This window comes from Artemia sp. Qi Xiang Cuo, chromosome 19, assembly GCF_049724085.1.
Source record: "Artemia sp. Qi Xiang Cuo chromosome 19, ASM4972408v1, whole genome shotgun sequence".
In the NCBI taxonomy this organism is placed as follows: Eukaryota; Metazoa; Arthropoda; class Branchiopoda; order Anostraca; family Artemiidae; genus Artemia; species Artemia sp. Qi Xiang Cuo.
In genome coordinates, this window is record NC_142812.1 from 8,961,893 (window position 1) to 9,033,981 (window position 72,089).

The 72,089-nt window shown below is 36.9% G+C and overlaps 1 pseudogene; it reads right to left on the reverse strand.

Moving 5' to 3' along the window:
- Positions 1 to 5,510: 5,510 nt before the first annotated feature.
- Positions 5,511 to 40,168, reverse strand: LOC148940467 (uncharacterized; annotated as a pseudogene).
- Positions 40,169 to 72,089: the final 31,921 nt, after the last annotated feature.

Here is a 72,089-nt window from a genome sequence, read left to right on the forward strand (position 1 = left end):
GGTCTATTTACCCTTTGATGAGATAGCTCGAGGTTTTAGTGGTGACTCAGTGGGGATGCATACTTGGTCTATAGTTTAATCGTTTGAACGGACAATCACGAGGACAGACCATGGAGCATGGTATACCGTACAAAAGGTACTGCAATACTCTATGTTTACGGAACAGTAGTGGTCAGTACCAGCAGTCAATTACAATATGTTTCACCTGAGAGACTCCTCCTCTAGTAAGAGATGTAGCAACATTTTTGAGCCAATATCTGGTCTTAATTGTGGCTTACCACTAGAAACCTACTATGTAATTTTATTTTAACAGTGGGAATATGCCATTTCCTTGGTAGAGCGTGACAGTACCAGGCGAATCACGCCAATGTGTCACTCAATTGATGGGAAACAAAACATTACTGGTGTAAATTAGCATTACACATGCATTTTCAGACCTTTCTCATCAAAACATACGTATCAACTAGACTTAAATTTAAAGAATTATACACTGCATCTTTCAAACTAAATGAAAAATCCCAATTGCGTTACTTCTTATAAATTGCGACAAAGTACACTAGCAAGGCACAATTTAGGCCTACCTTTTTAGTGGCACCATCTGGTACCCTTCATCATCTATTAAATGATTTCTTACAAATGGATGTCCGATATGTATGTACTTTTATTAGAACAGTGGGAACATTATGTTTCAGTTCTAGAACATGATACTCCAGGGCGGTTCACTCCGCCATGGCACTTAATGGTTGGCACACGATAACTTCTGGAGAAAACTATTAAACCTCACGTATATTCGGACAGTTTCTTGCTAAAAATTATGCTTCCTAGTGTATTTTTGTAATATTTTATTTACTCAGTCTGACTTAGGATTTTAAGTTGTTATTTATCGAGGTATTGATAGCCCGTATAACAGGTTGTGCTGTTTAAAATAGACTTGTTGAATAAGATGATGAATTTTCTGTTTCTTGGTTTTTCTAATCAGCGTTAGCGGTTTTTGTTTTTCCGAGTAAGTTTTGGAAGCTTTTCGTTTGAAAAGTTAGAGTTACGATGTTTAGTTTCATTTTTCCGTGTTTTATAGTGCCGTAGTTAGAGTTATTGGTAATAAAAATTGTTTGAAGTTTTTGTTTCAAACGTGTAATTTATGGTGTTTAGATCCAGTGTCTAGATGTTGACCGTGTCTTTTTGATCACTGCTGGTGTGTAAATTCGTATTTTGAATATTTTCTTTTAAAACTATATTATTTATTATGTTTAGTTTTGATCTCTCTTGGGTTGTATTGTCATTGTTATCCCTCTGTGTTTTTCAAATAGTATTTTTTAAGAAGTTATTTAGTTTTTCTGTTTAGTGGTTTAGCTTGTCTTTATTATATTTAATAATTTTTAAAAGCATTTGACCTATTTTCATGTTAGAACAAAAGATTTAGAATATCGAGTTGTGATTTTTGCGGTTTGGAGAGTATATTGTAGCTGTGTTGCTAATTCTAAGTTTGTTTTAGAATTTTTCAGCTTATAAAATATGATTTAGGATGTTTATTATTTCTGTCTCGTGGTTTAGCTTGTCTTTTTAAGCGTTTTTGGTGATCCCAAGCGTATTTTCAAAGTTTTTTGTTGGGTGTGTCTGACTGTGTTTGCCTCTCTCTGTGTGTTGGTGTGTCTGACTGCGTGTTTGTGTATGTTTTTCTATTTAGACACAACAGACACTGAAGAAGTACCTGCGTGATATTCCTTCTCATTCACTACATGCAACTGCTGGAAAATTCTCAAATATAAGCTACTTGTTTTCTGGCATCTTTTTTTAACATTTATAAAATGTTGCTCTTCTGTCCTGCATTAAAAGAGATTCAAGCACCTGGACAGCAAATTTGATTCTATGTTTATTCATTAGTTCAATAGTTTTCTTATTTACCATTTCAGTATCCTCGTTATATAAATCTATGAATTTCTTCGATAGTATAGATCTTCCTTTTGACGTCTTGTACTTAGAAGGTGATGGAAGATCAATTGACGATGCGCTTCCCAAATAGGCTATTTCATTTGTGTAGTCTTGGTAATATTTAATAACAATAAGCCCACAGGTTGAAGAATTTACTGGTGGAGCTTTTCTGCAAGAGCCAATTTCAAGTTGTATGTAGCGTTTATCCCCTCACTTCATCAGATTTTTTAGGTTGGAAGGAACTAGCCTCCCGTGAGCGTGGTTTAACGGCTTCTGGATCTCAATAAGATAGAAAGCTTTCTTGGAGAAATCACATATTCACAAAATGAAATGATTTTTTGACTTCGTATTCGTTATAACACACAGATTGACACAAAATGGAACAGACAAAACACTGCAATCATTCGTAACATCACTAAAACTCTCTCTAGGTGTATCTGGGTAAGTATTCAACGCATCAATACTTGTCAAGTTGAAAGTAGAGTAGCTATAAATAGGTCTTGCTGACGCAGAGCTAGAAGTTACAAGATTCACGAGGTATGAAACAATTCCAGTTGTGAGCCAAGTATCAGGCGTCAGCAGTGATTCAAGGTCTTGAAACAAAATTGGAAACACCTCTGTGTCCCTCAAGGGAAAACCAGTAGCTCTCCACCAATCTAGTTTCTCTGCGTTTTCTACGATAGCATAATCGGTAGATTTTACCACTAGTTCGGAAAGTCTTTTTTTATGCTGGGTCTAGTGTTGTGCTTCGTATACAAATCACTTATGGGCCCGGGAATAGCGGACCCAGGATACAGGGTTGTAAGAATTATAGACTGGTTAGCTTCAACACGAAGATTTGGTCTCCTTACCCAGGTTTGTGGTTTCACAAGTTGAATGGGTCTGTGCAGCCTTGGTTGAACAGACTTCACACCCTGTACATCTTCCGCGTGATTTGCAACTATTGAATTTATTAGTCCCATCAGCGCTTTTCGATTGGGTTTTGTAACTCTTTTTAAGTGACGATCCTTCAATAATTTCTTTTTTTTCAATTATTTAACCTGTGTTGATTGTATTCTGCTACCTGATTGTTTTCAAGTCATCTTTCACAATTTCATTAATTGACGGTGAAAAACTCCCCTCATTCTGATCATCACTATCAGCAGTAGACGACAATTCCTTGGCTGCTAGAGAATCTGCTGCAGGTTGAATAGTGTAACAGTCCTGAATGGTTAATGATCTTTTTAGTCCAGGACTCACTTGCCTTTTAGGTCTCCCAGTCACGTTATTGAGTGATTTCATATGTATAACTGATTTTTATGTTAATAGTTCAGGTCCTCTATATCTTAAAACTGATAGTTTGCAAGTACATTCAGAGATTCCAAAATTACAAGAACAATCATAAACTTCAACCAAACTGTTCCTCTTAGCACCCTTTGTCACAATTCTATTTCCTCTAACAGTGATTGTTTATGTTCGTTGTGTCACAACATTAAACTTCTTTCTAGGCAGACTTTAAATAAGATACACTTGCTTTTCGTTGCAAAATGTAACATGTCCATTTCTCCATAGAGTTTCTGCTCTTTCAACTAAACTACTTTACTGGTGATTTTCTCTTGTCATATTTGTTTCGCAAAGGGAATTTGATGTATCTACTTCTTGGACCATACGCAGAAACGTTTCATTCCTCGGTTCAAGTGGATATTCTTCCTTCTTAATATGAACTACATTTTCCTTGTATGCCTTCTCAAGAAGTCTATAATCTCCAATTCTCTTATATCCTCGAGACACGTGTGTATTATATTCATCGTCTAAACGAAGAAGGCCCAAGATACATCTGTCCATTGGTATATCTCGCTGTTGCTGTATAACTCTTTTCATCACAACATTGACTGACTCTTCGGTATTGTTGGCTATTCCGGAGACTAGAATAAAATAAAGAATCTGTGAAACGATGAAGGCACAATCATACTTCAACATGTCAGATTCCAGATTATCTCGAAAGTAGGTAAATGCGAGAACGGACCATTTTACGAGCCTGTCAGGTCTTATTTTGTAGTGCTCATCTTCACTTTTTGATCTTAGCAACTGAAGAATATCTTCTGGAACTAACTTGATGTCTTCTTTAGATGCCCCCATTTTCTGAAGTGCATGTTTTGCATTGATCCGGTAGTGTAGCCAGCAATGAGCAGCCTGAATAAGAGGAAATATTTTTTTTCTCGCAACCTCTATACCCTTTTCTCTATCACTCACAAAAGAATTTTGCGGTGAATTGATGCTTGGTGCTTTCTTCATTAGAACTATAAACAGCTCTTCATGCGACTCAGCTGATCTATTTGTGTGAAGTAAAAATGCGAATGGAATCAGAGGAGTTGTCCCCTTGTGGTTGAAGTCAGGGTGTCGGAATGTCAGAGCTGAAACCCAGTAATTTCAAATGTTAGATTTGGTATCATTATATAACACTATCGGGATAACGTGTTTTACAAAGTAATCAAGTTCTAAGATGGAAAATTCTGATATACAGGTAACGGCTGCTTCTCCTTGCCCACAAATATTTTCTGTCACAACAAAATCAGTGTCCGTCATAAGATATGGAATTATGTTTCACGTTTCTTTGGATATAATGCTTTTTCTGGCCAAAGAAAAGGCACCCTTTACCTGCCGCAGACTTCTTAGAATATTTGTCTTCAGCTCATTCACTGTCTTGCTCAACTCTTTATGAAAATGTTCTCGAGGCGTCATTGTTGTGGTTTTTGCTACATTTTTGGCTCTTATTAATATAGGTTTCTCAGAAGGAACAAAAGGGATAGCTTCTGTTCCTTCTTTCTTTTTATGGCTTCCATGAGGGTCACAACTGAATTTTCTGTCACAAGTACCAACATAATGAATTACCGTACATAGGCAGTGCTCAAAGGGACAGTTGAATGCACATTGCTCATATCAAAAGATATATCTCTTCAAATCAACCATCTTGCCTTCAATCCTCTGTTGATTAACTCTCTTTTTGAAGTTTGGATGAACAGAGGGTACAGATATTGAGTGTCCCCCACTATTTCTGCTATAACGGTAACCATCGGCTTTGTAGTCTTGTAAGTATTCAAAGCTATCTGAACATACTAAAAAAATACTTTCTGCAGTAGGTGAGGCTGGAACTTTGTTGTTGCAGTGTCTAAACTTTGATATACGAGTTTCATGAACGGTCCTTAAGATTATAGAAGCCTCAGTAAATCTAAGTGCCACTTTGTTGGTTTTGTAAATATGTGGGTCCGCTGGATTAGGAAATGAGGCGCCATGTATTGTTTTAATTACACTTGGTAGATCATTTTGAAAATTTTGTACGTTTTTGGAAAAAAAACAAACATTCAGAGAAGGCTTAATAAAAGCCGATTTATTATTCTCAGCCTGTGTACTATAAATCTGGTTTCGTAAGAGCCCCGGTAATTGTCTTCACATAATTCATTGTCTATGTAAACCGTTTTGTTAACGTTAATTTTTTGTTATGGGTTTCTTTTATTGTTGTCATCATAGGCGTCAATAATCTGGAAATCATTTTCTACTTCCAGTCGAAAACATTCCACCATATTCTCTTGGTAGTCAAGCTTTTACATGTCCTTGCACTCTTTAGTGTCCATGCACTCTTTAATGTCCATGCACTCGTTAATTTCCATGCACTCCTTGAACTCCATGTCCAGCTTATCATTTTCAAAGTTCCCTTCGGTATCAATCACTGGATTAGGAAGTGAGGCGCCATGTATTGTTTGAATTACACTTGGTCGATCCTTTTGAAAATCATGTACTTTTTTTGACAAAAAACAAACATTCAGAGACGTCTTATTAAAAGACGATTTATTTTTCTCAGACTGTGTACTATAAATCTGTGTTTCGTAAGAGCCCTGGTATTTGTCTTCACATAATTCATTGGCTATGTATACCGTTTTGTTAACGTTACTTTTTTGTTCTGGGTTTCTTTTATTGTTTTCATCATAGGCGTCATTAATCTGGAACTCATTTTCTACTTCCAGTCAAAAACATTCAACCATATTCTCTTGGTAGTCAAACTTTTCTATGTCCTTGCACTCTTTAGTGTCCTTGCACTCCATGCACTTCTTGAACTCTATGTCCAGCTTATAATTTCCAAAGGCCCCTTCGATATCAATCTTTTCTGACACCTTTGCTTTAACGAGTGTTTGGTAACCATCCTTATTTATTTTAACTCCCTGTTGTTCATGTTCATCTGTGGATTTGCACATTGTACTTACCATTTTGAGCTCAAAGTCTTTCAAATACCTCTTAGTTCTTCTTTCAAGCTTGAGAATTTCATTTTTTTTCTTTCTATATGTTGATGGATTTGCCACGATAGCCTCTTGTCTTCTTGTTTTGACACATCATCCGAATAGAAATTACGAGTGGAACTAAACAGACACGTATTTAATTGTATTAAAAACTATATCCACGAGTATGTGAAAGGGGATCAAAACTTAAATGAGTAAAGCATTACTAGAGAGTAGCTGGATGTCAAATCCCCCTAAAAAAGGGAACGAAACTGCTTCTCTTTCAATGGCTTGGAACTTTGTTCAAAAAAAATCAAATGAATTTACTGAAAAAATGTGCATTGTTAGTTTATCGTTTTATGTTATAACGTTGATCCTTACTTTCAGTTGAAAAACATTCTTTTTTTTAAATTTGTTTTACGATAAATTTTCTAATAATGCTGGTAAATTTTCAATAATAAATTAAAAGTACATTAAAATAAAAGAGTTTTTTGTAATAAAAATTACAGTTAAATAAACACTTAAACCGCTGAGTTTCCTGTAATTAATTTTCATTATTTTCAATAGTTCCTTACAGTTATACGGACTATTATATTGATTTTACACTTTTTGTCCTTGATGTTTTGAAAAACTAAAGCACGCTGTTCGAGATACATATAGTTTTCAATAAAACGAAAAGGACATAACATACCTTAGACTTTTATGGTTTGGGAAGGGAGAAAGGGGCAGTAGCCAAACTCCTATTGGTATTAATTTTTGTTGACCATATAAAATTAGGGGGACAAAAATATTTTTGTCCCCCCTCGATAAATTCCACCCGGGAAATTCCCCTGAGCCCCCCCTGAAAACGGCCTTGGGTTGCACCCCTTACCGGGTTGGTTTGAGGGATATCAGACCAAGAGAGTGCATTTCAATGCCAAAATAGTCAAAAAAATTTGGAGATAGCTATTTTCTTCAAAATAGTTGAAAGGCCCAATAACTGTCTTTTGAGATAAAATGACCCCCTATAGCCCCTGGAGGTAAGCTTTTAAGTTATAACAAATGTCTTTTGTTTTATTTGTTAGTGGGAATTGTGCATACACATATGCTGATATTTATTCCTTAAAATCTTAATTATTTTTTATTTCTTAAAGTTATAAAATTGAAAAAATTAAAAAAAAATTAAGTAAATTATAAATTATATTCTATCTTTTGGAAAGCATAGAGTTTAGAACCCTACTTAGGTTAATTTCTGCTCGTTATAAGTTTGAGTTGTTTTAATTTTTGTTTGTTTTGGGTTTCATTTATTTATTGATACTGATATTTGGTAGTTGTATGCTTGATAAATTATTTTATTCTATTCTTTTTTAATTTTTGGTTTAATGGAGTTCTTTATTTTTTTTGGAAAATTATTTGGTGCAAAAATTTTTTGTGATTAATTTTTTTTCGTTTTATATTTAAATAGTTTTTTTCAGGGATAAAGATTGAGCCTCTTCTGAAGTTAAAAAGCAATTCCTTCCATAATAACCTTAAATAACCCCTGGGCATCAACTATGACCCTTGACCCTAATCTCTGGGGTTTGTTTCAATCCTAAAAGCCTCGTTATTTGATATTTAGACTATTTTGAATGGAAGGAGTCTCTCAATATTTCTAGTAGACACACTTTAGGACAATACGACGTGTGGGTAGGGTGGAGAGGGTAGCTTCCCTCTGATCACTGACTCTTACTAGATCCCTCTGATCTGAAAAAAAAATACATTGTGCCAACATCGTTCTTTACTTAGGCACCGCTACTACGCTGCTTATGATTTTATTTTTTTTGTCGTAGATGTATTGAAAAAAAAAAGATACATATAGTTTTCAATAAAACGGAAAGTACATAACAGGCTTAAGTCTTTTATGGTTTGGGAAATGAGAAAGGGGCAGTAGCCAAACTACTCTTAGTAGTAATTTTTGTTGACAATATAAAAATAAAACAGACTATGCACATAATATTTCTTAAAGAACAATTGCTGCAGTAGAAGCAGTAAACAATAGCGGTGTCTGCTTTGACAATAAACTTGTCAAACACGAAAAAGTTTTTTTTGTAGATATATAAAAGCTTCTCAGTCTAATACTAAGTAACCCTTGTGTTTCAGGAGACAACGTTAGAAAATTTGTGACAACAATTAAAAATAGTAAAACTTTAGCGTAAAGAGCAACGTATCAAGGAGGAGCGAAACCTCCTCATACGAAAATAATTTCTGTTCGTTTTATGTTATAACATTGATCCTTACTTTCAGTTGAAAAACATTCTTTTTTTTTTAATTTGTTTTCTGATCGTTTTTCTAATAGTGCTGGTAAATTTTCAATAATACATTAAAATTACAGTAAAATAAAACAGTTTTTTGTAATAAAAATTACAGTGAAATAAATACTTAAACCGCTGAGCTTCCTGGAATCACTGTTCATTATTTTCAATAGTTCCTTACAGTTATACGTACTTTTATATTGATTTTACACTTTTTGTCATTGATGTTTTGAAAAACAAAAGCACGCTGTTCGAGATACATATAGTTTTCAATAAAACGGAAAGGACATAACATACCTTAGACTGTTATGGTTTGGGAAGGGAGAAAGGGGCAGTAGCCAAACTCCTATTGGTATTAACTTTTGTTGACGATATAAAATTAGGGGGAAAAAAGTATTTTTGTCCCCCCTTAATAAAGTCCCCCCGAGCACGTCCTGTGAGCCCCCCCGGAAAACGCCCGTGGGGTGCTCCCCGTCCCGGGGGGAGGGGAGGGCGCTCAGAACCAGAGAGTACATTTCAATGCCACAATAGTCAAAAAAGTTCGGAGATAGCTATTTTCTTCAAAATAGTTGAAAGGCCCAATAACTGTCTTTTGAGATAAAATGACCCCCTCCCGCCCCTGGAGGTCAGCTTTTAAGCTATAAAAAATGTCTTTTGTTTTCTTTGTTATTGCGAAGTGTGCATGCATTTTTCGGCTGGGGCAGGGAGGACGAATTTTCTGCCGGGATATTTTTCAATGGAGAGGAAAGCTTCCAGGGGGTGAAATTTTCAGAAGAAATTTTAAACTGGGTGAATTTGCTAGAATTCATATACGAAATTTCTTTATATGTCTTTCTTTCTCTTTACCGATTCAATTTTTGCGTCGAGATGTTAAGGGTAATTGTCCGAGGTAAATTCCGGGGTTAAATTAACCATATCAGATAGAAAAAATGATTGTGGAAAACTGGTTAGGGCTTACTCAGTCACAAATTAGAACTTATATTTTCGTTATTATGGATCACTATCTGTTGATGGCAGCCAAAAATGGGGCAACAAATATTTTTCCATGGTTTTTCCCTATTCTGCTCTCTTTCCTTGGGTTACTTTATAATTACTTTATAGTCCTAAACTTCCAGACAGGCCATGCCCCCCTGCCTCCTCTTGTCGGTGCCCATGTTTAACATACCTGTCGACATTCTCTAAAATTTTAACCTCAATACTTTGAAGATTTTTCAACCTCACCCGTTGAAGGTTCTTTCCCTCAGAAAATACCCCCACCCCCGGCCGCAGCTCATTGGTCTACAAACACTTTCGACTTATAAAAAAAAAGTACTTGAACTCTCAATTTACGATCTAAGGAGCACCCTCTGAAGCTTTTGCGACCATGAGGCATAGGTGTGGATGAGGAAGGGATAGTTCTTTCCTATACGAAATAAATTCTGCTCATTTTGGGGTTTAATGTTAAACTTTACTTTCATAGCAACAGCGTACACCAGAAGTATTCCCAGAAATCATAAGGGAGTACATATCTATTTGACATTTTTGTTTATTATTTTGTTTCCGTTGCATCCCCCCCCCAAAAAAAAATATTCACCGTCATTTTTACTTAATTTGGATAACTTGGCTCCAGCTTTACCACCACCACTCCCCTCCCCCTTCCCAGGATTTTGAAGAAATTAAGGCACGGTCAAAACCCCTATGCATTCCAGAGGCCAGAACATACTTTGCACTTTACTGAATTAAATTTGAAAAAAAACTTGTTTATTAGATTTTCGACTATGTTGAACAAAATGGCTATCTCAGAATTTTAATTGGGTAACTATGTTAATTGGGTATTTATGTTATTTTATTATGTTCATGGCCGTATATTTGGTTTTAAAATACGCTTCTCTATCTATCTATCTAATATGCAGGATAATTAAACCAAACACATTTTGCATGCAGACCCGCTATACTTTAACCCCCCCTTCTAATATGCAAATATATATCCCAAATTTATTTCTAAAGTAACGAAGAAACTAAAGAAAAAACTGGTGTGTTCTCGAATATTACACAGCGTAAAATTGAGGGAGTGGCGTATAAGACAAAAGTATCAAAATTCCTTTCACCTACGGAAATTAAAAAAAAATAACACTCAAATAAAACTCTCACATGTTGAACGTCTTATTTTTCACGGGGGGTATTTGCCATGGGGGGGGGGGTAATTTTGTTTTAATTATTTGGTGAGCCAAAATCAAAACCTGCATTAATTCAAAAACGTTCAAAAATAAAATAAAAAAAAAATTTTTTTAATTGAAAGTAAGGAGCGACATGAAAACTTAAAACGAACAGAAATTACTCCATATATGAAAGGGGCTGGCCCATCTTCACCGTCTCTCTCGCTCTAATTCCGCTAAAGTTTGACTCTTTGTGAAAAATATATTTTTTTAAAAAATAAAATTTTAGCGAAACGAGCGAGCCGTTGCGGCGGGGACAGCCCCTGTCATATTAGGAAAAATTTCTGTTCGTTATAAGTTTTAATTTCGCTCCTTACTTTCAATTAAAAAAACTTTTTTTTTTAATTTAATTTTTGAAAGTATATTAAACCACCGTACCTACCCCCACCTAAACAATGACTCATTCCCCTCCCTCATTATAGCTGATACGTAAACACATATCGCCAAGCACAGCTTAATTTCATTACAAATAAAGCGAATCAAATTGATTGAATCCAGTCCTGCCTTCGTGTGCCATTACTTCTTTTACAACTGGAGAATCTAAAATATAGTTATTCATATTTTTAAACTGGAGCTTGAAACCTCCACGGCAGGGTTATCTGATATGATGTATCAGATAAATAGATTTTCAGTAAGATCTCTTGCTTTTTTTTGGGGTGGGGCCCGTTTTCAAAAATTAGGCAAATTTTATCAAAATTTTGTTTTTGGGTGTGGAACAATAAACTGAAAGAATTTTATATATTGATACCAATAGATATATCGAAAGAATTGACTTATTATGTTGATTCAAAATATATTAGTTTCATTAAATTTAATCGTACCCATCAAAAGATACGGGTCAGAGAAAATTTGTCTGAAAAAGTGGGAGAGACTTTCTTGAAGTCATATAATTTTAATGAAAACCACACCATCAGATTGAAACTGTAGATGTTTCAAGCTCATATCTGCAAAAATGTGGAATTTTGCAATTTTTACCAGAATAAAAATCACGGATGCGTGTTTATTTGGCTTTTTGGTGTTGTTTTTTTTCCAGGGGTTATCGTATCGACCTTGTAGGCCTAGAACGTAAGGATAGGACTCGTTCTAATGGAAATGAAAATTTATTGTACAATTTTTGTCTATATATAAAAACAGATAACATAGAAATAATGATCTTTTTTTCTGCGCTTCCAAAAGTACTGTTTTCATATAACTTTACAGTTTCATGAAATGTAATTAAACAAATAGGAAAGTGTTTTCATCTAAAATAAGGAGCAAGTTTAAAAATTAAAACAAATATAACACCTTTTCAACACCTTGCTCATTAAACAACAGTATTTGTTTTTTGCGGGGGTTATATGGGAGGATCTTTCAATGAAGTAAGTTTTCATTGGAAAGGAGTATTGCTGTGAAGGGGGTGCCGCATTTCACAGCATTATTAAAGAAAAAGATCAGAAATTACATAAAAAAACAAGTTTTCCAACTGAAAGTAAGGAGCACCATCAAAACCCGAAACGGACAGAAAATATTACGTATATGATTTGGTTCAACCCCTAGTCAATACTTCGCTCTTCAAGCCAAAGAATTTTTAGTACTTTCATAAGAGCTATTTATTGTAATTAACGGCCTTTGTGATTAAGTAAATATTTTTAAAGAATTGGAACAAAATTCGAACTTTAGCTTAAAGAGCAAGGTATTGAATAGGGGGGGAACCCCCTAATATACGTATTAAAAATCAATGAATATAGAAGTTCGGTACGTAAGTTAATTCGTAAGTTACGTACATTTATTACTAATCAAAACGTTCGTAAATAAAATTAAACAAGATTTGAAAAATCCATTTAATAAAAAAAAGCAAAATTAATATACAAATTTTGTTTTAATTATTCATGTGCGGTGAGCCAAAATCAAAACCTGCATTAATTCAAAAACGTTAAAAAAATAAATAAAAAAACAGGTTTTTTAACTGAAAGTATGGAACTTCGAATGAGCTCTCTCTTGATTTTATAGGGCAATTGGGTCGGTACTATTACCCCTGAAAAAAAAATAAACACGCCTCCGTGATCTTTCTTCTGGCAAAAAATACAAAGTTGCAGATTTTTTCAGATATGAGCTTGAAACATATGTAACAGGGCTTTCTGATACGCTAAATCTGACGGTGTGATTTTCATTAAAATTATTTCACTTGTAAGGGATGTTTCCCCCTCTTTCAAAAATTAGGCAAATTTTCTCAGGCTCGTATCCTTTTATGAGTAATACTAAACTTAATACAATTCATATATTTATAATCAGTATTATGAGCCAATTCTTTTGATACATTTATTAACATCAAAACTCCGTGTTTAAAAGTTTCGAGTACTATTGAGTAGTATCACTTGTTTTTTTTATTGTTTTTTTTTTATTAATAATATTTTATTACTTATATAAGGAGGTTATCACCTTAGTAAGTAAAACGCTCTTTACAATAAAGTTAAAATTTTGTTTAAATCACAAATCGCTGAATCACAAAGGCTGTTTAATTAGAATAGATAGCTCTTTTGAAAGCACTATAAAAAACTGTAGCGTAAAGAGCGAGGTATTGACTTGGGGATGATCCCACTCATATACGTAATAATTTCTGTTCGTTTTAAGTTCTTATGTTGCTTCTTACTTTCAGTTGAAAAAACTTGTTTTTTTTAATTTAATTTCTGATCGTTTTTAAATAATGCTGGGAAATCCGGCGCCCCCTTCATAGAAATATCCCTTACCCCAAGGAAACATCTTCCACGGAAAGATTTTCCCGAGTAACCCCCGCCGCCGGCCCCCCCCCCCCCCACCAGAAAAAAATCCTACATGAAAAGGGCTGTAAACTTCATAATAACCAAAACAATATCTAAAAAATAGGCAAAGTTCATAAATTGCAGCCCTTCCCCTGGGAACAGTGGGGAATTAAGTCATCTTAAAAGACATATTTATTAGATTTTCGACTATGTTGAACAAAATGGCTATCTCAGACTTTGAATTGGGTAACTTCGGGGAAAAAATGAGCATGGGAGGGGGCCAAGGTGCCCTACATTTTTTTGTGTCACCTCAAAAGGTCACTAGAACTTATAATTTCCATTCAAATTAGCCCATTTATGATCTTCTAGGATTACTGGATTGATAAGATCACCCCTTGCAACCTAAAAAAAAATAAATAAAATAAACACGCTTCCGTGATCTTTCTTCTGATTAAATAAAAAAAACAAGTTTTTTTAACTGAAAGTAAGGAACGACGTTAAAACTTAAAACGAACAGAAATTATTCCGTATATGAAGGGGGCTGTCCCCTCCTCAACGCCGCGCTCTTTACGCTAAAGTTTGACTCTGGGTCACAACTTTATTTTTTTAAAGAATAAAAACTTTAGCGTAAAGAGCGAGGCGTTGAGGAGGGGACAGCCCCTTTCATATACGGAATAATTTCTGTTCGTTTTAAGTTTTAATGTCACTCCTCACTTTCAGTTTAAAAAACTTGTTTTTTTTATTTAATTTCTGATCGTTTTTCAGTTAATGCAGCTTTTATTTGCATAAAAATTTTACTTTTCTTTTACTAAATGGATGTCTTTACAAATTAACTTACGTAACTAACTTCTATATTCGTATATTTTTCTTCTGGCAAAAAATACAAAGTTGCAGATTTTTGCAGATCTGAGCTTGAAACCAATGTAATAGTGATTGCTGATACGCTGCATCTAACGGTGTGATTTTCATTAAAATTCTTTCACTTGTAGGTGATGTTTCCTCCCTCTTTAAAAAATCGAGTAAATTTTCTCAGGCTCGTAGCCTTTGATAAGTAATACTAAACTTAATAAGATTTATATATTTATGATCAGCATTAAATAACACATTCTTTTGATACATTTATTGACATCAAAATTTCGTTTTTAAAAGTTTCGATTACTATTGAGCCGTATCGCTTGTTTTTTTATTGTTTTTTTTTATTACGTATATGTTATTACTTATATGAAGGGGTTCTCCCCGTATTAAATAAAACCCTCATTAAGGTAAAAGTTAAAAATTTTTATTAACAAACCCCAGAATCACAAAGGCCGTTTAATTATAATATATAGCTCTTTTTAAAGCAATAAAAAAAACTGTAGCTTAAAGAGCGAGGTATTGACTTGGGGGAGAACCCCCTCACATACGTTATAATTTCTGTTCGTTTTAAGTTCTAATATTCCTTCTTACATTTCAGTTGAAAAAACTTGTTTTTTTTACTTAACTTCTGATCGTTTCTTAAATAATGCTTGGAAATCCGGCGCCCCCTTCATGGAAATGTCCCTTACCCCAAATAAACATCCTCCACAGAAATATTCTCCAGAGTACTCCCTGCAGCGAGCCGCCCCCCTCCAGAAAAAATCCTTCCTGAAAATGGTTGTATTCTTCCCAATAACCAATAAATAATGCTGGCAAGTCCGGTGCCCCCTTCATGGCAATTTACCTTCCCCCATGTAAACTTCCTTCATGGCAAGTTCCTTCCATATTGCCCCCGGCCCTCGCCTTCCCCCCCCAACCAGAAAAAATCTCCACTGAAAAAGTCTGTATGCTTCCCAATAACCAATACTATATGTTAACATTGAGTAAAGTTCATAACTTTCAGCCCTCCCCTGGGGACTGTGGGGGATCAAGTCATCCTAAAAGACATTTTTATCATATTTTCGACCATGCTGAACAAAATGGCTATCTCAAAATTTTGATCGGGTGACTTTGGGAAAAAAATGAGCGTGGGAGGGGGCCTAGTTGCCCTCCATTTTTTTGGTAACTTAAAAAGGGCAATATAAATTTTATTTTCCGTGTCTATGATCCCTCCCACTATATTATAGGCCCACTGGGTCGATACTATTACCCCTGTAAAAAAAAAAAAAAAAACAAATAAACATCCATCTGTGATATTTATTATGGCAAAAAATAGAAAAATCCACATTTTTGTAGATAGGAGCTTGAAACCACTACAGTAGGGTTCTCTGATACGCTGAATATGATGGTGTGATTTTCATTAAGGTTCTATAACTTTTAGGAGGTCTTTCCCACTTTTTTCAAAATCAGCCAAATTTTCTCAGCCGCTTAACTGTTCATGGGTAGGATTAAACTTGATGAAAGTTATATATTTGAAATCAGCATTGAAATCTGATTCTTTTGATATATCTATTGGTATCAAAAACCCGTTTTCTAGAGTTTCGGTAACCATTGAGCCGGGTCGCTCCTTACTTACAGTTCGTTACCACGAACTGTTTGACAAAAAATACAAAATTCCACATTTTTGAAGATAAGAGCTCGAAACTTCTACAGCAGTGTTCTCTGATACGCAAAATCCCATGGTGCGATTTTCATTAAAGTTCTTTTACTTTTAAGGGTATTTCCCTCTTTTTTCTTAAATAAGTCAAATTTAATGGGTAAGACTAAACTTGATATAAACTTATATATTTTAAATCAGCATAAAGATTTGACTTATTTGACATATCTATCGGCATAAAAATTCAGTTTTTTAGAGTTTTGGTTACTATTGAGCCAGTTCGCTACCACTAACTGTTAGAAAGGAAATACAAGTGAATGTGGTTTGTCAGTTTAATATACATACGCTGATAGTTATTCCTAAAAATCTTAATAGCATTTGGTTTACAGTCTGTGATCTCATGATCTATGATTTTTTACTTCTGTCGATTTTTATCTAAACAAACAAACATGGCTACAACCCCTGGAGCAAAGTGAAATAGTAAACAAAAGTTTTGCTTTAACATCTGAATTGAAAGGAAAACTTCAACGCAAGCAAATTGAAAGATTTTGCCGTTATAATTTGCGTAATTGGCTAATTTGGGATGGCCACGACGTTTTTGAACCATAACTCAACATCTGATAATAAGCAGCTCTTACTAGTCTATCTTCATTATACCTAATGAGCTTCAACCAAAATCTAAGCATCACAATAGACCTACGTAGTTTTAACAAAAACAAGTCCATATCACCTTTCAGAATCTGTGAATGAGTTGTCTCAAAAAAAGCATATGCTATGCTTTACCCCCACCCCCTCCCCCAAAATATAAATATATATCCCAATTTTTTTTCTAAAATATTATATAATTAAAAGATTAATTAAAATAAATTACAAGTTCTAATATTAAAATTTATTAGGTATACACAAAATTTGACTCGCTTATAAGATATGTTGCTCGTTTTAGTTCTGGATTTCAAAAGAATATTGTCCCAGTCTTTATCTATCAAAGAAAAGGTTGAAACACCCTAAAGGCAATAAGATAAACGATGCCAGAAGAAACGCATGGGAACAGAGTTATCTTTTAAGATAACTCTGTCCCAAATGACTTCCACTAATTTTCGCTGCAAAGAGCGAGGCGTTGAGGAGGGGACAGCCCCTTTCATATACGGAATAGTTTCTGTTCGTTTTAAGTTTTAACGTCGTTCCGTACTCTCAGTTAAAAAAACTTGTTTTTTTATTTATTTATTTAGGGTCAGGTGAAATAATTCCCTAAGCCTAAAGGCACATTTCTATTGAGCTAGCAAAATATTCCACAACTACGTATGGACATTCGAAGCTGTCCGCTAAATTTACCCCCCTTGGAAAATACCCCCCGCCCCCGGTGAAAAATACCCCCCACAGAACACACCCCCCTCCCCGTAAGTAACCCGTGGAAAAAGAACCCCCCCCCTCTGTGGAAAAATAAGTCTTTCAAAATTTGGGAATTTTATGACTTTTGTTTTTTATTTTCCGTGGGAGGAAGAAATTTTGGTACTTGCACAAATGCGTCTGGACATTCGAAGCTGTCCGCTAAATTTACCCCCCCCCTGGAAAATACCCCCATCCCCCGGAGAAAAATATCCCCCAGAAAATACCCCCCACAGAAAACACCCCCTCCCCGTAAGTGACCCGCGGAAAAAGACCCCCCCCCCGCGGGGGGAAATTAAGTGTTTCAAACTTTGGGAATTTTTTATGACTTTTGTATTAAAAAAAATTTGCTTATTAATTTTACTTTTTTTTATTAAATGGCTTTTTCAAAACTTGTTTGATTTTATTTACGAACGTTTTGATTAGTAATAAATATATGTAACTTACGAATTAACTTACGTAAAGAACTTCTGTATTCATTGATTTTTAATACGTATATTAGGGGGTTTGCCCCCTGGTCAATACCTTGCTCTTTAAGCTAAAGTTCAAATTTGGTTCAAATTCTTTAAAAATGACTCCTTAATCTGAAAGGCCATTAATTAGAATAAAAAGCTCTTATGAAAGTACTAAAATTCTTTGCCTTGAAGAGCGAGGTATTGACTAGGGGAAAAACTTGTTTTTTTTAAATATAATTTCTGATCTTTTTCTGTAATAATGCTTGGAAATGCGGCGCCCCCCACATAGCAATGTCCCGGCCCCAATGACAACTTAGTGCATGGAAAGATCCTCCCATATAACCCCCGACCCCCCCCCCCTTCCAACCTACCAGAAAAAATCCCCCTGAAAACGTCTGTATACTTACCAATAACCAATACTATATGTTAACATTTGGTAAATTTCAAAACTTTCAGCCCTCTCCCCAGGGATTCCTGGGGATTAAGTTATCCTAAACGACATAGTTATCATATTTTTGACCATGCTGAACAAAATGGCTATCTCAAAATTTTGATCAGGTGACTTTGTGAAAAAATGAGCCTGGGAGGGGGCCTAGTTGCCCTCCATTTTTTGTCACTTAAAAGGTTGCTAGAACTTTTAACTTCTGTTCCAATGAGCCCTCCCATGACATTCTAGGACCAATGGGTCGATACGATTACCCCTGGAAAAAAAAAATAAACACGCACCCGTGATCTTTCTTCTGGCAAAAAATGCAAAATTCCACATTTTTGTAGATAGGTGCTTGAAACCTCTACAGTAGGGTTTCTGATACACTGAATATGATGTTGTGATTTTTATTAAGCTTCTATAGCTTTTAGGGGGTCTTTCTCCCTTTTTTCAAAAATCAGCCAAATTTTCTCAGACGCTTAACTTTTGATGGGTAAAACTAAACTTGATGAAACTTATATACTTGAAATCAGAATTAAAATTTGATTCTTTTGATGTATCTATTGGTATCAAAAATCCGTTCTTTAGAGTTTCGGTTATAATTGAGCCGGGTTGCTCCTTACTTACAGTTCGTTACCACGAACTGTTTGATATATTTTTTGGGTTAAGAGAATAAGATATTTGCGTCTCATATGCCATCTTCTATTCAAAGTACAAACTCTATAACTCGTAATTAGCAGACCCATATATACGATCGATATGTCTGTGTATCCTTGGCAAAAGCCAAAACAAGAGAAATTCAAGTTTTGTGATAAAAACCAGTTTTTTGAAATGATGCCTATACATGCCACATTTCGATAGAGTCGTTTTTGGTTTAGAATCGGATTAGCTTAAGAAACAAAACAAGTCTTGTGACGTCAGCTCTTAAACATGCCCCTTTTAGACAAGAATTCATTTTTGTTTCTATGGGGCATGGCCGCATAAAACCTGTTTCAAACATGCCACAAAGCGGCTGATCCTGTTTTCGACCGACCCGAAATTTGTTTACTCAGGCAGGAAGGATGGGGTACATAGACAGGGAGTATCGTTCGTAGTAATAGGTGACTGACCCGTGGCAAGTCAATGTACCGGTTAAACTAAACACATATCCATGCCTCAGGCTTGTGAAAGTGCATGTATATTCAGAATCAGCACCTCTCTTACTACTCCTGTAGAACCGATTGACGGAGATACTAGTGACTCAGATGAATTTTGCTTACAGTTATAGGAGCAAATAGACAGGGTCCCAGGTAGAAATATAATGTTATTACTGGGAGATTTTAACGCATAGGTCGGTAAAAATAGGGATAGATGGTATCCTAGCCTAGGTAAATTTGGTGTAGGAAAACAAAACAGCAATGGATACAGACTTTTGCAATTTTGTCGGTATAACAATCTAGTTATAACCAATACGGTGTTTGGTCATAAAAAGGATCATAAGTTAACATGGTATTCAGGTGATGGTAAGACAGCAAACCTTACTGATTATGTTATAGTAAACCGAAGACTGGCAGGATCAATACAAGATACTAGGGTATATAGGAGTGCCGTTATTGATGTTAAAAGTAAAAATCACCATCTAGTAGTGCCAAGGGTTAATTTAAAGCTGTAGTATCGGAAGGGTAACTACGTCCCAGGAAGTTATTATGTTGGTAGACTCCATGATGGGAATTTGAGGGAAACTTTCCAGGAACAGTTGAATACAAAACTTGAGAGTTTAAAATTTGATAATGTGGAAGATGGTTGGAATAATTTTAGAAAAATAATTTGTGAAGTTGCTGAAGGTGTCTTAGGGAAGAAAGCTGCAGCTAAGAATATTAGTGAAAAATCTTTATGTTTAATAGAAAGGAGAAAGGACTTGTACAAGAATTATCTGAGTGATAGATCTTATGAAAACAAAAGGAATATAAGGAAAGTGGAGAAAACATTAAAATATGAACTAAGGAGGTGCAAGGTGGAAGCCATGGATAAAATTGCCGAGGATCTGGAAGATACAGCTAGACGGCATATATATTGCATATATATATGCATATATATAATAGTAAAATATTACTGGCATGTTAATAAATTGAGAGGGAGTAGTCAATCCGGACTTGGCCCAGTTAAAGATAGGAATGGGGCCGCAATTAGCGATAATGAAAAAACTAAAGAAAGATGGGCCGAACATTAGAGTTGTAGGAAAAGATATAGAGGAAAATGAAAAGGTTTGTGATACCTTGAATGTGAAGGAATATTTTTTTAGTGAGGAGGAATTAACAACAGTACTAAAATGATTAAAAAATAATAAGGCTCCAGGTGCTGATAGGGTGGTAAATGAATTTCTTAAATATGGTGACTCTGAGGTTAGAAATAAATTATTGAAGATTATGAATATGATTTTTGAAAAAGGAGAAGTACCTGACGATTTTAAGAAAACCTTAATTAAGCCGCTTTAAAAAAGGTGATAAAAGTGAGTGGGGTAATTATCGAGGAATTAGTCTGGTCTCTGTAGGTAGTGAATTACTTAGTAATGTGATACTTTTTAGACTGAGAGATGCCGTAGACAAAGATTTAAGAGAAGAACAGTGTGGTTTTAGAAAAGTTAGAGGATGTGTCGACCAAATTTTCACTCTTCGGCTAATAGTTGAGAAGTGCCTGAGTTTTCCAACACCTTTGGTCCTCAGTTTTATAGATTATGAGCAAGCGTTCGATTCTGTTGATAGAAGGGCTTTAGTAAAGGTTTTATCGTTGTATGGTATACCAGACAAATACATTAAAGTGATTAGTGCTATGTACGAGAATAACACTGCTGCGGTTAAAGTAGGAAATGAGGTTAGCAGCTGCTTTTGTATTAAATTAGGAGTTTAGCAGGATTATGTTTTATCCCCCTTTATATGGATTATTTTGATGGATTTTATCTTAAGGGGCACAGGAAAGGCAATGGGAGACCACGGAATCAAATTTGGAGGAAAAAGTCTCCTGGACTTAAATTATGCTGATGATTTAAGCATCCTAGATGAAAGTGTGAGCAAAATAAATGGAGTTTTAGAGGTTTTGCGAGTTCAGGGTGCTAGAAAAGGTTTGAAAATTAATGTTGAGAATGCTAAGTCACTAAGGCTAGGAATAAGTGAAGATGAAAAAGTGACGTTGGATTATGAAAAGATTGATCAATTGGGCAGCTTCTCTTATCCTGGTAGTATTATTAGTAAAGATGCTGGGAGCTGTGAAGATGTTAAAAGTAAAATAGACAAAGCTCAGGGTGTTTTTTCACTATTGAAAAAAGTTTGGAAGAAACGGAAGGGGAGTCTACTAACCAAGATTAGAATATTAGAAGCTGCAGTGATGACAGTAGTTAAATATTGCTCTGAAGCATGGACGCTCCGAAAAGCGGATGAAGATTTGCTAGATGTTTCCCAGAGAAATTGCTTAAGGATTGTTCCGGGTACCCGGCTGACTGACCGTATTTCAAACAATAGGCTATACGAAAAATGTGGTTCAATATCACTCTCTAGGGCTATAATGAAAGAAAGGTTGAGGTGGCTAGGACAAGTTGTGCGGATAAAGGATGACAGATTGCCGGAGATTGTTTTTTTCGGCCAACCGTCTAGGGCTAAACAGAAAGCAGGTCGTCCTCGTCTGGGGTGGGAGGACGTCATAAAGAAAGACTTAAAGAACATGGGAACTTCGTGGGCGGGTGTAAAAAGGGAGGCTTTGGATAGATTGGGGCGAGGAGGAGCGTGCGTAGCTGTATTGGGCTCAGACGGCTTGGTGCTGCGGTGAGTTGTTAGTAGTAGTAGTATTAGTAGTAGAGTATGAAGCTGAAACTTACATGTCATCTTGTTGGGTACGCCACTACTACTGCTACTACTGCTATGATTACTATATCTACTATTACTGCTTCTTAAAACTAAGGGTACTAAGGTAAAAATCGCAGCGAACGTTGAAGGGAAGTTGAACTAAATCAAAACACACTAATTGCATGCAGATTGTCAGAAGGACGTATCAGCAATGTCCCAGAGTTTAAGTTGAAACTTTTAGGTTATGCTGGAGGACATTAAACTAACAAAAAGACACTATTTGCAGACTACTACTACTGTTATGGCTACTACGGAGGCTAATGCTATTAAGATGAAGCTTTCAGGGAATTTTTGGGTAGAGTTTGAACTAAACCAAAACCCACTATGTATATACATGTTTCCAAAAGGTGTTTTCTTAGAGTACAAATTTCAGGACATGTTGATGGAGATGTTGAACTTACTAAAAGGCATTATGTGAATGTTACTATTCCTGCTTGTGTTCTACTCCTTCTAATAAGGGTAAGGGCATTAAGGTGATTTTTTTGGAAATCTTGAGGGGGATGTTAAACTAAATCAAAACGCAATATTGGTTAAATCAAAACGCAAGGTTGTCAAAAGCAAGTATCAGAAATGTCTCAGGAACAGCTTAGGGTATTAAGTTGATACTTTCCGGGCTTTTGTTTTGGGGGGGGGGGGGTAGAACCTTCCCAAAGGCTTGTAGTGTTCAGTTGAACTTTTTAACTGACTCACTTGAACTTTGAATTACATGAACTCGGACTAAGAATAGTGTGGACTAACATATAACCCAAAAAATTTAAAGTCGGCTTTCAACATCCTCCTCAACATTGGCTGAAAGTTCCGACTAAATATCATTAGCTGTTCCTGAGATATTGCAGATATACATTTTTGAAAACAGGGATGCACATATTGTCTTTTAGTCGATTATAACATCCACCTCAACATTCTCTGAAAGTTTCAACTTAACACTCTTAACAGGTTTTGACATACTTCACATATTGGACATACCAGAATGATATACGCAAGATTCTTTGATTTAGTACAAGCTTCCCTGAAATTTGTAACTAAATAACAATAGCAAAACCTGATATATTGCACCTTTCGTCCTTTTGGCAACAGGGAAGCGCAAAGGTGTGTATTGATCAAGTTCAACACCCCTATCAATGTCTTCCGAAAGCTTCAACTTAATACCCACCACTATTCCTGATACATTGCAGGCGTGCCGTTTTGACAACCTAGCTGCATATGGTGTCTCTTGATTTGGTTTAACACCCCTCCAAGAGGCAAAGTTATTAGACCTTTAGAAAACTTTAACAAATTTGCTGTTTAATAGTTTTTGACCAAAACTAAGGGAGTCTCAAAAGGAAAATTGCCCTCATTTGCTCTCCAAGAACTGTTTGACACGCCCTTAAATTTTGAAGTTAATGCCCTGAGCCGATGCTGAGATATTTGTAATGCGCGCTTTTGACAATCAGGGTGCACAAAGTGCGGTTTGATTTTATTCAGCATCATCCTCAACATTCCCCGAAACTAGTCACAAGTAGATGTAATAACAGTTGCAAGTAGTCGCTTTCAAAGTTATCGGAGTCGGAAGTAGTCACAGTCAGTCACATTTGCAGCCGCATGTAAAAATAGTAATAGCAGTAGTAGTAATATTAGTAGCCCAGAAAGCATTAAGTTTTTACCCTTACCCATTCCTAAGATATTGCAGATACACCTTTTTGATAACTTGGATGCAGATTGTGTCTCTTGATTTAGCTCATCATACTTCTCAACATTCCCCAAAATTTCATTTCAATACTCTTACCTTTTCGGACACACCTTGGGTCAAATATTCCCCATTTCCCAATGATAAAGGCAAAAAAATGTAAAAAATGGACAGATCGGATAGCTTACGTTCAGTGCCCAGGGGGCTGTGGGGACATGGCATCCCCAGAAGGATAGCTATTAGACATTGTAACTATTTTCAATAAAACTTACTTTATAGATTTCTTTCAGAGTCAAGGAGGGCATTTAAAACAGCAAGAAGGGAGAGGGTCTGGCTGCCCTCCATTCCCTTTTTAACATCCTTCCCAAAACGCCTTTGAAATTCCAACTTGATACCCTTAGCCGTTCCTTAGATATCGCTGCTGTGCCCTTTTGACAACCCTTCAGCATGTATTATGTTTTGCTTTTGCTTAATATCCCTCCCAAGATTTTCTAAAAGTTTTTTCTTAATACCCTAAGGTTTTCTGGAGACTGAGGATCAAACTTGTCCCCCTTTTCCAAAGGCCAACCTTATGTATAAACAATGGGCAATTTACATAGCTTACAAAACTTGCCCCAGGGGCTGTAAGGGACCATGTCATCCCCGGAAGCACAGTTGTTTGATTTTTCGACTATTTTGAACAAAACGGCTATTCCAAAATTCCAGAAATCTTTAGGGGGAGGGGAGCGAAAAAGGAAGTGGTAGGGGGACGGTTGCCACAGGGACAGATCTGGACCTGTCAGCGCCCATGGAAACAATGGCATTTGATGCCCCCGTCACAATTTTGACATCAGGTAACAACATTTTACTGGTTATACAGTGCACATACAATTTAGATTATGCATGATCAGTCTTATCCTGAAGATTAAGATTTGATTTTACGAGCTTTTTTGTTCGTGTTCGATTAGATCAACAAGTTGTCTAAAAGCTGGTGCCCCCTACAAACCAGCGCACGGAGCAGGCTGACTATCTTGCCGCTCCTTAGATCCCGTCCCTGGTTGCCCTTCAACCGCTTCTCAACACCCCTTCAACTATGAACGTTTTAACTTAATACCCTCGGCCATTCTTGAGACATTGCAGATATGCTTTTTTGAACAACTAGATGCGCTTAGTATCTTTTGATTTAGTGCAACATGTCCCTCAGTATTCCCAGAGGCTTCGCCTTAATACTCTTATCTTTTTCGAACGCACCCTGAATCAAACATCCCCCTTTTTCCTAATGATAAATCTTGTATGTAAAAAAAGACAAATTGCATAGTTTGCAATCCTTGCCAAGGGGGCTGTGGGGGAATTGCACTCCCGGAGGTATAGTTACTAGACCTTTTGAATACATTGAAAAAACGCTTTTAAAAATTTTGATTAGTATTTAGGGAAGGGGGCATGACTGGTTGCCCTCAAATCACTCTTCAATACCCCCTCATATACCTGAAACTTTCCACTTAATACCCTCATCAATTCCTTAATTATAGCTGATACGTCCTTTTCAAAACTAGCATGTACACATTGTATTTTAGTTGTGTTCGGCACCCCTTTCAACAGCTGGAGGGGGGGGGGGTATTTCATCTCCCATGGGAATATTTTTGTTTACATTTAAACTATTTTCAACAAGATAGCTAATTTGAAATTTTGATCGGATGATTTTAGGGGAAGGGCATAGAAGCGAGGATGGCATCTCTCCAGCCACTTTTCAATATCCTCATCAACATGTTCTAAAAGTTTCAACTGTATACCGTCAGCCGTTCTTAAGATGTTGCATATCCTCCTTTTTGATAAACTCAATGCAGATAGTGCCTTTTGATTCAGTTTAACATACCCCTTAGCAATATCCATGGTTTCCCGTTAATACTCTTAAGCGGCGTTCACACGCGTGTCTAGCTAGAATCCCGTGTCTAGACACGTGTCTAGCCAAACTTCAATGTCTAGGCAACGACCATTCACAAGTAAAATTCGCTGCTTAGCTAGACACGCTAGACAAGGCGCTTGGCTAGACTTTGAGTTCTAGACTCTAGAACTCAATGTCTAGGATTTTCTATCACAGCCAATCAGAATGTGTCAAATTCCACTATTTTCATCATCTATGTTTACATTTTTAAACTGAAATTTAATTTTGTTTTCTCATTAAATGTTGTTTTTTCCATTTTAGGCAAATATGCAACACCACACATAATAGTGAAGCACACTAAGGCAACTTATCTTATCCATTATCTTGTGACAGTAAAAATAGGGATTACAATTTTGAAAGTTTTGCCTGAATAAGCTCTCTTAATTGGCTAGAAATGACAACTGTGATCTATTGGAAACTAGATTTGCAGTTTTAGCTAAGTGCCAAATTTTACTTGTGAACGGTTGTTGCCTAGACATTGAAGTCTGGCTAGACACGTGTCTAGACATGGGATTCTAGCTAGACACGCATATGAACGTTACTCTAGCCTTTTCGGGGTATGGCATCCATGAAGCCATAGCTATTAGTCTTTTGGTCTAGTTCGAAAAAAAATTTATAATTTCAACATTTTGATCAGTGTTGAGCAGAGATATCACTTAAAAAGGGCAATGGGGAATGGTTTCATTCCAACCCCTCTTCATCATCTTTTCAATATCCCTTGAAGTTTCAACTTAATAGCCTCAGCAGTTCCTAAGATATTGCTCGTATCCCCTTTCGACAACCAGCAAGTGTATAGTATGTTTTGATTGAGTTCGGCAGCTCCCTGAACATTTCCTTAAAGTTCAACCTTAAAATTCAATTCAATTCAATTCAATTTATTCGAATAAAAACATAACACAAACATTAATAACAATAAAGATCCTAGAAGATAACTTGTTAAGGACCAAGAGAAAAAAAAATGAAAGTAACACTGAAAGAGAAAAAAAATAGAATAATAAAACATGGCTAATTAGAGCAAATTTGTTAAAAATGGAAATATTAAATTATACCATCAAGTTTTGTTACAATTTTATACAACTTGCAGAAACTTGCGGCTAGTTCAACACTGGAGGGAATTTTGTTCCATTGGATAATAGATTTGTAAATGGGAGATTGCTGGGCAGCACTAGAAACGCATTTAGGAATTTTAAAGGCTCTATTGGATGAACGGAGACAATGGGCTTCAGAATTATTAATATTATAATAGGTTAGGAGTTGAGGTGGAAGATTATTGTGGAAAGAAGAGTAAGCAAGCGATAAATTTAGTTTTTTTATGATTTGATCAAGTCGAGCTATGCCAAAATCTGAATACAAATCACGAGTTGGATATAGACGGGGAAGCCGAAAAACTGCTTTAATGGCGCGGTTTTGGGCAAATTTGAGTTTTTTAATGAAGGACCGTTTTGTATTTCCCCAAACTGATCCGCAATAAGAAAGGACCGTTTTGTAAAACCCTGAGCCTTTTTGAATACCCAAGGTCAAACATGCCCTATTTTCCCAATAAGAAAAACCTTATATGTTAATAATGGGCAACTTGCATAGCTTACAACCCTTGCCCTTGGGGCTATTGTCAACCCCAGAGGCATAGTTATTTGACCTTTGGACTATTTCGAACAAAAGGGCTAACTAAAAATTTTGATCGGATACATTTGTGGAAAAAAGACTTGGAAGGGGTGCTGGCTGCCCACCCCCATCCCTTTTGACTCTTCAAAAGGAACCTTCTATTTCCAATCGAACGAGTCCCCTCCGAAGTTTATGCAACCACCCTTAAAAAAAAGAAACAATAAATAAATACTAATAAAACATCGAAGCCTTATTGCCCATTACTGCAGGCAACGCTATAGCGTTGCCTCTGATAGTATCAATTGAGCTTTATAAGTCAATTATTAGATTTATTCTGGTATATCAATCACTTGTACAATTTAAATCGTTGTATTGTGAAAGTTCAAGGGCTCTTCTGAGTGGGTTTGAAAAAGGCTTGGTTTTTATCGAAAGATCGCCCTCGAAAGATGGCCTTCGAAAGGCGATCGAAAGATCGCCTTTCAAATTATGCCAGATATCGCCACCCCTAATTGCAAATTTTTTCCAGAATCCCCCTCCCAGCAGAAAGTTTCCCCACTGGAAGACTCCCCTGTGGAGAGTTTTTACCGCAGAAAATCCTCCAGACAATTCCAATCCCTCTGAAAATTTTCCCTGAAACATCTCCACATTTAAAATGGATTCACCAAAGAAAAAGCAACACAAATAAAAAGAAAGTTTGACAAATTCTTCCCGTATAAAATTCCCGTTGAAAGTCCGCCCCCCCCCCAAAAAAAAACTTCCCTCCCCACGAAAAAATTCTCTTCGTGGAAAGTACCCCTCCCTCACAAACCCCTCTCCCTTCCTGAAAGTTTCTGTAGGTTTCCCTTTAACAAGTATTACATGTAAACAACTGGGGAAATTTCATAATTTACTGCCCTTTACCCAAGGGTTGTGGGTGATCATTTCATCTCCAGAGGAATAGTTATAGGCCCTTTCAACTATATGGAACAAAATGGCGATCTTAAAATTTAAATCCAACGACTTTGGGGAAAAAAGGGCGTGGGGAGGGCTAATTATCATCCAATTTTTTTGTTCACTCCAAAAGAGCACTAGAACTTTTAAATTCCGTTTGAATGAGCCCTTTCTCAATCTTCTTGGACCGTTGGCTCGATACCATCATTCCTGGAAAAAAAAAATACACATCTGTTATCTTTCTTGTGACAAAAAAAAAATCGTATTTTTATAGGTTGGATCTTGAAACATCTACTGTGGGGTTTTTTGAAGCTTGTCTTGTAGCTTTTGATGGGTGATATTGAACTTAATGAATTTTACATATTAAGAATCAGCCTAAGAGACTATTCTTTTAATGCATTTATTCTTGTCGAAATTCCATTGTTTAGATATTCACTTACTGTTAGGCTGACTCGCTCCTTACTATCTGTTAGATCATAGGCAGCGCGATAGCGCTGCCTAAGTAAAGAACGATGTGGGTACAATGTGTTTTTTTTTCTCCATACCCGGGCACTTCGTATCGAAAAAGTTGTCGTAGAAACTTCGAAAAGGGCTTATTCGATTGGAAATTGGAGTGGCTAGTGCCCTTTTTAATAGTCGAAAGTAATTGAAGGGCAACTACCCCCGCCCATCATTCCCCCCCACGCCCATCATTCCCCCAAACACATCCAATCCAAAATTTTGAGATAACTATTTTGTTCAGCGTAGTTGATTTCCAAATAGAAAATATCTTTTTGAGGAGCACACTCCCCCACAACCTTCGGGGCAAGTGTTTTAAGTTATGCCTTGAGGGCATATAAGATCAATGTTGACACAATGTACAGTTTTTTTCTTTAAAGCAGGGCACTTCATATTGATAGAGTCGTCGTAGAGACTTCAAAACGAGTTCATTCGATTGGAAATTGAGAGTTCTAGTGCCCTTTTTAATAATTACCCCTCCCCCTAACGCCAACCATTCCCGCAAACACATCCAATCGGAATTTTGAGATAGCCATTTTGTTCAGCGTAGTTGATTTCCAGATAGAAAATCTGCTTTTGAGGAGGACACTACCCCACACCCCTCAGTGCAAGGGTTTTAAGTTATGCCCTGGCGGCATATAAGGTTTGTATAAAAAGTGTTGTAGTAGAAACTTCAAAAAGGGCTCATTCGATTGGATATTCAAAGGGCTACTGCCCTTTTTAAAAGTCGAAAGTGATTGAAGGGCAACTAGCCCCCCCCCCCCACGCCCATCATTCCCACAAACATATTCAATCAAAATTGTGAGATAGCCATTTTGTTCAGCATAGTTGATTTCCAAATACAAATTTTGTTTTTGAGGAGGACCCTCCCCCAAAACCCTCAAGGCAAGGGTTTTAAGCTATGCCCTGGGGGCATATAAGGTTTTTTATTGAAGGTTTTGTCGTAGAAACTTCAAAACAGGCTCATTCGATTTGAAATTCAAAGGGCTAGTGCCCTTTCTAATAGCCAAAAGTGATTGGAGGTCAACTAGCCACCTTCCCCCGCGCCCATCATTCCCCCAAACACATCCAATCAAAATTTTGAGATAGCCATTTTGTTCACCGTAGTTGATTTCAAGATAGAAAATGTGTTTTTGAGGAGGAGACTCCCCCGAAACCCTCAGAGCAAGAGTTTTAAGTTATGCCCTGGGGGCATATATGGTTTTTATAGAAGGCGTTGTCGTAGAAACTTCAAAAAAGCCTCATTCGATTGAAAATTCAAAGGGCTACAGCCTTTTTTAATAGTCGAAAGTAATTGGAGGGCATCTACCTCCCCCCCACGCCCATCATTCCCCTAAACACATCCAATCCAAAATTTTGAGATAACTATTTTGTTCAGCGTAGTTGATTTCCAAATAGAAAATATCTTTTTGAGGAGGACACTCCCCCACAACCTTCGGGGAAAGGGTTTTAATTTATGCCTTGAGAGCACATAAGATCAATGTTTACACAATGTAGAGTTTTTTTCTCTTTAAAGCAGGGCACTCTATATAGATGGGTCGTCGTAGAGACTTCAAAACGGGTTCTTTCGATTAGAAATCGAGAGTTCTAGTGCCCTTTTTAATAACTACCCCCTATCATGCCAATCATTCCCTCAAATACATCCAATCGAAATTTTGAGATAGCCATTTTGTTCAGCGTAGTTGATTTCCTGATAGAAAATGTACTATTGAGGAGGACACTCTCCCACAACCCTCAGGGCAAGAGTTTTAAGTTGTGCCCTGGGGGTATAAAACGTTTTTATAGAAAGCGTTGTCGTAGAAACTTCAAAACAGGCTCATTTGATTGGAAATTCAAAGGGCTACTGCCCTTTTTAAGAGTCAAAAGTGATTGGAGGGCAACTAGCCCCTCCCCCCATGCCCATCATTCCCACGAACACATCCAATCAAAATTGTGAGATTGCTATTTTGTTTAGCGTAGTTGATTTCCATATACAAATTATGTTTTTGAGGGGGATCCTCCCCCAGAACCCTCAGGGCAAGGGTTTTAAGTTATGCCCTGGGGGCTATAAGGTTTTTATTGAAGTCGTTGTCGTAGAAACTTCAAAACAGGCTCATTTGATTGGAAATTCAAAGGGCTAGTGCCCTTTTTAATAGTGGAAAGTGATTGGAGGGCAACTAGCCCCCCCACGCCCATCGTTCCCCCATATACATCACTTCAAAATTTTGAGATAGCCATTTTGTTCAGCATAGATGATTTCACGATATAAAATGTGATTCTGAGGAGGAGACTCCCCCACAACCCTCAGAGCAAGGGTTTTAATTTATGCCCTTGGGGCATATAAGGTTCTTATAGAAGGTGTTGTCGTAGTAAACTTCAAAAAAGCCTCATTGGATTGCAAATTCAAAGGGCTACAGCCCTTTTTAATAGTCGAAAGTAATTGGAGGGTAAATATCCCCCCCCACGCCCATCTTTCTCTAAACACATCCATTCAAAATTGTGAGATAGCCATTTTGTTCAACGTATTTGATTTCCAGATAGAAAATAAGTTTTCGAGGAGAACGCTCCCCCACAACCCTTAGGGCCAGGGTTTTAAGTTGTGTCCTGGGGGCATATAAGGTTTTTATAGAAGGCGTTGTAGTATAAACTTCAAAACAGGCCCATTCGATTGGAAATTCAAAGGTTTAGTGCCTTTTTTAATAGTCGAAAGTGATTGGAGGGCAGCTAGCCCCCCACCCACGGCCATCATTCCCAGATAGGAATGGGGCCGCAATTAGCGATGAGGAAAAAACTAAAGAGAGATGGGCCGAACATTTTGAGAACTTGATTAACCGAGATAGAGTTGCAGGAAAAGATATAGAGGAAAATGAAAAAGTTTGTGATACCTTGGATGTGAAGGATGATTTGTTTTGTGAGGAGGAATTAGCAACAGTACTAAAAGGATTAAAAAATAATAAGACTCCAGGCGCTGATAGGGTGGTAAATGAGTTTCTTAAATATGGTGGCTCTGAGGTTAGGAATAAGTTACTGAAGATTATGAACATGATTTTTGAAAAAGGGGAGGTACCAAATGATTTTAGGAAGATCTTAATTAAGCCACTTTATAAGATAGGTGATAAAAGTGAGTGTGGTAATTATCGAGGCATTAGTCTGGTCTCTGTAGGTAGTAAATTACTTAGTAATATGATACTTTTTAGACTGAGAGATGCCGTAGACAAAGTTTTAAGAGAAGAACAATGAGGTTTTAGAAAAGGTAGAGGATGTGTTGACCAAATTTTCACTCTTAGGCTAATAATTGAAAAGTGCCTGAGTTTTCAAACACCTTTGGCCCTCAGTTTGATAGATTATGAGCTCGCGTTCAATTCTGTTGATAGAAGAGCTTTAGTAAAGGCTTTATAATTGTATGGTATACCAGACAAATACATTAAAGTGATTAGTGCTATGTACGAGAATAACACCCCTGCGGTTAAGGTAGGAAATGAAGTTAGCAGCTGGTTTTATATTAAATCAGGAGTTAAGCAGGGTTGTGTTCTAAACCCCCTTTATATGAATTATTTTCATGGACTTTGTTTTAAGGAGCACAGGAAAGGCAATGGGAGACCACGGAATCAAATGGGGAGGTAAAAGTGTCCTGGACTTGGATTATACTGATGATTTAAGTATCCTAGATGAAAGTGTGAGCCAAATAAATGAAGTTTTAGAGGTTTTGCGAGTTCAGGGTGCTAGAATTGGTTTGAAAATTAATGTTAGGAAGACTAAGTCACTAAGGCTAGGAATAAGTGAAGATGAAAAGGTGACGTTGGGTAATGAAAAGATTGATCAGATGGGCAGCTTCACTTACTTTGGTAATATTATTAGTAAAGATGGTGGGAGCAGTGAAGATGTTAAAAGTAGAATAGCCAAGGCTCAGGGTGTTTTTTCCCAGTTAAAAATTTTTTTGGAAGAATAGGCAGATAAGTGTGCAAACCAAGATTAGAATATTAGAAGCTACAGTTATGACAGTGGTCAAATATGGCTCTGAAGCATGGACGCTCCGAAAAGCGGATTAAGATTTGCTAGATTTTTTCCAGAGAAATTGCTTAAGGATTGCTCTGGGTACCCGGCTGACGGACCGTTTTTCAAACAATAGGCAATACGAAAAATGTGGTTCAATACCGCTCTCTAGGGCTATAATGAAAGAAAGGTTGAGGTGGCTAGGGCACGTTGTGCGGATGAAGGATGACAGTTTTCCGAAGATTGTTCTTTTCGGCCAACCGTCTAGGGTTAAAAGGAAAGCAGGTCGTCCCCGTCTGGGGTGGGAGGACGTCATAAAGAAAGATTGAAAGGAAATGGGAACGTCGTGGGTGGGTGTAAAAAGGGAGGCTTTGAATAGACTAGGGTGGAGGAGGAGCGTGCGTAGCTGTGTTGGCCTCAGGCGGCCTGGTGCTGCGGTGAGTTGTTGTTAGTTTAGTTTAGTTAAATAGAGTGCAAATTACAATGAATAGTGAAGTCACATTTAAAACGAACAGAAATTACCACGAAAAGGAGAAGGGCTAACGCCCCCTAAGAGCCTTGAGCCTTTTGCAGGCCAGAGCTTCATTCCCGCTTTACTTACTTTTTTTTGTTTTAAGGATTGTGTGGTTATTTGCCATAATATAAAAAAAACACAGTAATAACCAAGATCAAACAGCTCGTGGTAATAAACTTTAAGTAAGGAGTGGTTTGGCCCAACAGTAACCGGAAGTCTAAAAAACGAACTTTGATAACAACTAGTACATAAAAGGAATAGAATTTTTATGCTGATTCTAAATAAATAAAGTTAATTAATTAATTAATGTTACCCATCAATATCTATGAGCTTGAGAAAATTTACCATATTTTGAGTATGGAGGAGAGCATCCCCAAAAATTCAAGCGAAAATCATATCATCAGATTCAGCATGTTAGGGAACACGGTAGAGGTTTCAAGCTCTTATCTACTAAAATGTGGAATTTGTATTTTTTGCCCAAACAAAGATCATGGATGTCTATTTATTTTTTCCCCCGAAGATCGCATCAAACCAATGGTCCTAGAAGATCGGGGGAAGGCTCATTTGAGTGTTCTAGTGCCCTTTTTAAGTGACCGAAAAGATTGGAGGACAACTAGCTCTCGTCCCAATGCCCTTTTTTTCACCAATCGCATCCGAGCAAAATTTTGAGATAGCCATTTGGTTCACCATAGTTAAAAAGTCCAATTACTATGCCTCTGGGGATTATATGACACCCCACAGCCCCTGGGGAAAGGACAGTAAGTTACGCAATTTCCCCATCATTTACATATAGTATTTTTTAACCGTAAATAGATGAACATTTTTTGGGGTGAGATTTTCTGCAGGGGGGGGGGGTATCTGACGGTAAGAGTTTTCCGTGGGATGAAAAGTCTTCGAGGGAATTTTCAAGAGGAAAGGGTGGAAAGGGTGGAATTTGCTCATTGTTTATATAGTATCAGTTATTGTGAAATATAAGAAGAAGAAAAAATATTTTTCGAAAGTGAGAGAGGAACTCTCCATCCTAACCTCTCCCCCTCCCTTATCATTTCACAAACTTAAATATAGAAAAATATTTGTTGGTCATTTCATTGTAAGAATCTCATTGAGTTACATTTTAACTGAATCCGCCAGTGACAGCAAGTGAAAAAAAGAATACAATGCAAATATACATGAATTTGTATATTTGCAGACCTCAGCGCAACTGTCATTAGCGTAGAATTAAGAATAAGAAATAATAAATACGGTTAAAAGTCCACAGAACAATACAAAATGACAAACCTTGAAAGAAAAACTAAGTTAAAGAGGTAAAAACAATAAAAAATACAGACTAAAGTCCGCAGGACAATATAAATGACAAATCCTAAAAGAAACACTAAGGTAAAAGAAGTAAAAAGTAACAATACAGAAAAAAGTCCAGAGGACAGTATAAAAAGACGAACCTTAAAAGAAAAACTAAGGTAAATGAAGTATAAAAAATTAAAATGCAGATAAAAGTCAAGAGGGCATAATAATAATATTATTATTACTCTTATTTCCACACTGAGGACTTTTTGGAGTTTTTGAGGAGTTTTTTCTTTGTTAGGATTTTTCATTTTGCTCAATTAAAGCTACTGCTTCTGCCTACGCACCTTATAAATTATTCTTTATGACTCCATCGTAAAGTGTCATGATGAACCACAAATGATCCTTTTTGGTACCATTTCTGGAGTGGAAAGACTAGGAAGGACGACAAGGATGCTATTGTAATCTCTATGGTCGAAAACCTTTAAACAATCCCTTCCCTTGTACACTCCCCCTCCCAGTCACCTTAGTAAAAGAAAACTGAGAAATATCTTTTGGAATACTGCCAAATAAAAAAAGTTTTGAATGCTGAAAATAATTGGATTTTTATGTGCAAATTATGATATATATGTATGGCAACATACCTGTCAGACTTTTTAGCTATGTGGATAAGATACACATAGGTAGGTTGGATATAAGTTGCGCAATTAAAATTAGTTAGTAAGTAAAACTTATATTTAATACAATATTTGAACAAAAAAAATGAAACTTTTTTTTATATTCATCCCCTAAATTAAACACATTTTTCTTAAGGATTTAATGTGTATATTTGGACCAAACAAACGAGTAAAGATGGAAAAAAGAACAAATATTTCTTCCGGAACTAAAGAGCAAATTTGGAACTAAAAACAAACAAAAATAATTGCTTTGCAGATCATGGAAGATGAATTATGACTGATTTAAATATAACTGACTCGTAATATTTTCAAAAGTCTGTGGAATTCTAAAAACCAGCGCTTTAATGAATTATAATAAAAAAAACAAGTTTTTTCAACTGAAAGTAAGGAGCAGCATTAAAACTTAGAACGAACATAAATTATTACCAATATGAGAGGGATTGTGCCCTGCTCAATACTTCGCTCTTTACGCTAAATTTTGACTTTATATTTCAGTTATTTAAGAAACACAAGGGTCGTCAGTTTTTTTTTTTAATTCTAAAAAAACTTTTTGAAAAAGCAAAAGTTAAAAAAAAATGTTTGCTAAGTTGTTCTCAAATGGAAATCTACAAGAGTATGTATATTAGGTAAGTTATAAGGGCTTTCACCGTACATTGTCCTACCGATCACCGATCCTCACAGCAGTTCAGAAATAGTTTCGACCATCATCTGATCTTGTCAATTTTATGACCAAAGATCGCGTCTGACGATCTCGTTAAATTAACAAATGATCTTAAAAAGTTAAGGGAGGATAATTCAAACGCAAATTCCGGGATCTAGTAAACTTTCTAAGTAAATCTCCTAGTAAAGAGGAATAGCTTAAAAGAAACCATTTTCGGGCTACGAAGACACCAGATCTATACATTTCGGTATTACAAGACTAAAGGAAGAGGCTAAGAAATAAAGAAAGATAGGAAAGTTGAATTAAACAAGTATGTGACAGAACTAAAGAGTGCTATGAGAAAAACAATTAAGCAAACAAAAACAATGACGAATTTGAAATATGAAAATGTAATATACGATCTATAGGCGCGGCTGCGATGACATGTTCTAGAAATTGTTGGTTTATTTGTTTTCCCAGAAACCATAAAGAGGAAGCTGAAGTTAAAGAGGAAGCTATTGAAGAAACAATTCTTGTCAAGGCTTTATCACGAAGACATTCATAAAAATGGAGATGTCCCCAGAGATGCTTCGGTGACCATTTCTCTACAGGAGTTCAAATGCGACTTTCTCAGTTCTGTTCAAAAACTATCAAAAATTAAGGTATTCCATTTTTTTTTTTTTTTTGAACTGGATGTATCAGGATTTTCAATCTAGGAGCTCTGACATTTATATGTTTCCATGAAAGAGATTATGATTCATAATTGAACCTCTTTGGTTTGGCATTGAGCATAATTGACCGCTTAAAAAGAAATCTAATTTATTATAAATAGTGGTATCAATTTACGGATATTCAAGGATGGGGGGGGGGGTGGTAAATGCATTTATCAAATCGAAGGGGGTGAATTCTTTTTTTGATTTGTTTTCAATGGAAGTACCAAAAAAGCGCTTTTTCAATGAAAATACTAGCAAAATGTATGTTTTTAAATTCCGTAAAGGAGGAATCCAAAGTGGGTCGATGCCTTGAATATAATATCCTCCCCCCAATTGAAGCCACCATTCATGTGAAGGAATTCTCAAAGGGTAGATTATCATACAATTTGTTAGTACAACAGAACGGCCTTACCATTGTTTCTTAGCGGTGACGCTCAAGGCCATTCGACACCTTAAAGCACTGTCTCAAGGACAAAGGGTCCATTAGCGAATTATTCCAGCAAAATTTAAAGAAGAAAGAGGAAGCTATTGAAGAAACAATTCAAACGTCAACACTTTATCAAAAAGATATTCATAAGAATGAAGATGTCCCAAGAGATGTTTGTCCCAAGAAGATGTCCCAAGAGAGGTTGTGGGGGAGTGTCCTCCTCAAAACGCATTTTCTATCTGAAAATCAACCACTCTGAACAAAATGGTTATCTCACAACACATCACAACACATCCAATCAAAATTGTGATCCAATCAAATCAAACCGCTTCAATCTTTCTTTATGACGTCCTCCCACCCCAGACGGGGACGACCTGCTTTCCTTTTAACCCTAGACGGTTGGCCGAAAAGAACAATCTTCGGAAAACTGTCATCCTTCATCCGCAAAACGTGCCCTAGCCACCTCAACCTAGAGAGCGGTATTGAACCACATTTTTCGTATTGCCTATCGTTTGAAAAACGGTCCGTCAGCCGGGTACCCAGAGCAATCCTTAAGCAATTTCTCTGGAAAAAATCTAGCAAATCTTAATCCGCTTTTCGGAGCGTCCATGCTTCAGAGCCATATTTGACCACTGTCATAACTGTAGCTTCTAATATTCTAATCTTGGTTTTCAGACTTATCTGCCTATTCTTCCAAAAATTTTTTAACTGTGAAAAAACACCCTGAGCCTTGGCTATTCTACTTTTAACATCTTCACTGCTCCCTCCATCTTTACTAATAATACTACCAAAGTAAGTGAAGCTGCCCATCTGATCAATCTTTTCATTACCCAACGTCACCTTTTCATCTTCACTTATTCCTAGCCTTAGTGACTTAGTCTTCCTAACATTAATTTTCAAACCAATTCTAGCACCCTGAACTCGCAAAACCTCTAAAACTTCATTCATTTGGCTCACACTTTCATCTAGGATACTTAAATCATCAGTATAATCCAAGTCCAGGACACTTTTACCTCCCCATTTGATTCCGTGGTCTCCCATTGCCTTTCCTGTGCTCCTTAAAACAAAGTCCATGAAAATAATTCATATAAAGGGGGTTTAGAACACAACCCTGCTTAACTCCTGATTTAATATAAAACCAGCTGCTAACTTCATTTCCTACCTTAACCGCAGGGGTGTTATTCTCGTACATAGCACTAATCACTTTAATGTATTTGTCTGGTATACCATACAACCATAAAGCCTTTACTAAAGCTCTTCTATCAACAGAATTGAACGCGAGCTCATAATCTATCAAACTGAGGGCCAAAGGTGTTTGAAAACTCAGGCACTTTTCAATTATTAGCCTAAGAGTGAAAATTTGGTCGACACATCCTCTACCTTTTCTAAAACCTCATTGTTCTTCTCTTAAAACTTTGTCTACGGCATCTCTCAGTCTAAAAAGTATCATATTACTAAGTAATTTACTACCTACAGAGACCAGACTAATGCCTCGATAATTACCACACTCACTTTTATCACCTATCTTATAAAGTGGCTTAATTAAGGTTTTCCTAAAAATCATTAGGTACTTCCCCTTTTTCAAAAATCATATTCATAATCTTAAGTAACTTATTCCTAACCTCAGAGCCACCATATTTAAGAAACTCATTTACCACCCTATCAGCGCCTGGAGTCTTATTATTTTTTAAACCTTTTAGTACTGTTGCTAATTCCTCCTCACAAAACAAATCATCCTTCACATCCAAGGTATCACAAACTTTTTCATTTTCCTCTATATCTTTTCATGCAACTCTATCTCGGTTGATCAAGTTCTCAAAATGTTCGGCCCATCTCTCTTTAGTTTTTTCCTAATCGCTAATTGCGGCCCCATTCCTATCTTTAACTGGGCCAAGTTCGGATTGACTACTCCCTCTCAATTTGTTAATATGCAAGTACAATATTTTACTATTATGCCGTCTAGCTGCATCTTCCAGGTCCTCGGCAATTTTATCCATGGCCTCCACTTCACACCCCCTTAGTCCATATTTTAATCCTTTCTCCACTTTCTTTACATTCCTTTTGTTTTCATATGATCTATCACTCAGATAATTCATGTACAAGTGCTTTTTCCTTTCTATTAAACATAAAGCTTTTTCACTAATACTCTTAGCTGCAGTTCTGGCTTTCTTCCCTAATACACCTTCAGCAGCTTCACAAATTATTTTTCTAAAATTATTCAAACCATCTTCCACATTATCAAATTTTAAACTCTCAAGTTTAGTATTCAACTGTTCCTGGAAAGTTTCCCTCAAATTCTCATCCTGGAGTCTACCAACATCATAACTTCCCCGGAGATGGTTACCCTTCCGATATTTTAGCTTTAGATTAACCCTTGACACTACTAGATGATGATCTTTGCTTTTAACATCAATAACGGCACTCCTATATATCCTAGTATCTTGTATTGATTCTGCCAGTTTTTGCGTCACAATAATATAATCAACAATGTTTGCTGTCTTACCATCAAGTGAATACCAAGTTAAATTATGGGCCATTTTATGACCAAACACCGTATTGGTTATAACTAGATTGTTATACCTACAAAATTGCAAAAGTCTGTATCTATTACTGTTTTCTTTTCCTACACCAAAATTACCTAGGCTAGGATTGAGGCTCATTTATTCACTAATAATGATTTTTTATTTATTTAAGTTTAAATTATTATTTAACTGCATTTCCCCCTCTTCTTTGGTTTAATATAAAGCATTCCTTTTCAATAAAAGCTTCTCTGTTTGGATTTTACTTTATAATTATAAAGTATATAGTTTATAATATAAATAAAATAGTTTATAAAGGTTGAGACATAGATGTTTTATAGTCTTCTATGTGTTCTCTCCTTAAAAATTATTATGGTTGAGATAAGACGGGTTTAATTCGACTAATCCTTAGTAAAAAAAAAAAAAAAAAAAAAAAAAAAAAAAAAAAAAAAAAATGAAACTCAACTCTCTAGTTGGCGAAGCCAATTAAATGTTTCTGGCAAAACTTCAAGTTGCACATGCAACTTTGAAACTACTACTACTATTAGCAACGCACTGCAGCGCCAAGCCACCTGTGGCCAATAAAGCTACTCACGCTCTTCCTTCACCCCAATTTATTCACAGCTTAGGTCTTAACCCCCCTCCAATGAGGTTCTAATTTCCTTCATATTCTTACTTGTGAGTTCTTCTCGCTCCATTCGGGGATAAACTACTTTTCGTTTCGTCCGAGATGGATGGCCAAAAAGCATAATCTGGCAATCTGCCATCCTTCACCGGTATATTTGATTTCATTTATGACAGAATCTCTATTGTTTATAAATTGCCCAGAGAATGTTTAATTATATGGATTAAGAGATTTACCTTGCTTTTTTTTTCTATGAAAGAAAAAACCATGGACATAACTGTTTATATTTGACTAAACTAATATTTAAGTACTATCAACTGGTCTTTACCGATGTTTATCAACACAGTAATTTTTTTTGGGGATATTTTGTCTTTTTATGATGCCAAACGGATTAACTATTAGGATAATTACATTCACGTCTTGGCTTTGTGATCTTTTTACGGTGTTGCCACAACTACGGATATACAACACAATTGGTGAAATTCTAAATGACAGGCTTTTTCCTATCTTTGAGATTAGGTGAGCAGTGGCGCACTCCAAAAATAATTATGGGGAGGGGGGCTGACAAGGAGTCCCTGGGTCAACCGACGGGAAATTTAAAAATTCCTTAGAAAAAACGGTTTTTTAAGGCATTATTTTAAGGTTATTTTAGTTCTTTTAATGCAAGCTTTGACTTGGGACTAAAGAATGAATGATAAAATCAAGCAGATTAAATAAGATTTTAAAAAATGTAATTTTTTTCTTGAAGGGGGCTACAACCCTTTAGTAGACACCCGTGGGTGCACGCCCGAGGTGAAGATAACTTTCAGAAACTGACAATAAGCCAAAATCCTGTGACCTGTTATGTTCCTGCTTCCTAAGAGCAAACAGTAAAACGAGAGATTATTGTTCACGAAAAGAAGTTCACTTTAATTCCATTAGTTTATTTTTGTGTCTTTTTTCGCAAGACATTCATAGACAAGACGCAAGACATTCATTTTTTCGCAATAAATTCCTAGGCACTTCTTGTTCAAATTATCAAATATTTTTTTTATAATTTGTATTTCTAGCATTCAAAGGGAGGGGCCAGACTCACCTGAGATCCTAAATTTTAATAAATTCCTAGGCACTTCTTGTTCAAATTATCAAATATTTGTTTCATAATTTGTATTACTAGCATTAAAGAGGATGGGCCAGACACACCCTAGATCCTAAAATTTAATAAATTCCTCTGAACATCTTGTTAAAATTATAATTTATTTATTTCATAATTGTATTTCTAGACTTATAGATGAGGGGCCTGACTCAAACGAGTTAATAAAAATTAATAGAAAAACAGGAACTTCTTGTTAAAATTGTCAATTATTTTTTTCATAATTTGTATTAATAGCATGAACGGGTAGGGGCCTGACTCACCCGAGATCATAAATTTTAATAAATTCCTAGGTACTTCTTGTTCAAATTACCAAATATTTTTTTCATAACTTGTATTTCTAGCATTAAAAGGGAGGGGCCAGACTCACCCAAGATCCTAAATTTTAATAAATTCCTATGCACTTCTTGTTCAAATTATCAAATATTTTTTTCATAATTTTTATTTCTAGCATTAAAGGGGAGGGGCCAGACTCACCCGAGATCCTAAATTTTAATAAATTCCTAGGCACTTCTTGTTCAGAGTATCAAATATTTTTTTCATAGCTTGTATTTCTAGCATTAAAAGGGAGGGGCCAGACTCACCCGAGATCCTAAATTTTAATAAATTCCTAGGCACTTCTTGTTCAAATTATCAAATATTTTTTTCATAATTTGTATTTCTAGCATTAAAGGGGAGGGGCCAGACTCACCCGATATCCTAAATTTTAATAAATTCCTAGGCACTTCTTGTTCAAATTATCAAATATTTTTTTCATAATTGTATTTCTAGCATTAAAGGGGAGGGGCCAGACTCACCCGAGAACCTAAATTTTAATAAAATCCTAGGCGCTTCTTGTTAAGATTATAAAATATTTTTTTAATAATTTGTATTTCTAGCATTAAAGGGGAGGGGCCAGACTCATCCGAGATCCTAAATTTTAATATATTCCTAGGCACTTCTTGTTCAAATTATCAAATATTTTTTTCATAAATTGTATTTCTAGCATTAAAGGGGAGGGCCCAGACTCAACCGAGATCCTAAATTTTAATAAATTCCTAGGCACTTCTTGTTCAAATTATCAAATTTTTTTTTCATAATTTGTATTTCAAGAATTAAAGGGGAGGGGCCAGACTCACCCGAGATCCTAAATTTTAATAAATTCCTAGGCACTTCTTGTTCAAATTATCAAATATTTTTTTCATAATTTGTATTTCTAGCATTAAAGGGGAGGGGCCAGACTCACCCTGAGATCCTAATATTTTAATAAATTCCTAGGCACTTCTTGTTCATATTATCAAATACTTTTTTCATAATTTGTATTTCTAGCATTAAAGGGGAGGGGCCAGACTCACCCGAGATCCTAAATTTTAATAAATTCCTAGGCACTTCTTGTTCAGATTATCAAATATTTTTTTCATAATTTGTATTTCTAGAATTAAAGGGGAGGGGCCAGACTCACCCGAGATCCTAAATTTTAATAGATTCCTAGGCACTTCTTGTTCAAATTATCAAATATTTTTTTCATAATTTTTATTTCTAGAATTAAAGGGGAGGGGCCAGACTCACCCGAGATCCTAAATTTTAATAAATTCCTAGCCACTTCTTGTTCAAATTATCAAATATTTTTTTAATAATTTGTATTTCTAGCATTAAAGGGGAGGGGCCAGACTCACCCGAGATCCTAAATTTTAATAGATTCCTAGGCACTTCTTGTTCAAATTATCAAATATTTTTTTCATAATTTGTATTTCTAGCATTAAAGAGGAGGGGCCAGACTCAACAAAGATCCAAAATTTTAATAAATTCCTTTGAACTTCTTGCTCAAAATATAACATAATTTTTTCATAATTGTATTTCTAGCATTAAAGGGGAGGGGCCTGACTCACCCGAGATCCTAAATTTTAATAAATTCCTAGGCACTTCTTGTTCAGATTATCAAATATTTTTTTCATAATTTGTATTTCTAGAATTAAAGAGGAGGGGCCAGACTCACCCGAGATCCTAAATTTTAATTAATTCCTAGGCGCTTCTTTTTCAAATTATCAAATAATTTTTTCATAATTGTTTTTCTAGCATTAAAGGGGGGGGGCCTGACTCACCCGAGATCCTAAATTTTAATAAATTCCTAGGCACTTCTTGTTCAAATTATAAAATACTTTTTTCATAATTTGTATTTCTAGCATTAAAGGGGAGGGGCCAGACTCACCCGAGATCCTAAATTTTAATAAATTCCTAGGCACTTCTTGTTCAAATTATCAGATATTTTTTTCATAATTTGTATTTCTAGCATTAAAGGGGAGGGGCCAGACTCACCCGAGATCCTAAATTTTAATAAATTCCTAGCCACTTCTTGTTCAAATTATCAAATATTTTTTTTATAATTTGTATTTCTAGCATTAAAAGGGAGGGCCCAGACTCACCCAAGATCCTAAATTTTAATACATTCCTAGGCACTTCTTGTTCAGATTATCAAATATTTTTTTAATAATTTGTATTTCTAGCATTAAATGGGCGGGGCCAGACTCACCCGAGATCCTAAATTTTAATATATTCCTAGGCACTTCTTGTTCAGATTATCAAATATTTTTTTCATAATTTGTATTTCTAGCATTAAAGGGGAGGGGCCAGACTCACCCGAGATCCTAAATTTTAATAGATTCCTAGGCACTTCTTGCTCAAATTATAAAATATTTTTTTCATAATTTGTATTTCTAGAATTAAAGGGGAGGGGTCAGACTCACCCGAGATCCTAAATTTTAATAAATTCCTTGGCACTTCTTGTTCAAATTATCATATATTGTTTTCAGAAATTTTATGGCTAGCATTATATGTGAGTGGCCAGACTCAACCGAGATCCTAAATTTTAATAAATTCCTAGTCACTTCTTGTTCACATTATCAGATATTTTTTTCATAATTTGTATTTCTAGCATTAAAGGGGAGGGGCCTGACTCACCCGAGATCCTAAATTTTAATAAATTCCTAGGCACTTCTTGTTCAAATTATCAAATATTTTTTTCATAATTTGTATTTCTAGCATTAAAGGGGAGGGGCCAGACTCACCCGAGATCCTAAATTTTAATAAATTCCTAGGCACTTCTTGTTCAAATTATCAAATATTTTTTTCATAATTTGTATTTCTAGCATTAAAGGGGAGGGGCCAGACTCACCCGAGATCCTAAATTTTAATAAATTCCTAGGCATTTCTTGTTCAAATTATCAAATATTTTTTTCATAATTTGTATTTCTAGCATTAAAGGGGAGGGGCCAGACTCACCCGAGATCCTAAATTTTAATAAATTCCTAGGCACTTCTTGTTCAAATTATCAAATATTTTTTTCATAATTTGTATTTCTAGCATTCAAAGGGAGGGGCCAGACTCAACCGAGATCCTAAATTTTAATACATTCCTAGGCACTTCTTGTTCAAATTATCAAATAATTTTTTCATAATTTGTATTTCTAGCATTAAAGGGGAGGGGCCAGACTCATCCGAGATCCTAAATTTTAATAAATTCCTAGGCACTTCTTGTTCAAATTATCAAATATTTTTTTTATAATTTGTATTTCTAGCATTCAAAGGGAGGGCCCAGACTCAACCAAGATCCTAAATTTTAATAAATTCATAGGCACTTCTTGTTCAAAATATCAAATATTTTTTTCATAATTTGTATTTCTAGCATTAAATGGGAGGGGCCAGACTCACCCGAGATCCTAAATTTTAATAAATACCTAGGCACTTCTTGTTCAAATTATCAAATATTTTTTTCATAATTTGTATTTCTAGCATTAAAGGGGAGGGGCCAGACTCACCCGAGATAGTAAATTTTAATAAATTCCTAGGCACTTCTTGTTCAAACTATCAAATATTTTTTTCATAATTTGTATTTCTAGCATTACAGGGGAGGGGCCAGACTCATCCGAGATCCTAAATTTTAATAAATTCCTTGGCACTTCTTGTTCAAATTATCAAATAATTTTTTTATAATTTTTATTTCTAGCATTAAATGGGAGGGGCCAGACTCAACCGAGATCAATGGAGAAAATGGAGGGTAACTAGGCCCCTCCCACGCTCATTTTTTCCCAAAGTCACCCGATCAAAATTTTGAGATAGCCATTTTGTTCAGCATGATCGAAAATATGATAACTCTGTCTTTTAGGATGACTTAATCCCCCGAAGTCCTCGGAGGGAGGGCTGAAAGTTATGAACTTTACCCAATGTTAACATATAGTATTGGTTATTGGGAAGTATACAGACGTTTTCAGGGGGGATTTTTTCTAGCAGTGGGGGGGTGTCGGGGGTTATCTGGGAGGATCTTTCCATGAAGGACGTTTTCATGGGGGAAGGGACATTGCTATGAAGGGGACGCCGGATTTCCCACCATTATTTAAAAAAAGATCAAAAATTAAATAAAAAAAACAAGTTTTTCAACTGAAAGTAAGCAGCAACATCAAAACTTAAAACGAATAGAAAATATTACGTATATGATTGGATTCACTCCCTAGTCAATACCTTACTCTTTAAGCCAAAAATTTTTTAGTACTTTCATAACAGGTATTTATTCTAATTAACGGCCTTTGTGATTAAGCGGTCATTTTTAAAGAATTGGAACAAAATTCAAACTTTAGCTTAAAGAGCAAGGTATTGACTAGGGCGTGAACCCCCCTAATATACGTATTAAAAATATATGAATATAGAAGTTCGTTACGTAAGTTAATTCGTAAGTTACGTATATTTATTACTAATAAAAACGTTCATAAATAAATTTAAACAAGTTTCGAGAAAGCCATTTAACCAAATAAAAGTAAAATCAATATGCAATTTTTATTTTATTATTTATGAACCGTGAGCCAAAATCAAAACCTGCATTAATTCCAAAACCGTTCAAAAATTAAATAATTTTTTTTTTAACTGAAAGTAAGGAACGACGTTAAAACTTAAAACGAACAGAAATTATTCCGTATATGGAAGGGGCTGTCCCCTCCTCAATGCCTCGCTCTTTACACTAAAGTTTGACTTTCTCACAACTCTATTTTTTGAAACAATAAAAAACTTTAGCAGCGCGCTAGCGCTGCCTAAGTAAACAACGATGTGGGCACAATGTGTTGTTTTTTTTTTCTCCATACCCGGGCACTTCGCATCGAAGGAGTTGTCGTAGAAACTTCGAAAAGGGTTCATTCAATTGGAAACTGGAGCGGCTAGCGCCCTTTTTAATAGTCGAAAGTAATTGGAGGGCAACTAGCCCCCTCCCCCCAATCCCATCATTCCCCAAATACACCCAATCAAAATTTGAGATAGCCATTTTGTTCAGCGTAATTGATTTCCGGATAGAAAATGTGTTTTTGAGGAGGACACTCCCCCAAAACCCTCAGGGCAAGGGTTTTAAGTTATGCCCCGGGGTCATATAAGTTTTTTATAGAAGGCGATGTCGTAGAAACTTCAAAAAATGCTCATTCGATTGGAAATTCAAAGGGCTAGTGACCTTTTTAATAGTCGAAAATAATTGGAGGGCACCCCCCCCCCCCACGCCCATCATTTCCCTAAACACATCCAATCAAAGTTTTGAGATAGCCATTTTGTTCAGCATAGTTGATTTCCAGATAGAAAATATGTTTTTGAGGGGGACACACCCCCACAGCCCTCACAGCAAGGGTTTTAAGTTATGCCCTGGGGTCATATAAGGTTTTTAAAGAAGGCGTAGTCGTAGAAACTTCAAAAAAGCTCATTCGATTGGAAATTCAAAGGGCTAGTGCCCTTATTAATAGTCAAAAGTGATTAGAGGGCAACTAGCCCCCCCCCCCACGCCCATCATTCCCCCAAAAACATCCAATAAAAAATTTGAGATAGCCATTTTGTTCAGCGTAGTTGATTTCCAGATAGAAAATATATTTTTGAGGAAGAAACTCCCCCACAACCCTTAGGGCAAGGGTTATAAGTTATGCCCTGGGGGCATATAAGATTTGTATTTAAATCTTTGTCGTAGAAACTTGAAAAAAGGTTCATTTGATTTGAAATTCAAAGGGCTAGTATCCTTTTTAATAGTCGAAAGTGATTTGAGGGCAACTAACCCCCCTAACCTAACCTAACATAAACCAGATTCGACACACACACAGAGAAGACATACACATAGAGACGACACACACACACAGACGACAAACACACAGAGACGACACACGCACACAGAGACGACACACGCACACACAGAAGACTCACAGACAAAGACGAAATGCGCTGAGAGAAGTCAATAACACAGAGGCAACACAGAAGCTCACGACACACACACAGAGACGAAAAACGCACACAGACGGAGCACGATCACAGACGACAAACACAGAGAGAGGACACACACACACAGAGACGACACACACACAGAGACATCACACACACACAGACGACACACACACAGAGACGACACGCTCACAGAGACGACAAACACACAAAGACGACACACACACCCAGAGACGACACACACATAGAGAAGACATACATAGAGATAATACACATAGATACACATAGAAATAAGGTTTTTACTGAAATCTTTGTCGTAGAAACTTGAAAAAGGGCTCATTCGATTTGAAATTCAAAGGGCTAGTACCCCTTTTAATAGTCGAAAGTGATTTGAGGGCAACTAACTCCCCTCTCATACCCACGTTTTCCCCAGATACTCCCCCACAACCCTCAGTGCAAGTATTATAAGTTATGCCCCGGGGGCATATAAGGTTTTTATTGAAATCTTTGTCGTAGAAACTTGGAAAAGGGCTCATTCGATTTGAAATTGAAAGGGCTAGTACCCTTTTTAATAATAGAAAGTGATTTGAGGGCAACTACCCCACCCCGTCTCACTCCCACCTTTTCCCAAAACACATCCTATCAAAATTTTTAGATAACCATTTTATTCAACGTAGTTGAAAGTTTCGGAAATTAGTTCTTTAAGGATGACAACCCCTCTCCCCACAGCCCTTAGGGCAAGGGTCTTAAGTTAAGCCCTGGGGGCATATAATTGAAGTTTTAAATTTGCAAATAAATGTGCATTGTCAGTTTAATATACATATACTGATATTTAGTAATCAAAATGTTAATATTATTTGATTTATTAAATTTATAAAAGTAAAAACATTTATATTTTTTCAGTAAAGTACAAATTTTGTTCTGGCCTTGGGAAGGCATAGGGGTTTTGCGCCCAACTTGTGTTAATTTCTGCTCGTTTTGAGTTTGACTCGGTTATTTATTGTAATTTATGTTCGTGTTGGGTTTCATTTATTTATCGATGCTGATTTGTGGTAGTTTCACGCTTGGTAGATTATTTGATTTTAGTGTTGCTCTTTTTTTGTTTAATGGAGTTCTTTACTTTTCTTTGAAATGTTATTTTTTAGAAAAAGTTTTTTAATTAATCCAATAGTAAAGGCCATAAGGCTCCAATGTTTTATTGTTATTATTCATTTTTTTTTTCCAAGAGTCACTTCATATGGAAGGGGTCGTCACATAAACTTCAAAGGGGGCTAATTCGATTGGAAATCAAGAGTTCTAGTGCCCTTTTTATATTTCTAAAGAGATCGGGGGCAAGGGCACCGGCAGAAAAATTTTCCAGGGGGCAGACGCCAAAATAGCAGTGATGGTTGAGTGACAGTTTAGGTGGTTTAGGGCACCAAACTGCGCCTTTAACCCGAACAGGACGAATTTGCAATCAATTTAAAATCCTGAGAAGCTAATTAATTTAAAAGTATCAATAACGATGTTTTAGGCTTCCCAGTTGCCAAAGAAGTAACGCCACACGGTGGCAGTGCTGGATTCAACCAAGTTGATCGCTTTCATCAACTTGGTTTTCACTTGATTTCATTACAACCAAGTTGTATGGTGATCTGTTTGGTTGTTTGGTCGTTTGGTTTGTTTGGTTGTTTGGTTGTGATCTGTTTGATCGTTTGGTGATTATAATTCCGTATCAGCTAAAATGACGGAGGGGTGAGCCATTGCTTAGGTTGGGGTAGGGTAGATTCCTACAAATTACATTCGAATGAAAAAACTGCTTACTCTTCATGAGGCTTCAGATAAATGCTGAAAGAGGTAGGGGGGAGTAGGAATTAATTAAAATGTTTCTTCATACAGCTAAAATGTTACATTCCCCGATCTACCAGCGTACAGGTGGAAAAGCCAAGGCAAGCCACCCTCAGCCCGCCTGGAAATTTCTTTGGGGTGGCAAATACTGCAAGAAATTGAGTTTTTAACAATTATAAACTGTAATATTTTTCTTTTTCTATTTATATGAAGTACTTCAATGTATTTAAGAAAATGTATGTAATGTATTTATCGATAAGAAAATTATATAGACCTTGGAATGATTTGGAAAACAATTGGAAATTAAATAAAAAACAGGAACAGATTTGAAACCTATTTGAACAGATTATTCTTTGTATGAGGGGGGCTTTCGCCTCCTTAGCTCCTTACTCTTTACTGTGAAGTTTGGATTTTTTCCAAATTCTTTAAGAAAATTTACAATTGGAAACAAAAATTTCAAAGCACTAAAAAACAATTGTTTAATGAGCAAGGTGTTGAGATGGGGGCAGCCCCCCATATATACGGAGTAATTTTTATTTGTTTTAAGTTTTGAACTTGCTCCTTAGTTTAGTTGAAAAATATTTTCTATTTTTGTTTAATTACATTTCATGAAACTGTATAGTCTTATGAATACGATACTTTAGGTAATGCAGAAAAAAAGATCAGTATTTCAATGATCTCTGTTTGGATTTTGATGGGTAATCAAACAATTCATGGTAACGAACTGTAAGTAAGAAGCGGCCCGGTTCAATAGTAACCAAAACTCTAAAAATCGGAATATTGATACCAATAGATATATCAAAAGAATTGGCTTATTATGCTGATTCCAAGAATATAAGTTTCATTAAGTTTAGTTATGCCCATCAAAAGCTACGAGCCAGAGGAAATTTGTCTGTTTTTCGAGAAAAGGGGGAAAGACCCCCTTGAAGTCATAAAATTTTAATGAAAATCACACAATGAGATTAAGCGTATCAAAGAACCCTGCTGTAGCCGTTTCAAGTTCATATTGTTTTTTTCTTTGGTCCAACCAAATCATATAGAAAAAATCTTTGTGGAAAACTGGAAAGGGGTCACTCAGTCACAAATTAGAACTTAGATTTTCCTTATCAAACAGTTTGTGGTAACGAACTGTAAGTAAGGAGCGACCCGGCTCAATGGTAACCGAAACTCTAAAAAACGGAATTTTGATACCAATAGATACATCAAAAGAATCAAATTTTAATGCTGATTTCAAATATATAAGTTTCATCAAGTTTAATTGTACCTATCAAAAGTTACGCGCCTGAGAAAATTTGGCTGATTTTCGAAAAAGGGGGAAAGACCCCCTAGAAACGAAAGAATTCAAATAAAAATTACAACATCATATTCAGCGTATTAGAGAACCCTACTATAGAGGTATCACCCACATATGTACAAAAATGTGGAATTTTGCATTTTTTGCCAGAAGAAAGATCATAGGTGCGTGTTTATTTGTTTTTTTGTTTTTTTGTTTTTTTTTCCCAGGGGCGATCGTATCGACCCAGTGGTCCTAGAATACCGTGGGAGGGCTCATTGGAACGGAAATTAAAAGTTCTAGTGCCCTTTTTAAGTGACCAAAAAAAATGGAGGGCAACTAGGCCCCCTCCCACGCTCATTTTTTTCCCAAAGTCACCCGATCAAAATTTTGAGATACCCATTTTGTTCAGCATGGTCGAAAATATTATAACTATGTCTTTTAGGATGACTTAATCCCTCGAAGCCCCCAGGAGGAGGGCTGAAAGTTATGAACTTTACCCAATGTTAACATATAGTATTGGTTATTAGGACCCAGTTCAATGGTAACCAAAACTCTAGAAATCGGGATTTTTACACCAATAGATACATCAAACGAATTAGATTTTAATGCTGATTTCAAATATATAAGTTACATCAAGTTTAGTCCTACCCAACAAAAGTTACGAGAAAATTTGGCTGATTTTCGAAAAAAGGGGGAAAGACCCCCTAAAAGCTATAGAACCTTAATGAAAATCACACCATCATATTCCACGTATCAGAGAACCCTACTGTAGAGGTTTCAAGCTCCTATCTACAAAAATGTGGAATTTTGCATTTCTTGCCAGAAGAAAGATGACGGATGCGTGTTTATTTTTTTTTTTCATGGGTGATCGTATTGATCCAGTGGCCCTAGAAAATCGGGAGAGGCCTCGTTCGAATGGGAATGACAAGTTCCAGTTCCCTTTTTTAAGTGACAAAAAAAATTGGAAGGCAACTAGGCTCCCTCCCACGCTCATTGTTTTCCCAAAGTCACCTGATCAAAATTTTGAGATATCCATTTTGTTCAGCATGTTCAAAAATATTATAAGTATATCTTTTAGGATGACTTAATCCCCCGAAGTTCCCGGGAGGAGGGCTGAAAGTTATGAACTTTACCAAATGTTAACATATAGTATTGGTTATTGGGAAGTATACAGTACAGACGTTTTCAGAGGAGATTTTTCCTGGTAGTGAGGGGGGGGGGTCGGGCAGGGACGTACGCAGGGAAGGGGGCCTCCGGGACCGGGCCCCCCCAAAATCTCACGATTTTTTTCATTTTCCCATAATTTTCTGATTTTTCTCACAGAATAATGGGTTTGAAGGATTTGCCCCCCCCCCCCCGCGAAACAAATTCCCCCCCCCCCCTCGAAACAACTTCCTGCGTACGTTCCTGGGGTCGGGGGTTATTTAGGAGGATCTTTCCATGAAGGAAGTTTTCATGGGGGAAGGGACATTGCTATGAAGGGGATGCCGGACTTCCCAGCATTATTTACAAAAAGATCAGAAATTAAATATATAAAAAAAGTTTTTCAACTGCAACAGCAGCAACATCAAAACTTTTAACGAACAAAAAATATTACATATATGATTGGGTTCACCCCCTAGTCAATACCTCACTCTTTAAGCCAGAGATTTTTTTAGTACTTTCATAAGAGCTATTTATTCTAATTAACGGCCTTTATGATTAAGCGGTAATTTTTAAAGAATTGGAAGAAAATTTGAACTCTCGTTTCAAGAGCAAGGTATTGACTAGGGGGCGAACCCCCTAACGTACGTATTAAAAATATATGAATAAAGAAGCTCGTTAAGTTAAGTTAATTCGTAAGTTACGTATATTTATTACTAATTAAAAGTTCGTAAATAAAATGAAACAAGTTTCGAGAAAGCCATTTAACCAGATAAAAGTAAATTAATATGAAAATTTTGTTTTAATTATTCATGTACTGTGAGCCAAGATCAAAACCTGCATTTATTAAAAAACGTTCAAAAATTAAATAAAAGAAACAAGTTTTTTTAACTGAAAGTAAGTAGCGACAATAAAACTTAAAATGAACAGAAATTTTTCCATATATGAAAGGGGCTGTCCCCTCCTCAACGCCTTGCTCTTTATGCTAAAGTTTGACTTTCTCACAACTCTATTCTTTTTAAAAAATAAAAGACTTTAGCGTAAAGAGCGACGCGTTGAGGAGGGCAGAGCCCCTTTCATATACGGAATACTTTCTGTTCGTTTTAAGTTTTAATGTCGCTCCTTACTTTCAGTTAAAAAAAACTTGTTTTATTTATTTAATTAAGGGTCAAAATCTATTGGCAGGCAGCCAACAATGGGGCAACACACATTTTGTCGATGGTTTTTCCCTATTCTGCTCTCTTTCCTTTGGTTTCCTAATAATTAGTTTTTAGTCCCAAATTTCCAGAAGGGTGCAAGGCCCCCTGCCTCCCCCCCCCCCGCCAGCGCCCATGATAGGAGGGTAACCAGCCCCCCAACGTCCTTTTTTTCCAAATGCATCTGATAAAAATTTTGAGATATCAATTTTGTTAAAAAATGTTCAATTGTTCTTATTCATATAAGAAAAACTCCGGTGTCGACACAACTCCCCCGGGCCTGGGGCAGGCGTTGTAAGTTATGCCCCGGGGGCATATATGGTTCTTACGGAATTGATATTCGTATAAACCTCAAAGAGATTTATACTAAAATTTGACTACAAATTTTGACTGGAAATTGAAAGTTCTCGTTCACTTTTTAAGAGTGAAAAGAAGTTGGAGGGCAACTAGCCCCCCATCTCCACGCCCTTTTTTCCTCAAAACCATCCGATAAGAACTTTGAGATAGACATTTTTTTTTTAAATGGTTCAAAGATCATATAACGAAAACTCGGGGTTGACACAACCCCCCAGAGACCGGAGACAGGCGTTGTAAGTCATACCCTGGGGGCATATATGGTTCTTATGAAAGAAATGCTCGTATAAACGTCAGAGATGGCTCATTTGACTGGGAATTGAAAATTCGAGCTCACTTTTAAGAGTCAAAAGAGATCCGAGAGCAACTAGCCCCGCCCCCTCCCACGTTTTTTTTAAACCCATCCGATAAAAATTTTGAGATAGCAATTTTGTTAAAAATAGTCCGAAGGTCGGATAAGAGAAACTTCGGTGTCTATACAAACCCCCAAGGCCCGGGGGCAGGCGTTCTAAGTTATGCCCTGAGGGCATACACGGTTCTCATGAAAGGGAGCCTCGTATAAACTTCATAGAGGGCTCATTTGATTGGAAATTGAAAGTTCTAGTTCGATTTTTAAAAGTCAAAAGAGATTGGAGTTTTTGGGTTTTGGAGTTTTGGAGATGGGTTTTTTCCAAACCCATCTTATGAAAATTTTGAGATATCTACTTTTTAAAAATAGTTCAAAGGTCAGATAGCAATAGCTCCGGTGTCAACACAACCCCCCAGGGTCCGGGGGGCAGGCGTTGTAAGTTATGTCCTGGGGCCGTATATGGTTCTTATGAAAGGGATGCTCGCATAAACTTCAGAGAGGGCTCATTTGATTGGAAATTAAAAGTTCTAGCTCACTTTCTCAGAGTCAAAAGAGATCGGAGGGCAACTAGCCCCTCCCCCCTTCACGCCTTTTTCTTCCCCAAACCCATCTGATAAAGATTTTGAGGTGACAATTTTATTAAAAATAGTTGAAAAATCAGATACTAAAACTCCGGGGTCGACACAACCCCCTAGGGCCCAGGAACAGGCATTGTAATATATGCCCTGGGGGTATATATTGTTCTTATAGAAGGGATGCTCCTATAAACCTTAGAGAGGGCTCATTTGATTGAAAATGGAAAGTTCTAGTTCACTTTTAAAGAGGCGAAAGAGATCAAATGGCAACTAGTCCCCCCCCCTCTCACGCCATTTTCCCCCAAATCCATCCAATAAAAATTTTGATTGGAGCCATTTTGTTATAAATAGTTCAAACATTAGACAATAAAAATTCCGAGGTTAACACAAACCCATTTTTTTATTTTGATTCTATTATTTTGATACCAGTTTGGGATTTTGATGAACATTTGATTAAAAAAAACAAAAAAACTTTAAACTTTTTGCAACCAAAAACGAACAAAATTAATTTAAGAGGAAATTTTCTGAAAAAGAAGTTTTTCAGAAGAAAGTAAAGGCCATTTTAAAGTTAAGATCAGCAGATACAAATACCTGTTAAATTCAAACTCAAAACGATCAGAAATGAAACCCAAAACAAACAGAAATTAAATAAACAATCGTACCAAAAAAAAACAACAAGTAATAATATAAATGAATGAATAGATCTTAAAGCGAATAATGCTTAAATTGAATATGCAAATGAAGCTTAAAACGAAAAAAAAATTATTTTGCTATTTAAGTATAAATAAAACTCAAGACGAACAGGAATTAAATGAACAGTCAATACAAACAAACATATAATAGATATTAATGTAAATGAATAAATAAATCTTAAATCGAATGAAACTTAAATTGAATATGCAAATCAAGCTTGAAATGAACAATAATCACTACAAACAAGAGTTTGGGTATCACCTCCTTCTCTCACTGTAAAAGTTTAAAACCTACTGCGTCGCTGGCGATTTACTGAAAACTATATGTGTCTTTAACAGTCTTGGAAATTTTAAACAAAATCAAATTTGATATTTGATAAATAATGATATGAATTGTTGAGAGATCCATCAGAGAGATCCATCAGTTATTTCATTATAATTTTATTTTCATTTTCAATTCTGTAAGAAATAGAAAAGGAAATATTTGTAATATTAATTAGATAAAAAAACAAGTTTTTTTCAATTGAAAGTAAAGAGCAACATTAAAACGAAGGGCAACCCCTCCTTAAGGAGGGGTTGCCCCCTTCTTAGTACCTCGCTCTTTACGCTAGTAAGTTCCAATTATCTAAGAATGACGTCCTATACACAAGGACCGTTTAATTAGAATAATAAGCTTTTTATAAATTCTAAAACACAATAGTGTAAAGAGCGAAATACTGAGGAAGGAGAAACCCCCTCATATACGTAATAATTTCTGTTCGTTTTAAGTTTCAATGTTGCTCATTACTTTCAGTTGAAAAACTAGCATTCTTAATTTAATTTCTGATAGTATTTTAATTAATGCTGGAAAATCCAGCTCCGCTCCCATGGAAAACTCCCTTCCCCCACAAAAACTCCTCCGTGGAAAGATCCTCCCACGTAAGAAACCCCACCGGAAAATCCCCTCCCCCCCAAAAAATCCTTATACTTCCTAATAGCCAATACTATATGTAAGCAATGGGCAAAGTTCATAGCTCGCAGCCCTTCCCCTGGGGTCTGCGGGGGCTCAAGTCATCCTCAAAGATATAGAAATTAGATTTTTCGACCAAGCTGAAGAGAATCGCTATCTCAAATTTTTGATCGGACAATTTTGGGTCAAACAGGGAATAGTAGGGGGGCTAGCTGCTCTAATGTTCTTGTCACTTGGAAAAGCCACTAAAACTTTGGATTTCCGATCAAATGAGCCCTCTCCCGAACTTCTAGGGTCACTGGTTCGATACGATTACCCCTGAAAAAAATAAATAACAAAAACACAAATAAACACGCATCTGTGATCTTGCTTCTGGCAAAAAATAACAAATTCTACATTTTTGAATACAGGAGCTTGACACCTCTACAGTAGGATTCTCTGATATTCTGAATCTCATGGTGTGATTTTCATTAAGATCACACGAATTTTTAGGGGTGTTTCCCACTTTTGGAAAAATTGGACAAATTTTCTCAGGCTCCTAACTTTTGATGGGTAACATTAAACCTCATGAATTTTATATATTTTAAATAAGCATCAAAATCCACTTCTTTTGATGTATCTAATACTATCAAGATTCTGTTTCTTACAGTTTCGGTTACTATTGAGCCGTATTGCTCCTTACTTACAGTTCGTTACCCCAAACTGTTTGAAATTTCTTTCTTCGATTGGTTCTTGACAAGTTCTTTTGAAAATGCTGGGGGGAGGGGGCAAAATATGCTTTTTAAAAATATGCTAGGGAGGCAAATTTTGTTTTTTTCTTCATTTTTGGTGAACATACCAAAAACGGTACTTTTCAACAAAAATAAAAATATAAATAAGATAAAATATCAAATGACATCCCAAAAAAATTTGAAGCATTTTTTTTATGAATAAGTGAATTTTTAGGCATTTTCCGTTTAATTTGGCCTTAATGTGTTTTTTCGGCAAAACAAAAGCCTAAAACATGATACTTTCTCAGCAGGTTCAAATACACAGTGAAAACAATCTTTACATCCCACTGAAAGCCAAGGCATTTGTTTTTTACTTTTGGGCTACAATTTGGCCCTTTAAATGCGATTGTGGGGCATTTACCGGTTTTGGATTTTTGTGGAATTTTAGTTTACTATTTCCCAGGTTTTTTTAAACAGAAATAGTACGAAAAACGTTCATGTTGCAATTTCTTCCACCTTAAGCTCCAGGATGAGAATTTGAGGGAAACTTTCCAGGAACAGTTGAATACTAAGCTTCAGAGTTTAAAATTTGATAATGTGGAAGATGGTTGGAATGATTTTAGAAAAATAATTTGTGAAGTTGCTGAAGGTGTCTTAGGGAAGAAAGCTAGAACTCCAGCTAAGAATATCAGTGAAAAAGCCTTACGGTTAATAGAAAGGAGAAAGGACTTGTACAAGAATTATCTGAGTGATAAATCATATGAAAACAAAAGGAATATAAGGAAAGTGGAGAAAGCATTAAAATATGAACTAAGGAGGTGTGAAGTGGAGGCAATGGATAAAATTGCCGACGATCTGGAAGATTCAGCTAGACGGCATAATATTAAAATATTGTGCTGGCATGTTAATAAATTGAGACGGAGTCGTCAATCCAGACATAGCCCAGTTAAAGATAGGAATGGGGCCACAATTAGCGATAATGAAAGAATTAAAGAGAGATGGGCCAAACATTTTGAGAATTTGCTTAACTGAGATAGAGTTACAGGAAAAGATGTATAGGAATATGAAATTGTTTGTGATACCTTGGATGTGAAGGAAGATTTGTTTTGTGAGGAAGAAGTAGTGACACTACTAAAAGGATTAAAAAATAATAAGGCTCCACGTGCTGATAGGGTGGTAAATGAGTTTATTAAATACGGTGGCTCTGAGGTTAGAAATAAGTTACTGAAGATTATGAATATGATTTTTAAAAAAGGGGAAGTACCTAACGATTTTATGAAAACCTTAATTAAGCCACTTTATAACAAAGGTGAGAAAAGAGAGTGTGGTAATTATCGAGGCAATAGTCTGGTATCTGTAGGTAGTGAATTACTTAGTAATATGATACTTTTTAGACTGAGAGATGCCGTAGACAAGGTTTTAAGAGAAGAACAGTGCGGTTTTAGAAAAGATAGAGGATGTGTCGACCAAATTTTCACTCTTAGGCTAATATTGAGAAGTGCCTGAGTTGTCAAACACCTTTGATCCTCAGTTTTATAAATTATGAGCAAGCGTTCGATTCTGTTGATAGAAGAGCTTCACTAAAGATTTTATCCCTGTATGGTATACCAGACAAATACATTAAAGTGATTAGTGCTATGTACGAGAATAACACTGCTGCGGTTAAGGTAGGAAATGAGGTTAGCAGCTGGTTTTGTGTTAAATCAGGAGTTAAGCAGGGTTGTGTTCTATCCCCCTTTATATGGATCATTTGGATAGACTTTGTGTTAAAAAGCACAGGAAAGGCAATGGGAGACCACCGAATTAAATGGGGAGAAAAAACTCTCCTGGACGTAGATTATGCTGATGATTTAAGTATCCTATATGAAAGTGTGAGCAAAATGAATGAACCTTTAGAGGTTTTGCGAGTTCAGAGTGCTAGAATAGGTTTGAAAATTAATGTTAAGAAGAACAAGTCACTAAGGCTAGGAATAAGTGAAGATGAAAAGGTGACGTTGGATGATGAAAAGATTGATCAGGTGGGCAGCTTCACTTACCTTGGTAGTATTATTAGTAAAGATGGTGGGAGCAGTGAAGATGTTAAAAGGAGAATAGCCAAGGCTCAGGGTGTTTTCTCACAGTTAAAAGAACTTTGGAAGAATAGGAATATAAGTCGGAAAACCAAGATTAGAATATTAGAAGCTACATTGATGACAGTGGTCCAATATGGCTCTGAAGCATGGGCGATCAGAAAAGCGGAGGAAGATTTGCTAGATGTTTTCCAGAGAAATTGCTTAAGGATTGTTCTGGGTACCAGGCTGACTGACCGTATTTGAAATAATAGGCTACACGAAAAATGTGGTTCAATACCGCTCTCCAGGGCTATAATAAAAGAAAGGTTGAGGTGGCTAGGGCACGTTGTGCGGATGAAGGATGACAGATTGCCGAAGATTGTTCTTTTCGGCCAACCGTATAGGGCTAAACGGGAAGCAGGTCGTCCTCGTCTGGCGTGGGAGGACGTCATAAAGATTGGGATGGAGGAGAAGCGTGCGTAGCTGTGTTGGCCTCAGGTGGCTTGGTGCTGCGGTGAGTTGTTAGCAGTAGTAGTAGTAGTAAACCGCAGAATAACAAGACCAAAAGTAATTTTTTTTAAATACGTATACTTTGTGTTAAAGAAGGAGGGTATCAGAGCCCAGATCTTCAACAAGAGCATCTCAACAAGAGTCAACTTAACTTGCATGTGCACGTGATGGCACTAAGCAACCACTCTTGTCTGGGTTTTAAATCTGTCACGACTGGAACGAGTTCGCCATCTTGAAGGAGCCAAACCCAATTGGAAGGATCAAGACTGGATGAATTTGCATTTCACTCAGCCAGTGGCGTTATTTCGTCAAAGTTCTGGTGGGAGGGGGGAGAATTTGGAGCCAATTTTCTCAAATCAAGTGAAAAGGACAGTAAAAGCTGACAAATGAGCCTTATACTACCGTAAAGGTAAAGATATACTAAGATGAAATTGACCCATTTCTGTGGAAACTTAAAATATGCAGGTTTATCTTAGTTTTGAAGAGATTTTTGAAGGAAATAAATTTCATTTGGGGGGGGGGGGGGCTTGGGGCAAACTGGGGTCTGTGGTGGCAAACCGAGGTCTGAGAGGGGAAATTGCCCCCCCCTGCCTTCCCCAACGCAGAAAATGACTCCCCTGTAGAAAAATATCTGGAAGAAGACTCTATTGGAGTGATATCGAGCAGCTAAGGAGCTGGGAGGAAGCCTGTCATGACTAACAAAGGGCATCGACATCGAAAGTTGACTGACGGAAGCCCGTGTCGTAAGGGAAGGGGCATTTTATCCTTTTTAGCCTTATAAATGCTGAACAGCAATTGCTCTCGAGCTTCAGCCAGTTCATTATTTCGACACGGTATCTTGGCCTGATCGAGGACATATCAACACCATTATCATCATTACCACTACCAACTCAAGGGTTGTGCGACCTCGTTGAGGATATATCCTTAATCGCGCAGCCGACAGATTTTAGCGATAGTCAGCTTATTGGCCCGCCATCTGTTGACAATGACCTTGAGTGGTACAGCAAATTTTTGAAGGAATGTTTTGAAGGTAGTGAAAATCTTAATGATTTGTCCTCTAGCATTAACGATGATTGTGATGACCCCGAGTGGACGGATAGCTTTTTAAAAAAATATTTTAATGATAGTAATGTTACTTCTTCCACTAGTTCAGTTAATATCCCCCCAAGTGCCTTGGAACAGGGTTTGGAGATTAGTTTTGCCAAACCAGATGCATTTGAAGATCAAGGTGTGTCAGAGGACGATTTTGGTCGGGTAGACCAGATGAGTCCTAACACTTTTAAAATTTTAGATAGTTTTTACAAAGAGTTAAGTGTGACCCCCCTCCAATTTTTCCAAGTACAATTGAAGAACAGAATATATTTGCTATGGCAGAATAACTCAGCCCAGACACACTGGAAAATGTATGAATTAGGTGATTTTACTCCATGCAAAAACCATCTAGTTTAGGTGGAACAGAGGGGAGGTGGAGGTAGTGAGGATATGCAAGTCTCTCCATCAATGCCTGAACCTCATTTAACAAACTCTGTCTTGCACACAAAAGATATTTATACGGCTATATTTTGCGACCCTTTTAATTCATTAATAGCGGGAGATATTATAACAGACCCTATAAATATTGTCTATTCGTATGTGGGCAAAATTCGAGCACTTCTTGAACGACAAATCCGGGCGTGGGATGGTTGGGACAGTATAAAAGCATCAATAGCACTCACAATATTTTATTTAAATGAAAATGCCAGTGAAGTTTATCAACATTTCTGCACACTAAAATGTTAGTCTTTCATCCTTATTTGGAAAATTTTGAGGGTATATATATGGAATGATAGATAGTATTGTTACAAAACTGGATAATTATAATGAGAAGGGTAATGAGACAGTGGTTTTATTTATTGAAAATTTAAATGTAAATATATTTAAATTTTAAAAATATTTTATTTTAAGAGGTGAGCATAGGGAGAAGGGTGTCGTTTTAAAATATAATTCAGATTTGGAAGGATGTCGGGGTGTACAACGAATCTGTTTCGAAACAGGCCAACAGTGTTTCATGTACGCATTTCTTATTACAGCATATTGACCCCTGTGAAATAATGCTACTAATACAAAGTTGGACGATTTTTCAGTTAATAGGGGCTGGTAGGGTCAGGGGTTCCCTAAAGTAAAATTTCAGTTGCTTAAAAGGTCAATATCCAGTAACACTAAAGGGAATAGATATTTTTGAATGGACTAACGAAAATTTAAAGATTGGTTTTACAGGGTCACAATTAGAAACTGAATTTTAGGAGGATGACCACAGTAACAAAAAGAGGGGTTATATTTCCAGTCAGGGCTCCGTCGACTGAATCTGTGAAGCCCTGGGTATCGCTTCTTTACACGCCTCCTACAGAACCTGATTCAATTGATCATTTTAATCCAATTACAGATATTAGTTGGGTTCTAGGGGAAGGTAAAAACCTAGGCAGAGTATGTTACTATCGTCAAACATATCTGTGCAGATTTCGCAGTGATTTAAAGCTAAAGAATCACATGAAACACTGTAAACGTCATGGATACTAGTCTGTGAAAACGGTTAGCGGTGATAAGGCGATTTTACGATTTAGAAATTTTCAGAATTCACGCTTGAAGAGTGGTAAGACCCCTTTCGATTGCGAAGCTGAACTCACAGATGTGAATGATCCAACAAATTTCAATCATACTAAAGAATATCAAACCATAGCAGTCTCTTACACCCACACTCAAAGAGACTCTAATAATACCATGCAAGTGTTAGCTGTAGTTGAGAAATTGGTTGGGGAGGATTGTATGCGCACAAACTTGACTAAACTTATTGTAACAATAAATAAGGCAATCTCACAGTTGCAACATACACATAATGCACAGAAACTATCACCAGAGGACAGTTTATCCATTAAAGATAAGAAAATATGTTGGGTATGAGGGGAAATTTGAAGAGGGTAAAGATGGGAAAGTGGGTAAAGGGAAAGTATGCAACCACGATCATTTATGACAAGAAATTTAATCGAAGGAGAGTAACTTTCTTGGCGTGGCTCAGCAAACGTGCAATTTATACGTAAGTCAACAATATTTTATACCTGTTTTTATACACTATTCTAATTATTATTTGAAATTTATTTTACAAGCATTGGCACGTATGCAGAAAGGTGAAGTTGTAGATGGCGCATGAGTACATGGTTCTCTTTCCTATAATATTATAGCCAAATCATCTGAGAAGTTGCTGCTCTTAGAATTCAAATGGATAACAACATATATTGGACATACTTGCTTGAATAAAATCCATTTTTTAGACTCCTTTGGTTTTTCCCCAAATCTCTAGGCCAATTGATTCAAGTACAGAAACCGACAATTTTGGTAGTTTCGCCATCTTAAACAGCGCTTTTTTAGATGATAAAATGTATGATTTATTAATGTGTAAGGGCATACATACATATGATTACTACAACTCCACCTCGAGGCTAAGTGAGGAGAAGCTGCCACCCATTGAAGCATTTTATAATTCACTTACTGATAGTCAGTGCACCAATGCCGATTATGAATTATCCAAGAGGGTTTGAGCCACGGTAGGATGTAAAATGGGTGGGATTATTGCAAAAAGTATTTGCTAAGTGATGTATTGACACTATTGGACATTCTCTGTAAGAACACGGATAAAAATCTATTTGGAAATTGGGTTGGATTTAGGGTATCAATTTTCAACTCCTCACCTGACGATAGATTTAATTCTAAATATCAGTAAAGAAGAAATAGGTCTGGTCACCGACATAGATCAGCACTTATTTGTAGAAAGATCAATGAGAGGATATTACGTTTTTTACGGGGACCGTATCATGAAAGCTGATCCATCTGGACAAACCTCTGCCGACAGTGTGAAGTCCTATGCAGTTTTTCTTAGATATGAAGTCCCTTTTTCGTCGCCAATGTCTCACTACTGTTTGCTGTTTGGTAATTACAAATGGCTTCGCAAGCCTTCTGCTTCAAATTTTCCCGAAATTCACACTGTTGGGGAAAATGGACCACAAGGATTGTTTTTTGAAATTGACGCTGAAATACATTTAGAGGTCCATGACGCTGTAAAAGATTTTGTTTTACCGTGCATAAATAGACCTGTGACAAAGGAATCCTTGAGTCCGTACAATTTATCTTTGATACAGCACAAGGGTATGCACTGGTAGCCTTCAAAGCAAAAACTAATTGATGATCTTGATCCGAAACAGAATATAGCTTTATATCATTATCTATTGTGATGGAAGGTAGCCAGCGGTTTCAAGTTGACAAAGATGCATAGGGCCGTTCAATTTGACCAAAATCCTTATTGGAAAACGTTTATTGACACTTTCGGCGGTAAAAGTTCAAAGGCAATAACGAAGGTTGAAAAGAATTCTATAGGCTCATTTTAAATTCAGCCTTCGGTAAAATGCGCGAAAGCGTAAGAAACAGGAGTCAATGCGACATTGCAACAAATCCAAAAGAATGTGCTCGAATTGTTGCCGACTCAAACTTTACATCATTCACTATCATAAACTCCAATATGGGCCTCCTACATAAAAGAAAAAGAAATATTGTTTTAAATAAAAATATTGCAGGTGGCAGTTCAATAACAGAAACCTCCACGAAACTCAGAAATCCCACTTACAATGTGTGTAAGGTGCAATGCCGAGGGAGGGGGAAGTTCAAGTGTACTACGGAGACACTGATTCACTCCTGTTAAAAGTTAAAACTGGAAATTTACTGAATGATTTGGAAAATGATAAGCAAATTAGTTTTCGAATGGATTTTACCAATTGGAATCAGTCTATTTATCCAGAGATAGTGAAGTGTCAGGCCCCAAATAAATTTTTGATGATAAAGTCGGAGACGGGGACCGATTTAATATCCAATGGTGTTTTTCCAGGTCCATAGGTGTACTTTGTGGAAACACACAATAAGGTTATCAAACAAGTGTGCAAAGGGGTGCCTACACACTATTTAAAAAATAATTTCGACATGAGTGTTTATAGAAACCGTATGGAAAGTAGTTTAGTACCAAGAGCGAAAGCCATAGCGATTCGCTCTTTACAATTTAAAAACTACACAGTTATAATAGAGAAAAACGCCAGTACCGCCATATCGGACAAAGTCTATGTACGTGAAGGTGGTGTGAAGGTACTTCCCAATGAACACTACCGTATTTTAGATCGAGTTGAATATAAAGACTAAAGAAAACAACTCGGTCTGGATACATTAATATAAATTCAATAATAATACTACTGCACTACTACTAGATGGGTGGTAATGGGGAGATTTCTTTTTACTTAAAACATTTCATCAATATTTAACAGCGGCAGCAGCAAAGTTTATGTGTATGCAAGAGTTATTATTATCATTATTATTATGACTATATTTTTAACGTATTTTTTTATTTCACCCTCATGCCCTCGGCAGCCGCAGTGAGCCCCCCGCTCTTTCCGGTTTGGCCTTTGGCTCCCACAGTGGCCGCCCATGGGGGAACTTATTTTTAAGTTGATTTGTGTGTTGATTTAATTGAAAATGGTTTGTATATGTGTATTGTTATTATTGTTGCAAATAAAATGAAAAGTGCTGATTTTTAATCTAATTATGTGATTTTATCTTTATTTGTATTAAATACTTGTTGTAAAGTGCTAATTGTTTATTTTTATTTTAATTCGAAAAATATTTATTTTTATAAAAATAAAAGAAAATATGATTCCAAATTTTTATTGTGGTTGTGTTTATTCTTTGAACATCCTATTAGGACTGCAATAGGACTGCTGAGTAGGGAAATTATTTATTCATTAGACAATTATAGTTTAAAGTTAGTTGTAGTCCAGCTGTTGAAGCCAAACATCAAATACATATCAATTTAAAACACCATTTATTTCTTTGTCGTCCATCAATACTGGGCATGATATTACTTATAACTAAATTAATTGAAAATCTTAATAGTATGTTTATGGAAAAGCCAAAAAAATCTACTATTTGGTACAGTTTTTTGCAAGAATAAAATGACCAAATAAAGGCTAATGATGCATCCGTTACTGCGCTGCTGGAGGTACAATTCATATAGGGACTTGATGTTTTCAATAATATTGAACCAAACTCTTGGTTGATTAGTAATGATCTAGCTGAATCCATTGAAGAATGGTCTCAGGAACTACAATTATTTGGAGCTACAATTGTTTACTGTTCGCTAACATAATGTAAAAATTTCCATAACCCTAGTTCTACACAGTCTCTTTCATCAGAGCAAATGTATGAGAACACTTGCTTTGAACTGCACCTACTATATCCTTTACAGAGTTGTTTGTGATTCAAGTTCTCTAATAACTATCAATAAACAAATATATCCCGTTGCTCCAAAATTTCTACTTACAGCGTACAGTCAGCCAACAAATAAACCCTACGGTTACATTCTGTTGGATCTTAATCAGATTACACCCGAGGATTTGTAGAAAGTCACAGATATTTTTCAAAATGAAATTACAGTATATCTTCCGTTCAACATTAAAGAATGTTATTAGTTGCTGTCAAGACACTGAAGAAGCTACATGAAAATAGACATTTATTTTTCCGTTCTAAGCACTTCAAAACCACCACTTAGGAAATCCATAATCAAGCATGGCATTAACAAAGAATTTATTAATATAATATCTGAACTTTGTTTAAATTTAACCGAGGGCAATTTTCAATTGCCAGAAGGTGTTAGACCAGAGACAAAGCAACATTCTTCCATTGTACATGCCTTGACTTGCAAAACGAAAGGAAAATATTTTAAAAGAAAACAGCTTCTCCAGGCGGGTGGTAGCTTTTTTAAAATTTTACTGCCAATAATTGCAGGACTGGAATACAGTTTGAATACAGTTGTGCTGAGAAAGCACAACTAAAATTTGAAGACCTTCTCCATGTAAAAGTGAGTTATCCTTTCACCGTTACATGGAGAGAGTCTTCAAATTTTAGTAGTGCTTTGTTTTAAGGTTTGAAGTTTTTTCATAGTATCCATGGATTTTTATTAGTAATTTTAATGTTATTATCTTGCACTGAGAATGGTCAAGTGGAGGTCTTGTCCAAAATATTTGCATTTTAGTCCATGTTTTTCACTGGCTTGTATAATCCTCGTTTTTCTCTTTTTTACTATTGTTTCGTTTTATCATTATTAGCCAGTGTGGTCTCAGAAAATTTTTGAATAAAAAGATCAGAAGATTCATCACCAGTTGATCCTACCGATTTAAATAATTCATTTAGGTCAAGTTGTTTTTTCTCAAAATCATGGAGCTGGTCCGATGTTTTCTTATTTAACAATTATTATCATCATAATATCATATAGATAAAACCTATCAAAATCAATATGAAATGATAGGCTAATGAGTAAAAGGTGGTACCTCAGATAATTCCCAGCATGCGAGGAGTGAGAAGATCGCCGAACTAGATCCAAATTAAACAGTAGCAATACAGACATTTCGGTCTCCAATCTCGACAGCGCAACAAGCTTGTTTGCTGCGGAAAGAAAAAACGAGCAGAACGAGAACCTTTTTTGCCCAACTAGAGCTAGACAGAAAAGAAGGAAAACATGAAAATAATCACACATAATAACAAGGCACAAAAAACACACCATGACGAGATGAATTCCAATCTCTTTTTTCAATCGCGGAATATAATAATATATCAAAATCGATGTCACAACTAATCCATTAACCAATCCGGAAGCTAGACCACGAAGACGAAGCAGATCCTTTAACTTCAAGCCATATGTCTATGCCTTTTTGACGAACCCGAGAAGACGTTATTTGACCTTTCGTTTTCATCTCATGTCTTACTTGACTTGACTTAAGGCTCCTGCCGAGGGTTCAGCGTAGAGAACGATGAGACTAGGTGCCTCCAGGTTGACCTATCGCTTGCCAGGATCGCAGCTTCTTCCACCGGTATGTGGGCTTGGGTGAGGAATTCATCGTCTTTGTCTTTCCATCTAGTGTGTGGGCGTCCTCTGGGTCGTTACCATCCGTTTAGGGTGGGGTCGAAGTCAAATGCGACCCGTGTTGGGGCGTCACGTGGCATGCGAAGGAGGTGGCCGTACCACCGAACAGTACGCTGGGCAAGCTTCGTTGAGAAAGGAGTTTGAGTCGTACGTGATAGGAGAGTCTGGTTGTTGACGAGGTCAGTCCAGTGAAGTCTTTCGATTCTTTGGAGATGTTTCGTCTGAGCGACATCGACGGCGCTGAGGATAGATTTGGCAGCTGGCCACGTCTCCGCTCCATACAGCAGGACGGTGCTGACTGACGCATTGTAGATGCGCATTTTGGTAAATTGGCTTATGTTTGGCTTTTGCCAGATGCTGCTAAGCCTCCCAACAAGTGCTGAAGCCTTGGCAATTCGAGATGTAAGCTCTTTTGCGATCAAGCCATCATTCGACAGAATAGATCCCAGGTAAGTGAAGTCTTCAACCACATCTACTCGGTTGCTTTCCGATGTTGACTTCCTTTACAGTAGAACGGGACGTGGGGGGCTCAAGGAGCATAACTTTAGTTTTCTGCCAGTTGATCTTCAGTCCAACTTTCGAGGCTTCTTCTGAGAGCACCTGGAGAGCTTTGGTCATCTTATCGACGGTGCTCACAACTAGCGCTATGTCGTCGGTGAAGTCAGCATCAGAGAGTACCCGGTCTCCAAACTGAAGACCGAATTGAAGGCGATTCATCTTGCTGGCCATAACATGGTCTATGACGCAGTTGAAAAGCTCGGGAGTGGCGGCACAACCTTGGCGGACGCCAGTCTTCACCGGGAATGTGGGACTGCGTCTTCCATTGACTTGCACGCAGCTTTCCGTATCCTCATACAGCTTTTCAAAGAGTGAGCAATATTTCTTGGGTAGACCCGTAGTTCTTAGTATCAGCGAAAGTGAACGGCGATCAACAGAATTGAAGGCAGCCTTAAAGTCCACGAATGCGATGTACGCTTTTTGGTGGAACTCCTGCGTCTTCTCGATCAACTGGCGCATAGTAAACATTTGCTCCGTCGTTGACCTGCCGGGCATGAATCTGGCTTACTTGACTCTTCTCTTTCTACGCAAATAGGTGGAACACCTGTCCAGGAGTGACATGGCGAAGAGTTTACCAGGAACGGAGAGAAGCGTGATCCCACGATAGTTGGAGCAGATTTGACGCCTGCCCTAACGTTTCCAGAGCGGCAATTTGATGCCAGCACGCCAGTCATTCGGTATGCTTTCCGTCGTCCATACAGCTCAGAAGATTATCTGGAGCCACAGAATCATCGCTGCACCCCCGTACTTGAGGAGTTCCGCAGAAATACCACAGTTTATAGACAGTAAGCTTATCGCAGATCATTTCTGTTCATCGTGAACAAAAAGCTCCTCCCACTTCTTTCTGCCTTAGCTTGTTTAGCCTGTTTCTGAATATACCAGTAAGCTTATCGCAGATCATTTCTGGTCATCGTGAACAAAAAGCTCCTCCCACTTCTTTCTGCCTTGGCTTGTTTAGCCTGTTTCTTTCCACTCGCACCCCTGTCCGGGTTTTTATAATGGGAGAGATAGAGAATGATCATACTGCTATATTCTGTCTACTGTGAGAAATACCACAAACGCCGGGGGCTCGATTATTATTTAACCGTTTTACATCATTTTGGATCTCAAAGGTGGTAAACGGTTGCGATACGAGGTAGGAAGTAGCCTCGGGTGTGGTCATTGCTGCTTCAATCAGATCAGGGTCGGGATGAGCAACTGCCTCGGCATTCAGAAGCGTTGAGAAGTGACTGCTCCAGGCAGAGAGTTGGCCTGCATCGTCATCCGACATGCTTCCGTCAGCAGAAAAAACATGGCTCACGGTGGAATTCTTCCCTTCCGTCAGCTCACGGAGGTGTTTGTACTGGGAGCAGGTGTATTATTTTCTTGAGGCATCTTTAATATCTCTGGCTTTCCCGTTGACAAAGATATTCCTATCCCTGTGCAGTAGGCTATTGCGCTGGCCATTGAGTCGTCTGTACTCTGGCATATTCTTTGCTAAACGGGCCTTCCGGCGTAGCTCGTTTACAGACAGAGTCTCCTGGGATATCCAGGGTTTATTCTTGTGTCTGCTGCGGCCAATGGTACTGCCAGCAGAATCGAGTATATTATCTTTGAAAGACTTCCAGGCTACTTCAGGGTCGTCCAGAACTTGGAGGCAGCTAAACCGGTTAGAGATATCGACAGCATACTTCTGTTGCATCTGAGATGTAGCCAGACTACTCAGATCGAGCTTGGAAGGCCGTCTTTCTTGTCCTTGTGCTCTCAGGCGTAGCCTGAGTGTGGCGACTACCATCCTATGGTCTGTGTTTCCAAGCTCGGCCGACCTATAAGTCCGGCAATTTGTTATCGACGAGCGCCAGCGACCCGAGATCATAACATAATCGATCATCTTCTTTGTCTGGCCGTCATTACTATACCAAGTGTATTTGTGTATATCTTGTCTCTGAAAGAGCGTGTTTGAAATAACCAGATTATGCATATTGCAGAGCTGGAGGAGTCGTTGTCCGTTGTCATTCAGTGAATCTGGAGTCACAGGGCCGAGAACACTTCTCCACACGCCCTCCCTGTCATTTACCGTCGCGTTAAGGTCTCCCAGAAGAGTGACGATGTCGTGGGGTGGGACTCTAGACAGGGTCGCTGAGAGCTCCGCATAGAACTGATCCTTCACTTCCGCAGGACTAGGATTGGTGGGAGCATAGCATACAATAAGTTTCCACTTTCTATGCTTGTGCTTGAACTGAGCCATCAGTATTCTATCTGAAATTTGTTTATAGGAGACAAGGCATCTCTTGGCTCTGGCGTTCAGCGCGAGGCCTACACCATTTTTCTTGCTGTTTGGGTCACCAGATCAGATATGGTGATATCCTTCACCAATATCCTCGGACTCTCTTCCGACAAGGCGGGTTTCCGTTAGGCCAGCCACAGCTATATTGAAGGGTTTTAGCTCATAGGCAAGCATTGATTTAGCTCCAGGAAAGTTGAGTGTGAGTACGTTCCAGGTACTCACATCCTCGTCAATAAGGCTCATTCGATGGTCTGAAATCGGTCCAGGGACATGCTGAGGTCGTGGAAGGTAAAGGGGGGTAGGTCATCCGAGGCAGTATCATCGTTTTTCGTTGCGGTAAAATTTTTGGGTGGAGGGATGCAGGCCCAACCGACCCTTGGCCTGGGAGCTAAGTAGCGCTAGGACTTGCGTATATACTGAAAGTCTCTGGGGTGGACTTTACCCACCTCATAAGCCTGAAGCTGCACATCTATATGGAGCGTTTAGTAAGGGAAAGCCCTATATCCAGAGGCACGTGGTCAGCAGACATAGTCTGCCTCATTCCGGACGAACTCCATCCGCCTCCAATTTTTATCTCATGTGACTTGGCAAAAATCTTACTTCTTCGGATATTCAGTTCAGGCAGCAAGTCTGTGCAAATAACGATACCACTGGCTTTAAGTTTACCGACGTTTGACATTATAGCTTGAATCTCATTTTCGGACCCTAACGATACAAGAAAATGCTTGACTTGCTTTTGCTTACTTTTGCGTTGGCGAGAGTCAGTAATATTTGCCGAGTTATCATTACTGGCTCATCAATTCCTAGCTTATTCACAAAAAGGTTTTTCACAATAGCTTCAGGCGTTTCATTAGAATTTTCTCCCGGTAATCCGTGAATCAACAAGTTAAACTTTCGGTCTTTTACTTCAAAAGCAATCAATCGTTTCTCTAGAGCTTCAGATTTAAGCTTCTGCTCCTCTAGTGTAGATTCTAGTTCAACTATTCGTGAATTACGGGTTGTTGCATCACTTTTTAATGACGCAACTTCCGCCGAAATTGAGTCTAGTTTGCTGAAAAACTCCACCTGAGACGCAATTATCTTTTCCAGCTTATCTCCGAATAGATTAACAAATTTGTCGAATGATGACTGACTGACGTATGACATCTTTAAATACTACAAAATCCGCGAAGTGAAATCTTTAGTTTATTCCATGAAAAATGGTACTCTGATTACCTTAATTGGTATTTCACTTGGCAAATATCCACAAAAAGGGAACACAGATGCAATTAGTCAAGCGTTGAAAAGTAGTTTAAATCAAGTCAACTTTTAATCCTTAGTTTCTGTCATAAATAGCTATAATCCATTTTCGATGTTCACTCAATGAGAACAGAATGGCTACTGAGAACAGAATGGCTACTGAAATCTAATTGGAAATCTAATGTCATACACATATCGTGAACCTAGTATAAGAATCTTGAAATATCTCATGTTGGAAAGTGATGTTCGTCATGATCAAGCTGTTCAATTTTTTAACACTGGGAAAGGAATTATAATTTAATGGTAAAGTTATAATCTATTTGATTTAATTAATCATATGGTTTCAAATCGTAAAGGAGTTTCATTATCTGAAAATGATCTATAAAATTTTTTAAATATACGAAAATTCCCGAAAAGTCGTATTACCAATAAGCAAATTTTAAAAAAATTAAAGGAACATAGTACCAGTCAATCCCCATTTAAAAAGAAGAAGAAGAAGAATTAAATCAAACTTGGGTAATGCTAGCACACCTAACAGCAGCAGCAGTAGAAACATTGATTTGATGAAACAGGTGGCTAGACAAAAGTGAAGGCTTATTGATATCAACTTATCGCCACCATCACCACCCTCTAGTATGCAAAAAAGTAGCGGATATTACACTATGTTTTTGCGTTCAAAATGGTTGAAGTTTTGAAACATGTTTTTGAAAATATTGGTGAAGTGGGGAGTCTAAGTTCACCCACGACACTTGCTAAAGTCGTCACCAGCAGCACCAAAAGTACAAAAGATTATGTACAAAATGAACCAAGTTACACTGTACATCGAAATCAGAGAGTTTGTGGTAATTTTTATCAAGAAACTAAAGCCTTTTTCCCAATGCATATAACGCAAGCAGATCTCCTTACTCTAGATGAGATCCAAAGACGTCAAAATCCACCCTAAAAATATATTCTACTTGCAATTAGTGTATTTAGTCGCTTTGCATATGCCATTCTATTTCAGACAAAGAGAGGTTTTGAAGTTGCCCAGGCTTTAGAAAGTTTTCTTGAACAATATAGTTATAGAAA